The sequence below is a fragment of the Brachycentrus maculatus genome, unplaced genomic scaffold, assembly GCF_059751285.1.
Source record: "Brachycentrus maculatus isolate JH-2025_06_01 unplaced genomic scaffold, ASM5975128v1 h1tg000233l, whole genome shotgun sequence".
Classification (NCBI taxonomy): Eukaryota; Metazoa; Arthropoda; class Insecta; order Trichoptera; family Brachycentridae; genus Brachycentrus; species Brachycentrus maculatus.
In genome coordinates, this window is record NW_028280984.1 from 38,962 (window position 1) to 102,500 (window position 63,539).

The 63,539-nt window shown below is 28.6% G+C and overlaps 2 protein-coding genes across 2 annotated transcripts; both read right to left on the reverse strand.

Moving 5' to 3' along the window:
* Positions 1-10,868: 10,868 nt before the first annotated feature.
* On the reverse strand, positions 10,869-27,634 carry LOC148306669 (nose resistant to fluoxetine protein 6-like). The gene is made up of 12 exons (XM_088264554.1): positions 27,171-27,634; positions 25,735-25,972; positions 24,799-24,990; positions 23,022-23,098; positions 18,494-18,690; positions 17,773-17,887; positions 16,746-16,960; positions 15,412-15,602; positions 14,315-14,444; positions 13,577-13,766; positions 11,422-11,564; positions 10,869-10,901 (listed from the first exon to the last, which is right to left on the reverse strand). Exons 1-12 carry the CDS (start codon positions 27,418-27,420, stop codon positions 10,869-10,871), a joined length of 1,971 nt encoding a protein of 656 aa, XP_088120680.1. The 5' UTR covers positions 27,421-27,634.
* A 2,596-nt stretch (positions 27,635-30,230) lies between these two features.
* On the reverse strand, positions 30,231-34,975 carry LOC148306670 (O-acyltransferase like protein-like). The gene is made up of 6 exons (XM_088264555.1): positions 34,775-34,975; positions 33,865-34,055; positions 32,408-32,537; positions 32,091-32,280; positions 31,082-31,227; positions 30,231-30,239 (listed from the first exon to the last, which is right to left on the reverse strand). The coding sequence occupies exons 1-6, from the start codon at positions 34,922-34,924 to the stop codon at positions 30,231-30,233; spliced, it is 816 nt and encodes a 271-aa protein (XP_088120681.1). The 5' UTR covers positions 34,925-34,975.
* Between the last annotated feature and the right edge of the window lie 28,564 nt (positions 34,976-63,539).

The window sequence follows — 63,539 nt, forward strand, 5'->3', positions numbered from 1 at the left end:
CCGCATATTTTCTAACACCGCATGCGTCACAACAGATTTTAAGACATTAGTCGTATGTACCAAGAAAGAATTAAGTTAAAAATAATAAAAGTTGTCTAAATTTCATTATTAACATTTTTCCCATGGAAGCTCTGAAATATATTTCAGTGACTCTTATTCATCTAAATAATAATTGCATATTTCATTTGCTTATCATATTTCTTTTTAAACCCGCCTATAGAATACCGCGACAAACCTGTAATGAATAAAGTTCTAGGAATATTTTTAATGCACGGTGTACCTGAAATAAAGTTTTAATTAAAATTTTACTGAAAACACCCAGCGTGGCACTTTTTATACAGACTACAAAATTCTCTTTCCCTGCAAAATAAATTATTTAGGGAAATTCTACTCAGTGTTTGAAAGAGGTATTAAAGAATACCATTTTCAGTCTTGACCTTAAAAACAATGACAAAAAACTTGAAATAATATCATGTTAAACAGTAAAAAATAAATACTTTAATAAAAAAAGCAAGCAATTTCAAAGATGAAGTTATTTTGATTCTAAAATTTTACCCAGGTTTACATTCACTGGCCATTTATTTCATATAAAGAATATTACATAAATCAATCCTAAATAAATAAGTTGAAACACTAAACAGAAATTATTGCAAGAATATTTTGTAATTTTTTATAAGATGTATTTTTGTTTTTATTTCTTACATAAAGGAATTCAATTATTTATTCAGCTGTTGAAATAATTGCAGGATATTTATGAGGAGGTGCATGAATATTGAAGAAACTTAGAATGTTTACAAATACAGAGTGTTGTGGCATTTTATCATCTCTGCCTACTGCAGAAAGTGGTGTGATGGTTAGTTAGTTAGTAAATGAGTCATATTATGTACCATCCTATAAATAAAGCTTTTTTCATTAAATTCCCCTAAAGCGATTTTAAACCACATTTAAAAAGTTTTAAAGTGTTTAAACATACAAAGAAACAACATATTTGTTTAAGACCACTTTTGAGTTTATTAATGTAAACAATACTGTTTTTGAGAACTTTAGATCTTCTCATGTCATGATTTAAAAAAGGATCAGTTTTTGAGAACTTCAGATCTTCCAATGTCATGATTTAAAAAAGGATCAGTTTTTGAGAACTTCAGATGTTCTCAGGAAAATACAAACTATTTTTATCTTTTAGTTTTTATCAAATAAATATTATTTCTAGAAGCTTTTGAGATTCATCATTAATATATTTTATGTTTTATTCTTATTAATGTTATATATTGCTTAGATGTAAACACTACTAGTTCCGAGAATCAACTGATGAGAATACGTAAATGTACTTACATATTACATACATACATATGAGAATATCTGTAGTTATTGAAACTAGTTGTATTTTAATTGAATTATCATATAAATCTACAAAGTTAATGCTTAGTCAATAAATAATTTAGCTTTAAAGTAGATTACCACACTTAACGCCGAATTAATGTTTTTATCAGATTAATTTAATTTAATTAAAGTTCAAAGATGTTTGCAAAGAATATCCCTGATTTATTTAAATTTTCAATAACTAAGTTAATAACTTAATTCATTAGCAGTTAATCAATTTCTGAATTCAGAACCAGGACTATTCTAAGCATTCTTGTACCCTTTCCTTCTTAATTGACACCATCGAGATTTCTAATGGAAATTTGCTTAAGTAAACAAAGGTCGTAAATTAAACGGAAGCTAACCCAAACCTTGTCAGTTGGGCATATTAAATCCAGGTATTTGAAAATCCTACTTAGCACACGGCACCAAGACAAAAAGTTCGCTACATCACCATTATCAACCGGTTACTGTACGTGTTTTGTTTACTCTGGGCACTGTAAATTTGTGTGATATTTCATGATTGTAGTATACGAAGATAAGACAGTATCTAATTTCATAAATAATAACCATAATGCTAGTACAAAGGATAATTAGGCCTTTATCTTTCTAATCGATAGGTTCGCCTATTGTACACAAAACTCATTAAACGTACCCTAGGAACATTTACTATCTTGGGATATTTAAACAAAAACATTATCTGCACAAAACAATGTTTTTCAACTAAACGTTTCTTATACGAATGATTTTATTGTTTTTTTTGTTTATTAAATTAGTTGTATACATTTATTTAAATCACAATTTTAAACATTTTTTTAATTGCCGAGACCCACCAAGCCACCTTGTGTGTCTTGTCGGTGGAGTTCTTTTGTATTCTCAATATTATTAATATATAAAGCATTTACTTTGTGGTTAGTCATTTTTACTTACTTATTTATTTTATAAAAATGTTAATAATATGAATTTATAACCACTCACAGAGTTTTTTTTATGTCTACCGGTTTCAAGACGTACCCGTTTCTTCGTCAGAACAATCACTACCACAACATACAAACAATACTACCCTTTACTACCATATCACTCTTTACACACTTAAAACTATACAAAATGTCGATTGTCGGTCTTCGGGTCGACCTAAAATCGCATGTGTTAAACATTATTTTTACGCACTGAAAAATGCCCGAATACGCGGATCTCATTTTTTTGCAAGTAATAATTTGAACAAGGCCTTTTAAGACTAAGAACAAGATCTACGTTGTGTTTAAAATGTAAAAATAATTCCTAAGGGGAGAAACGCAGATTTGCAAACAAGTATTTAGACACACTCAAAATGTTGTAAAAAGAAATACGTTCATCTGTCAGATAAATCTTGAATTAACAATACCTGTTTAACAAATATCCACCGATGATTTTATTTTTAATATATATGTTTTAATGTGAGATCAAAATAAATATGTTTTTCTAAGACAAATTTAAGCTTTGCATCTACGTCTTAAGATTACGATTTTTCCAGGCTGTGTATTTTGTTAAACTTTATGACAAAATTGGGAAAATGTGTGTTGTTTTATCATCATAAATATGTGTATATTAAGTACGTGATCTCTGAAGTAGGTTTGTAGCATGGCTTATTGGAAAAAGTACGCGTTTGTTCCGCCCTAGGGATACGTTAAACTTTGTTTTAGGGCAAAACTTCCCTCGGGGATTTGCTGAAGTTTGAGATTTAGAGATGATTGCACTAAATATTACACGCTAGGCGAATACAAACCACAAACGTATTCAACTCTTATATGCGACTATTTTAAACGATTTTTGCATAAATTTGCCAAAAATAATAATTGAATTTTAAATATGATAATAAAACACTGATTTTTAGGGTCTACTGAGTTGTAATTATTATTTTTTTCAAACATATAAATGAAATATTTTGTATATTAAAAGCTTTGATAACTTTGTGGTGCGGTAATAAAACACTTTTCTTATCATCCATTGTTTACTTTGTGTAATACCACTTTTATAAACACTAATTCGTCATTAATCGTTTTGGATAATCATTTCATCGTCAGGTCATTAAAATATAATTATTACGATTTTACATTTGCATAAAAATACGAATTTGAATTTTTTGTAGTCACGTTTAATTGTGGTATTACACAAAGTATACAATGGTTGATAAGGAGAGTGTTTTTTTTTTTAAATAAAAATAACAATTCGTGATAATTATTTCGTCTTGTATTTGGGCATTAACACACACACACACAACTTTTGTGAATAGTAAATGAACTGAGGGTCCTTATAAAGCTCTACAATTCAATCACAAATGTCACTTGGCTATACCCCTAACTATTAGATTCTCCCATAATTATTATTGTGTATGTTATACCTCATAAAACTTATTATTACTTAAGTACCTAGAATTTTAAAGCTTCATATGGCCCCTCAGTCCATTTTATCTTCATAGTAGTTCGATTATGCCCTAACAAGGCGAAACAATTGTCAGAAATTTTATTTTTATGTGTGTTTTTTTTAAATTTGGTAAACCCTTAAAATCATTGTTTGATTTCAATATTTGAGAATGAAAATTATCAACTTCTAAAAATTAAACGCCAACATACGGGTATTAATCGTAACAAATTAATCGTTTAGTTGCTTTACCGCAAGGGAAGGTGACAGAATAGATCCCCAAACTACTCTGTCTTTGGAGATCACTTCGCCTCTACCACATCCATATATCTTCTCTTACTTACATGTCGTTTGTTCTGACTCCTGACCTATTCACATTCCAAATCCCTACCCTTGGTCATGCCATGTTTTCTCAAATCTTCCTAAGCTTCTACCTCCAATCACATTTGCATCGTAGATATATTTTACCATTCCTTTATCATTCATCCACTTCATATACCCAAGCATTGAAATCAAAATACTCCATTCATTACCTTATTGAAAATATCCCTTCAAAGGTCTTGTGTCCGTTTCATTTCTTTGCAATCTTAATATCTATCATGCCGGTGAAATGTTTTGCCGGACATAAAACGCATATTCGAGAAGAAAAACACTTTAAAAGAGAAATATTTGTGTTTTTATTTCTTACACGAATAATTTATTTCATACTATTTATAAATTAATTTTATTACTCTATCGAGAGTTTTAACAAAAGACTATATTTTAAAAAATAATATTTGGCAAAGTGCTATCAATATTGTTCACATTAAGAAATAAATAAATAAAATATGCGTGTTCAAAATTTAATATGCAAAATCTTCCATAAAAAAAATTAAATGAATTTTGCAGATGAAAGATATTTGTAAATAACATATTTAAAACTCACAAATTAATATGCCTTCGAGTCATAATAATCGTCGGGTATGTATGAGGAGATGCATGAATGTAGAAGAGGCAAAGAATGTTTGCAAAGATAGAGTGGTGTGGCGTTCGATTCTCTCTGCCTACCGGAAGCGGCGGGATGGTTAGTTAGTTAGTTAGTTAGTTAGGTATAAAAAACAATATGAACGAAGGTAGGTACAATAACAAGAATCTGCAGCGCAATCAGCGAAAAAAGGAAATACAAAGATGGTATGTATATAATATTTATGGTAATCATCATAGTATTTTACATTAATACAATCAAGAAACTGAAGTTGAAGTAAAATTTTGTTATATCCATATTTGAACTTATAGAGTTATTTAATAAAATGTAATTTAACCCTGCTTCAAACAATTTTACGGGGAAAATGCAATAGTTTCAATAAAAGAAATTTAAATTCATGCTTTTTAAATTCAAATTTTTAAAATATAAAATCGAGGGTAAGTCAAGATATTTTTTTACTGGATTCTGTTAACTTTCAGGATAGTGAGATAACGTTTCCAACTTTCAGAATTAAAAAAAAAATACATGCGATAGTTTCAGCTTTTGGTTGGCTGGGAATTATATTACTCACACGCTGTTACTTTTCACACCATTACGATTTTTTTTTCGTAGGCTTCTACACTAAGTTAATTTAATTGTGTACTACCTTAAAATATATAAATAAACTTTAAAACGTTTTCATTTACGTGATTTACGTAAATTCATTCTTGTTTTTTTTAACCATAATATCCGAATAACAAATTCATTGACTTTAAATTTTATTTTTATTGCTCTACGAACATTCGTATACGAATGTATATATATATAAATAGAATAAATATGTTACTTATTTATCGACAAAAAAACTTTTTTAAATCAATCTCATTAAACTTGAAAAAACATCACTGCAAACAATATTTTTTTCACACGAACTTAAAACAGCTGTTACACTTTTTTTTTCTTTTTTACCCAAAAGCTACAACAAAATAATTATTGCGAGGTTAAGTCAAGTTTTAACGCATCGAAAATTTTGTTAATAATGTACAGTTTAAGAAAAAACATACAATTATTTTATTATTAATTATTATTACAACCCTTATCCGCACCTAATGGTGCATAGGGCTCTGCAGCAAATTAACGCAGTGTTATCTTGATCATCACTTACATGAAGGCAAGGTGATCACTCTTGCGCTTCAGGAACCAGTCCAGGGTAATATTATATAAATATTACAGTGTTAAATCACTTATATTTATTTTCACCCCCCCCCCTGGGAATCGAACCCGGGACCTCCAGCACGGTAGCTAAACACGCTGACCATTACACCGCGGAGGCGGACAAATTCGAGGTGGATTATTAATAGCAATATTAAAATAATAATGAGGGGTATTGTTACATTTTATACATATAGAAAATATTGGGAATATTGGAAAAATAAAGAAACTATGTACGGAATACCTTCTCATCAGTAACAACTTTAAATAACAATCAAGAGTTTTGTTAAGTTTAGAATATACTACTAGTAAAAACATGTTTAATATTGTACTATTTCAGACAATGTGTATAAGATTCATTGTTATCAATTACTACAAGAAAATAATAATTTAGGCTTTTATAAAGTTTTTGATATACTAAAAATATTGTTAAAACTTTTCAAATAAAGAAAATACGAACAAAATACCTTGCAATTAATTATTTCTTTTGAATAATAATAAAGGGTTGAAAAAAGTTTAACATATACTGAAAATATTTTATTTATTGTACGATTTCAGAAAATATGTACATACAAAATATACTGTTATTTTGAACTGCTAAAAACAATCAAAAACAAAATTTGTTTTTATATTTTCGTAGATATGCTTTTTCAGAACCTGAATTATAAATAATATCACATCATATTCTCATAAAACTTTGAATCTCGTTTCCCCCAAAACCTTTTCAAATATTCATCACGCCTCGGGCAGGGGTGGTGACACGAAAGTTAAAATAAAATTTATTTCAGTCCCTCGTTAGCTACTTTTTTCCGCTAAATACAATTTAATCGCCGAAGATTGCGGGGGAGGTGTAATTAATTATAGGCCTCGGGCACAGAGTGATCAATGTGCCAACAATCCCAGGGGAACAAAGGAACACAAGTATGTTCGGAATCTTCCCTCTTCCGAACAGAGACGCGTTATAACGCCACACGTTCTTACGGGGACATTAAACAAATACATAGCTACACACGCCTTATGAAATATGAGAGCGCCTATTCGAGTACCGGTATGTGGAAAGGCTATGATGGGAATACCAATACAGGAAGGAATTCACGCTCAGAAACGCCGAGCCAATTGTACATTTTATCAACCCTTTATTGTACGGGCGGATATTGGAAATTTTAGTTTAACTTAAATTAAACCGTAGCGATGTAAAAAAAGAGTGACTGTTAAAAATGTTTTCCATTTATTTCCCAAAATTTTACGGACATGAGTTTTGGGAATTTCGAAATCGATGAAGCGGGGCTTTGAATCCATTGGAGGAAGTTAGATCGTTTTACAGTTGCGTGATTTTCTGTCACCGTTGATTTTTTTACATGGATATATTTTATATTAAGTATCTTCTTTAGCTTTTATTCACATTCAGATGGTACAAAAGGCACAACATTGACGAGGTAATAACTTGATAAATAATTTTATGAAGTAGGTATCAATTAATTATACCCGCACAATATCCATTATTTAATATTATACGTGGTGCATGAGATTAATGCTATTTGAAAAAATATGTGATGAACGAATGGTAGATAGGAATGAAAAATAGGATTAATGGCTAGAGCACTTTGGATTGTTTATCTTTACTCGTACCAGCTAGTGTAACTTATACAATGATGAAACTAAAATCGCATTTTATCTTCATTTGAATATTTTTTGTATTAAATTGAACTTTTTCGATTAATTTTACCGTAATTTTTTAATAGCATAATTGCGAGTATATTTTTGTATTTAAATAAATGCAGAGTATTTTTACAAATTTATGGGAAAACAGTGGTAGAAAAATATAAACTCAAAATTGACGTTCATATTTTTATATTCAAATTTTGTATATTAAAATAAGTTTGTTTTTTTAATAATCACCGGAATCCTGATGAGACCCTTGTTCACAAACTTGCGTTTCAGATTGTATTTATAATAATAACCGGAATCCTGATGAGATCTATGTTTCACAAACTTACGTTTCAGATTGTATTTATAATAATTACCGGAATCCTGATGAGGCCCTTGTTTCACAAACTTGCGTTTCAGATTGTTTTTATAATAATAACCGGAATCCTGATGAGATCTTTGTTTCACAAACTTACGTTTCAGATGGTAATTTTCGAGTGACACTTGACATTCGACAATAGTTTCAAAATGCTGTTCCACATTTATTATTATTATAGTTATTTTAGTTCAAATGCTCAAACTTTCATCTTCTTCCAAATACGAGGATGTATGCTAAAGTTTCAAGTTAGGATACCTGTAATTCATATTGATATATCATCCGTGGGGTAAACAATTTGATGTTAAATATGTAGTGATCTTCAATGATAAATAAATAATATAATAAATGACAAACATTTCATTATTAAAAGAGACTTTGTAAGACTAAAATAAAATTATTATCATGATAGATCTGCCTCCTTTATTATATCAATCATATGATTACATAATGCATGAAATTTCATAAAAAAACATTTTTATATACATAAGGTAAAAATAATGTTTTGTTCCTCGAACATTCATAAAAATATTTTATTCAAATAAAAAAATCCAAATCGATGATTATACGTAATTTTTTTGCAGAAGCGTTAATTTATAATCTCAACATAGTAACATCCTCATGACGTCCAATGGAATGCGTTTTTTTTTACAAAGTCTTAATTGTTATTATTTGGCTCATTCAATATGCTGTTGTCTAGGAACTACTAAAATTTCTTTAGATGATGACTTCTTTTCACCTGAAAAATTAAATAAATTAAATTAGTAAATTTTCATTTGAAAAATATAAATATAAACTGTATATAATCACATTTTGCTGGAGTGCGTTTCCAAACCTTTTTTTCAAATCAAGTAATGGTAGAAATGCTGAGAAATAAGTCGAATTCCTCAAAAGCTTGATCGCCATCAAAAAGTTTTAATAGATATATAGCGTGCGCAATAAGGACATTTATATGTATCAACATATCTTAGAGCTCATATTAAAACAAATCTTTTGCTCAAAATATTACAACTCCATAAATATATGTACGTGTGTTTATTTATTTATTGATTTGGCGTTTAATTTGTAGAACTCCATCTTAATTTATGAATTAATTTTTTAAACAAAACACAGATTTTTTCAGTCCACTAAGTAATATTGTTTTAAAAATACAAAAATTAATAATGTGACAATTGTTTCGCCCAGTTATGGCATTTTTAAACGCATGTGAAGATTAAATGGACATAAGGACCATCAGTCCATTTAATCTTCACATTCGTTTGAAAATGCCAAAACTAGGCAAAACAACTGTCACATTATTGATTTTTATGTGTTTTAAATAAAATACTACTTAGTAGACTCAAATAAACTGTGTTTGATTTAAAAATTATGTATATGTATATATATATATATATATATATATATATATATATATATATATATATATATATATATATATATATATATATATATATATATATATATATATATATATATATAAATATATATAAATATATATATATATATATATATATATATATATATATATATATATATATATATATATATATATATATATATATATATATATATATATATATATATATATATATATATATATATATATATATATATATATATATATATATATATATATATATATATATATATATATATATATATATAAATATATATATATTTATATATATATATATATATATAATTTTATATATATGGTAATTTAAATATTTGTGTAAATAATAAAAACGTAAATATTTCACTTTTTTTTAAATAAATAAAAAAATACCTCGTCCAAAAACAATCTTTTCCAGGGCAGTGAATGGAGATTCGAAGAATATAACCGAAAAATATGATGCTATTACCGTTATAAGTAAATCTCCCATATACTGGTGAATCTGAAAATAAACACATGATGAGTATCACAATAAGTCATTAAACACAGAAACCTTTTTTTTAACCGAAAATAATAATGATACGAATTTAATTGCTCCCAAAGCATTTGTAAAGTAACGAGTTATTTTTTATTCAATTAGAACATTGCATTTTATTTTTATTAGGTTATTAAAAAGTTTATGCAAATAATTTTATTCTTAACAATATATATATATATATATATATATATATATATATATATATATATATATATATATATATATATATATATATATATATATATATATATATATATATATATATATATATATATATATATATATATATATATATGCTTCGCAAACTTCAATATAGGAAACACTTTTTTTTAACTTTTTTTCTCGTGAATTTTTTTTCATATATCGCTCACTCCTTACAAGAACGTCAAAAATCAAAAAACTTTTTACTTTTACTGTGCAACAGATCTTTTTAGTTAAAACCTGAGGGTTTTTCACCATTCGAAAAATATTTAGTATATTTAAAAAAATAGTTAAACAATTCCACGTCTTCAAAATGCAAAAACAACACTTTCTGCCCTGTAGCGGGCAAATATTTAGTTAAAAATATGCCTCTTTTGCTGGGATATAATACATTTTCTGGGCTTTTCAAAAACATGCACAACTGAAAATTTACGATTTTTTATTTATGTTTTTGAAAGAAGTGAGCAATATGTAATACATTGGAGTTGCTGATAATATGTGTTGTTTATTATTGCTTCAGCGAAATATTTTCATTTTATCTAAATACCTCTGTGTAAGAACTAAGGAAGATGGTTGGCTGTGACATATTCATAGAAGCTTTTCATCATATGCCTTAGTGATCAGAAAACCTTAAAGGAGAAAATTAACTGTCACTTGCTTCTAGTTATAGTTTTACTACAGCACTTATGATAACATTTATTTAATGTATTAAAAAAACTGTTGTCAAAGGAGTGGGATAATCTAGCATCGAAAATCCCTTTTGGGAATATTAAAAAGTTCAATGGCCAAAGCGATAGTGTTACATATCATAATGCATACTGGGTATAACGAGCTTTAAGTTGATCATATAGTAAATATTAGGATGATTAAACAATTTTTGATGATTCCCCTTTAGTAATTATACGAGCGTTTAATTATTTGGTAAATAGGAAACATGCAAACTTGTCAAATTAATTCATATTAAATAATATATTTTACTTACATAGTTTATTTTCATTTATCGATTGGAGCATTTGGAATCAAAAATCATGTATTTACTTTAAAGTGAAATCATAATACTGACCCTTATCCCAATGGTGCAAAGGGCACTACATGCGATTGATGCATTGTTATTTTGACCCTTTTTATATGTTAGTGAGATAATCAGTCTAGCACTTTAGTTACCAGTCGAGGGTTATATATGTACATTAAATAAATATTAAAGGGTATAATTATTTTTATTCCTTTCGGTTCCTCTGCGAGTCGAATCCGGAACCTGCAGTATGGTAGTTAAATGTATTAACTACTACACTATGGAGGTTGATAGATGTATTAATGTTAAAATAACACTTAAATATTTTAATAATTCTTACTAAAGATGTATGTGAAAACATTGCAAGGATCTGACTAGATCCAGCGATGGAGATTTGTACCAAGATGTGAAGCAAATACATAGAATATGAAAGTCTTGCTAGAAACTCCCACATTGGAAGACTAAGGAACCAGTTTACAGGACCTGCAATGATTAAAAATACATAGAATAAGTAAATCTTGCTAGGGACTCCCACAATGAAAGACTAAAGAACCAGTTTACAGGATCTGCAATGATTACAAATAGATAGAATAAATAAATCTTTCTAGGAACTTCTACAGTGGAATACTGAGGAATCAGTTTACAGGACCTGAAGAAAAATATATGATCGTTTTTGTGCGAAAGAAGATGTCTGAGCGTTCTAAGGCTAAAAGTACCTGGCTTAGTTAAATATATTACATAATTATATAACTTTAGGCACTTATGTAATATATGTTACTTTTCCCAATATGGAAAAATCATTTATAATTTTTTTTTTAATGTTAATATTAAAGTTTAAAAAAAACTTATATTTTTGATCCCCCAAAAAAATTGCACTGGGGCCTCCAGCATTATAGCCAAATGCCAACCTTACTGCACTACAAAGGTGGAACTACATTTAGCAACAAAATAAACAGCACTGTGGGTTAAATTTATATTAAAACGGTAAACACATCACTATGGAATAAATTTTACACAATATTTTGAGTGTGTCCAAATACAAATCTGGATTATATCCAATTGTAGGAGTTATTTTTCAAAAAAATAATATGAAAAAAATTACACGTATATATAAACATATTACATTTTTTTTAAATACCTTTGATTTACAAATACCTACAACACAATAGCCATTTTGCTTACAAAGACAAGATAAAAAATAGTTCCTCAAAAGCAATCATTATTTATTTAAGTAACTTTTGACCATTCCGTCCGAAGCATTTTCTTTTGTAAACATTCAATCGTGTCTTCTAACTTTCCAGACAAATGATTAAATGCATTTTCAATTTAACGAGAATTCCAATCGCCCTTCTGCTGAATGGTACGAGAACAGTGGACCACTCAATCTTGAATACCAATTTTCGTACAATGATTGCGGTCTACAATCTACTATCTACTCAAATGGAAATGTTTGTGCAGTTCGTATTCCAGACTTAAAGACGGCCAGCGAAATGCACATTGTACTTTTGTACATGAAACGTTAACTTAACGTTATGTATTTATACATTTTATTAAGTGATGAAAAATTGTAAAAATAAAAATGTTCACGTGTATGACCATTCTTAAAAAAAAAATCATTTTTGTTTAACATCTCAGCGTAGATGAAGAAAAATATGGATATAAAATAAAAATGTAATAATCCTCATTCCACCACTCGCACATACTGTGTTACGAGTTTAATCAATATCTAGAAGTTGCGAAAGTTTGTGTAGTGTGGTTGTCAATCATGGATAGAATTGGTGAATGTTACACGTGTGTAAAGTGATCACTTAACCAAGCGTATGACGGTTATGAGCCTAAAACAGGTTGTAAACCCTTTAAATACCTAGATTTTCTATTTTTTATCATCTATATTGATTTGCCGAAATGTAGTTAACCTCTTTTTGTACAGCAGAAGGCATCGATACAAATTTAAATAATGATTTTAAAAATAAAGAATAAAATAACAACTGTGTAGTTTTTCCACGTGAATTTTATTGAGCTTTTTTTCTATAATGTTTTTCGCAGATACTTTGTGGCACATTTTATAAACTTTATAAAATTTAACAACTTTGTTTTAACCACTTTTTTTATCATTAATGTTTTAGAATTTAAAAAAAACCCTGATGATCACAAGGCTCTTGTCGAAACCGATAGGTTAAAGTGTACTAATAATTAAAAAGTGGTTAAAACAAAGCTGTAATTAATTATGAGTATTTTCATATTTTTAATGTTTAAGAATTTAATAAACCCTAATGATGACAAGGTTCTTGTCAAAACCGGTAGGTTAAAGTGTACTAATAATAAAAAAGTGGTTTGATTTTATAAAGTTAAATTAACTAGCTGAATTGTATTTGACGGCTGATCAAATAAAATACATGTGGAAAAAACAACAAAGTTCCACCAAGAATGTCAGTACAAAACTTAAATCTCATAATAAAAAACGTAAGTGTTTTCAAAATAACATCATGAAATACCTCCATATCCAAATGCACATGCGCAGACAACCCATAAGACAGCCACGGCCCAAGCTGGCCTACTAAAGGCCAAGTAAGTGGTATCTTCTAGATGGGAAAATTTATGACCAAAATCTTGAAGCGGCTGCATCCCAAACAGGACAGCACCCATCACGGCTAAGCTACACGCCCAGCCCAGAATGACAACTATCTTGAAAGGTAAAATAAATCAGAACATTAAATGGGTTAACAAAAAAGTAAGAGCAGCCTTTTTAAACTCATAAACATACGTTTTATAAATAATATTTCGCTAGTTAAATGCCAAAGGGCCAAAAAGCACAAGAAAATAAACTTTTTCTAAGTGGAATGGACATTTCTAACGCTAGAATCATGGGTGTATTTTTCGAATATGAAAATGTTGACGATTTAGATACCATTTTTGGAATAAAGAGTTAATTTTTTGCGTTGTGAAACATAAATAAATAATGTATATGTGTGTGTTTTACTAAATATATATATATATATATATATATATATATATATATATATATATATATATATATATATATATATATATATATATATATATATATATATATATATATATATATATATATATATATATATATTTATATATATATATATATATATATATATATATATATATATATATATATATATATATATATATATATATATATATATATATATATATATATGTGTGTGTGTGTGTGTGTTTTACTAAAATTTTGAGGTTACCTTGTTTAATTTAACATCCTTTGACGCACTAAGCCTTAGAAAGTATCCTGCCAATATTCCAATCAACCAAGGAGTGGCTCTCGCATGTGTGTAATAGTAAAAATAAGCTCTACCTGCTGCATTCGGATCACTGGGAAATTTAAAATTATTTTGTAAAACTTGGTTAAACACTCCGTTTTCGGTCTACCAAATATTTATATGTAACAATTCGTATCGATTCTCATTGATTTCAATGATGTCATTTGGGTTTTAACCAATCAAATTGTAAAGCATAAATATGCTTGTATATGAGTTTGTATGGTAAAGGTCATATTACATTTGGCAAACACAAAATATATTAGATTTAGAGCTTCTCTGAAGTTCTAAACTTATTACTTACAATAACTCTATGAAGATTCATCAAAAAGTATCAACAAAAAAAATTATCTATCAATTTGACATTTACTGTGTGGTAAAACGAAACGGTTTAAATATAAAATTGAATCACTTGTACATATGAGAACACTTTTGAGTTTTGAACGCTTGTTTTAATTACAAACGTTCTGAAACTAGTCGTGTTTACACCAACTTAATTTTAATCAACTCAACTCGTTTATTTTATTTATTGTTTCGGCATTAACTTTGTGGTAAGACATGTTACAATGATTAAAGAAAACACTTCGTTTTTTACCACTTGAGTTTTATTATAGACTACATGTTTCAGAAGTTAAACTTCCATCATTCAGGTCTGTATAATAACAGTTATTATACAGACCTAAATGATTGAAGTTTAACTTCTGAAACATGTAGTCTATAATAAAACTCAAGTGGTAAAAAACGAAGTGTTTTCTTTAATCATTTCAACTCGTTTAATTAACTCAATAGTGGTCTTAAACAAGTATTTGATTTTTAGATACAAATAAAAAAAATTGTAATTGTTTCTTTTTCATTATTTTTACTCTTATTTGTTTATTATTTTAATTTCATTGTGTATTTTAAAAAAAATATTGTAAAACATATATGGCTGACTAAGTATTGTACCCACCACTTATGTAGTTAAGCTCGAATAAAGAGTTATTATTATTATTATATGTAATATAGTTAGAAAATTTTCTTACAATAATGGAAATGCTGCTGCCCACCAATCATTTACGTAACATAGCACAAATACAACCACTAATGAAGCCAGCGTCCATCCTGCACCTAGAATGAGCCCAATATTGGCCCGCCACAAGATGGGGAATATAATCAGGGGACAAAGTATGTATAACTGCATGTCCACAGAAAGGTACCAAGTTTGAGCGAAGCACTAAAAACAAACATGTAGATAAATATTTATTTACTATCAGCTTAATTATATTAAACATGAACAATTATCAATGTTTTTTTTACATTTCATCAAAGATGAAGAAGAATATGGAAGTCTGGGCATTTACGGGGCTGACGACGGGAAAAAATAATAATAGGAAAATAATTCCTGTAATTGGAGATAATCCAGATTTTGTGAACAAGTATTTGTCCGCTTCCGTAGTGTAATGGTCAGCACGCTCTAGTACCGTTCTGTAGGTCCCGGGTTCGATTCCCAAGGGGGGTAAAATAAATATAAGTGATTTTTTCACTGTTGTATTTATTCAATATTACCCTGGACTGGTACCTGAAGCGGAGGGTTGATCACCTTTCCTTCATGCGTAAACGATCAAGATAACACTGCGTTTATATGATGCAGTGCTCTATGAACCATTGGGGTGCGTATAAGGGTTTCATTATTATTATTTATTACTTGGACACACTGAAAACGTTGTAAATTATTTATAAATTAAGCATTTGCTTTGTGAAATACGCGATGTTTTAAATATATAAAAAACAAACACTTGAATAAGACCAACATGGCAACATTCAGTAAACACGAATGTTTTCGAGAACTATAGATGTTCTCATCCACAGGTTTTCAGTTTGTATCAGTTTGTATTTCAACTTGTTGATAAGAACATCCATCTATAGCTCTCGAATGTAGTCGTGTTTACATTTCTTTTAAAACACAATGTGGTTTTAAACGAGTGTTATATTTTCGTATATAAAAATAATATAAGAAGATTATTAAAAAAATATTAGCTATTTATTTGATCATTTGAAAAGTGTAAGGTCTCTTCTCTAAATTGTATTTTTAGTTGTGCAAACGCTTAGTAAAATGACAGCAGCTGTCAAGAAGCACGCTCTCCGTTATGAACAAGGTTTAGTATTGCGTGTGCTGCTGTTATCTTCAAGACATGGCGCTGGCATTGTGTTCAACATATGTTTTTACCTTTCAAAGGTATGAACACCAGGGCTGCTCATTAAATACTACAATTGCAGTTTTCTTTGTGTACTTATTTTAAATGCTATAAAGTAACCTTTATCGAGAATAAAGTTGTAATGCATGATTAAAATATTGCTCTATATACTCTCTACTTACCATTGCTTCTGGATTGACATAGTTTTGAACAAAGAGAAGTGTGGACCACCAATGTTCCTTGCACGGGTCAACCAAATACGAATTGAAGAGTGCGTTATACGGTCCACTACCGATCCTAGGCATAATTGCGACTTGAAATAACATCAACAATGCCAGAACCGGAGTAAGACGAAGATAGCGATGGATATACATCATTGGAATATGGCGTAAACTCTCTAAAACACACCAAATAAAACTGCTGAAAACGCAGTAAAGTTCACACAAAATTATATCAATAAACTACTTCAAACTGTCTTCGTTCTTGAGGCAAATTTAATATCTGAGATGAGATTAAATATCTGTTTTATTTTCTGTATTAAAAATTAAATTTAACACATTTAGCGTATAAATAAATTATTAATAATTTTATATTCTTCTTCATCGTTCCTGTAATCATTAGACTAGTGGATGGTTAGACAAATTTCTACTTGTTTTTTTAATAATAGAAATTTGTCTAAGGCCAGTATAATAACTATTATTTTCTTAAATAATTAATCTGACAAATTAAAATAAGTTGGTGAATTTTTATAATCATAAAGATAACGTTTAATATTTAGTAAGAGTGTAAAAAAGGATTTTGAAATTTTATTACGTTAATAGATTTTGGCGACTGCTTCGGTGTAATATTTTATTTCAGTTGAAAATATATATATATTTTTAATTTCTATAACAAAATATATCGAATCATGCTTCAAACTCTGGTTTCATTTAATTCGTTATGATTATTAAAATGTATTACGTAAATTCATTTAACCAAAATTGTTATGTTTAGAAAAAAATATTATCATTCTTAACCTTTTTTTGTTGTGTATTAAAGATAAAATTTTGTCCTGCCTCCTATCAGTCTGATGAAGTCAGCGTCGACGCAACCCAGTCACTAGTCAATTGAAATAAAATTGGGAAAGAGTATGTGCATGTTCCCTTAAAATATATGAAATGCAAGTCCACCAAGAAATGGCAGTAAAACATCGGATAAAAGTCAACTTACTTCTTTCCGTTTCGCGAAAGAAAACATAAGATAGAAGTATTCCACCCAGTAAAAAGAATGTGTCAACTGAAACAGTTGACGCCGCTATGACCATCCCTTTGAATGTCTGAGTCCACTGAAAATAATTGGAAATAAGTTTTATATTATACAAAGGAACTAGAATAAATTGTTTGTGGAAAAATAATCATATTAAAAAAAAACAATAAATAAATAATTTGTATAATGGTTATACTGTACAATTTCAGTAGAATAGCGTCCTCAAGACGGCCCATGTAATGGTATCCAAAAACTTGGTAGAAGGAAATTACATACACTTCAACTCAAATAAAATATATTATATTTTAACTAGGACGTTTGAAACGTATTTGTTTTGAATTTTTATTTGAAATTGTATTTATTCAATGTTTTAGACAGTTTACATTTTAAATAATACGAATATAAATAAAAAATTCATGTAATTTTATTTTACTTCTCAGTATCATTTTTGGTATCTAAATGGTACTTTATTAGCTGCAAAAAACGAGAGCCAAGGAACAAGCTCTAAAAATACGAAAATCTCCTGTTTCTGTAAATTATATGTTACAAAATATTTTTCAAACTTAAGCTTAAGTTTAAGAGAAAATACTTTAGATTTGCTAATAAAAACTTGTGGTTTTTTTAAATGTGTGCAAATAAATTAAACAACTGTGTTTTTTTAAGTTAGTTCATAATTAATACTTACATTCAAGGCATCCGCCAAATTATTCACTGGGTACGAAAAAGTTACAGTATACCTATGTCCTAAAATAATCCAGAATAATGACAATACTCTTATTCCATTCAGACAAGCTAGGGACCCCGGTCTCTTACTTAGAGTTGTCAATCTTACAGTATTGGTATATACAGAGAAAGATATTAAGATGGGTGATTTGCTTTTCCCTGAAAAAAAAACATTAAAATCAAAACTTTAGTAGTCAAATTCATTGCTAGTAGTATAAAACAATGAATATATCATAGTCGTACAGGAGAAAGTGACTAACTAACAAAACATAAAATGTTCAGTGGGGCCATTTCAGTCACTTTTGCTTGGCAAGAAAATAAACATCAATGCAGTTTGTCATTCTTAACAAGTCAATATATTATATTTCCAAGTTAAAAATCCTTTGGGATTTTTTCAGGGCAATATTAAGTAAGTAATATATCAAATAGCCAATGATCACGTTTTTGTAAAAAACGCACTTGGTCACTTTCTCCTGTAGGACTACGATATGGGACAGTAAAATTTCATGTAGGAAAGGTTTTAAAGACACTTTTCATCGACGATTTGGCTTATAATATGATTATTTAAACATAAAAATAATGGGTAGAATTGGTGAATGTTACACGTGTGTAAATTGATCACTTAAACCAGCCTATGACGGTCGTCAGCCCCGTAAATGCCCAGACTTCCATATTCTTCTTCATCTTTGATGAGATGTCAAAAAATAATGTAAAAATAAAACATTTTTGAGTTTATTTACAAGTTTCTATCTCAAGTTTTGGCTAGGATAAATTTTCTCATCAATTAACGAAAATACAAACTTTTTGCATTTTCAAAAATAGTATTTTTATGTATTTTTTACAAAAAATCACTTTTTTCCAAATAAATAATCATTAATGTAAATATATATATATATATATACATATATATATATATATATAAATATATATATATATATATATATATATATATATATATATATATATATATATATATATATATATATATATATATATATATATATATATATATATATATATATATATATATATATATATATATATATATATATATATATATATATATATATATATATATATATATATATATATATATATATATATATATATATATATATATATATATATATATATATATATATATATATATATATATATATATATATATATATATATATATATATATATATATATATATATATATATATATATATATATATATATATATTTATATATATATATATATATATATATATATATATATATATATATATATATATATATATATATATATATATATATATATAAATTTTATAACACATAATATACTTATCTAACATGATAAACATGCATAAACTTAATATTTATTCGTAGAAATTATGAGTAATATAATTGTTTTCTTTATTATGGTATATCAGTGTCGATTACAGATAAAATACCTGTATGTTTTTATTTATCCATTTTTATGAGATTTTTTAAGAAAAACGAATAATTTAAATTGATCTGATAACAAAGGTAATTTATTATCGCTGACATACATTTCCGAGAACTCTGAATTTTTTTTTTCATTCGGTCAGATGTGTCATATCCAAACTCATCATTTTTTTATCAAAGAAACAACGATCAATCAAATCAGACTGAAGGTTTTGTCAAAGAATATTATACCGCTACACCACGGTGGAGGATGAATTGGGAATTATTAGAATAAAGATAATTAAATTATTTTATAAATATTCGTATATTAAAAGCATTGGTAACTTTGCGGAATGGTAATTAAACACTCTCCTTATCATCCATTGTTCACGTTGTGTAATACCACTTTTATAAACACTTATTCGGTTTCGGAAAATAATTTCATCATCAGGCTATTAAAATAAAATTACTACGATTTTTATTTATGCACAAATATAAAATCGTAATAATTTTATTTTAATGACCTGATAGTGGAATGATTTTTCAAAACCGATAATCACGAATAAGTTTTTATAATAGTTGTATTACAAAGTGAACAATGAATGAAAATGAGAGTGTTTTATTTAATATATGTTTATTTTTAACATACCTCGTAGTAACTTAGGTTTGATTTTTTTATCTCTATGACACAGCAATAATAAATCTTGATAATAATCTTTAGAAAATAAACCTTGTATTGTGTTAAAATCATTAACGAAAACACGTGTTTTTACCACTTGAGTTTATTTTGTGTCGACTACTTTCGGAAGCTAAGCTTCCATCTTTAGGTCTAAATGTAAACTAAAATATAATAAATAATTAACTGTTTTAAAAATAAGGAGACGGGTAAATTAGGGGGACGGGGGGTTTGTCAAGGGGCCAGAGTTTGAAAATAAAGGAAAAATGGAAAGCAAAGGTGAAGAATTTAGAAGTTATATATTACTTATTAAATTATAATTAGAATTAAAGTTTTTCAGGATTCCTAAATTTGACTGAATAATTCATAATTTGGCATTAGTGTGGTACTAGGTGTAGTAATTTTAGTTTATGAGAGTAGAATGAGTGATTTGAATCTATTATGTGATTTGCGAATTCCGAAAATTAATTACTAACAAGACTGCTACAATTTTTTAATTCTAATCTTTAAATTTCTCGCGGTTTGGCCTATATATTTTCCATCACAATCTCCACACAAAATATCATAAACACCATATTTATGTAAAATTTCTATTTTTGATTTTGAGTTATCGAGGATTTTATTTAAATTATTATTTGTATAATATGCAGGTTGGATATGGGAATATAAGATTTTTTCAGTATTTTGTTCATACAAAATACAGGATTAAATGCAGAATTTCCTGTCAGGCATTCAACTAGTGTGTTAATTTTTGTAATGCACAGTAGCGGAGGGATTCGTGTATTATTTGATTGGATTGAAAAGTTGAAGAGTTGAAGAGCGTGTTGTTTAGTCAATCCTTTTAGCGATTGCATATTCGAACAATGGAGAGATATTCGGAATGAATAGAGAAGTAAGCGCACGATGAGGCAGTGAGGTGAAAAATGCTGTATATTCTAGGGGATATTCAACAAGAAACAATGTTGATGGGCGGATGCCGTGCCATGTGCTATTAAAAAGATTTCCAAAAGATTCCACCTCTGAGCGAAATTTATACGAACATCGAAATAAATACAGCATAACATTTCGTAAGTAAAAATATAAAAATAAAAATACATACTTATATATTTATAAATATCATGTTTCATGCATTAATTATCTCGGCGAAAAAATAATAATACTTATTTACAAAATTTTTAGTGTGTCCAAATACTTTTTCACAAAATCTGAATTATCTCCAATTACAAGAGCTATTTTTACATTATTTTTAGACATCTCATCAAAAATAAAAATAAAATATGAAAGTCTGGGCATTCACATACTAATAAAAGGGTTTCTGCTCAATAAAAAGCTTCTTTTCATCTCACCAAAAGATGTCTCTAATGAAGTTCTGGTGATTCAAGAATAATGTTTCGAAATTGGTTCATATATAATATATGGACCTTTCAAGAATTTTAATAGTGTGGTTGTCGATAATGGGTAGAATAGGCGAATGTTACTCGTGTGTAAAGTGATCACTTAAACCACCCTATGACGGTAGTCAGCCCCGTAAATGCCCAGACCTCCATATTCTTCTTCATCTTTGATGAGATGTCAAAAAATAATACAATATTTATTTAAATTATTAAATAAAATAATTGTTTTTTTACTATTTGAGTTTATTTTATGACGACTAGTTTCGGAAGCTAAGCTTCCATCTTCAGGTCTAAATGTAAACTTAACACAAGTGGTAAAAAAAGTGTTTTCTTTAATAATTTCATGATGTCTTACCACAAAGTAAATGCAGAAACAATAAATAAAATATTATTCATTGATTCGGCATTAACTTTGTGGAATGACATGATTATTTTATTAAAATTAAACACTTGAATATACCACTTTATCGAGTTTTATTTTTATTTACGACTAGTTTCGAAAACGACAGATGTTTTCATCTTCTGGTACAAATTAAAACAAACTTAATTTGTACCAGAAGGTGAAAACATCTGTCGTTTTCAAAACTAGTCGTAAATAAAAATAAACTCCATTAGTGGTATATTCAAGTGTTTAATTTTAAAAAATAAATAAAATAATATTTTTTTACAAAATACTTACTTAATATTACATTTTTATATCATAGCTATTTTTTTTAATTACTACCTTTCCTTTCCTCGTCCTTCAACGTCCCAAAAATGTATCTCTAAAACTTTGACATAGCTTCACCTACGGTAAATACCGTATGTGAAGCTATGTATATCTAAAAGTCTAAATCTTAAGGTGAAGTCTGAATTCAAATGAAAATTATATGAAATGCATAAAAAAACGTTTCACAATAGATTTTAAAAGCATAACTTAAATTAAAAATTACAAAACAACTATAAATCAATTGATAAAATTTTGAGTTTCATTTTATTCAGAGAATAATAATATATAAATTATTTACCTTCCTGGCGATATGACATCCACAGATCATAGGAAGTGCTCAGAACAATAAGTAGCCCAAAAAGGGAAAAAAATACCCTAAAAAAAAAGACATTTTTTTCACAAAATTTTGAGTGTGTCCAAATACTCGTTCACAAATCTGGATTATCTCTAATTGAAGGAGTTATTTTCATTTAATTTATTGATGTCTCTTTTTTTGATATCTCATACAAGAAGACAAATATAAGAAGACAAAGTTCCAAGAATTTGGAAAGTGTGGTTGTCAATTATGGATAGAATTGGTGATTGTTACACGCGTGTAAAGTGATCAATTAAACCAACCTATAACAGTTCCGGAAATGCCTAGACTTCCATATTCGTCTTCCTGTATGAGATATCAAAAGAAGAGATGTCAAAAAAAGACTTCTATATTCTTTTTCATCTACGCGTGTTGAGATGTCAAAAAAAAACTTATTTTTTTTAGTAAAATTACTAAAATTAGTTCAATATTAAAATATTTAGAATGTCAATTAAATTTCTCATCTTGTTTATAAAAAAACTCATGATTTTAGATGATCACACGCAAAATCCTTCTTAAATGGATATGTTTTAGCGCAATCAGAGCTGAAGTAGGCCAAGGATCATAAAGAATAACTTTATGGAGTTTTTGTTACCTTACATTTTATTACAAGACACGAGAAGGAAAGTGTAATAGAAGTATTTTATATCAAGCTTCTTATATGGGTATCACGGAATAGAAACAGTAAAATGGAATTATATTTATTTTGGTGATCTCTAACTTTACTTAGTGATAAAAAATGTACTCATTACTTTCAGCTAAGTGTAGTATTAGATTAGTCTAACGCGTTATCAGAGAGTAGTTTTCGTAATCCTAATTGACGTGACAATGTCAATGTGATTTGTTTTATAAACTAAACGCTACATAAGTACATCAATTACATATAAGTACAATTAAGTACCAATTAAATGCTTTGTCAGCACTTTGTCATTATATTTTTTGTATGAATAATACTACAGACTTTAAAATCAATATATTTTTTAGGTGCCTTTACTTAAAACTAGCATCTATCGTTTTTAAACGAAATAAGATGGAAGTCTGAGGTCCAGTTTTCTTTTACAACTGGATACGAAAAAAAATCAATAATTGACACAGGATTATGCATGTGTACCTTATGCGTGATATATTATTATATTTATAGGTATCAACATTTGAGAAGAAGCATCTATGATTTTTAAACTAAAAACGATGGACATCTGAACATCCCTTTGAAATTAACGTACGAAAGGAATAAAACAATAGTGTAAATATGCATCTTTAAACAATTAATACAATTTGGATTTATTTATTGTAATTGCAGACAGTTGGTAGAATTCTATTTTGAATTATTGGGTTATTTTTTCCAAAATTAAACACGGTTATTGGATTAAATTCTACTTTTATTTACATACATATGATAATATGTGACGCGTTTCATCTCATTGAGACATTATCAGTGCTAGATAATGTCTAAATAAGACGAAACGCGTCACATATTATTATATGTATGTTAATAAAAGTAAAATTTAATCCAATAACCGTGTTTATTTTGGATAAATTACCCAACAAATTGGATGTTCAATAATGGTGAAGTAAAGAAAAAAAATGCGAAATATTATGCCCTGGAATGCTGAGCTTTCAGAAAGAAGTTGAATCATTTTAGATATATCTTCTTACATGTAAACATGAGAGATGCTTCGTCTCAAGTTCACACACCTATAATATATGAATTGATACCTACACTCCAAATATTTCCACACCTTCCCAAGGTTTCGTCTCATCAGTACTGCACATTATCGGGTCTACACTGATCGTGCCATTAAGTAAATTCATCACTGGTTGTAATGCAATTTCAACATCTCTCGGTTGACATGATGATGGAATACACATGCCAAGATAAAATGGTTGTCCAGTTGGAGAAATGACATTACTCCTACAAAAAAAATACATAAACAGAAAATTTAGTAGAAAGTAAAATGTAGCGGAACAAACAGATCCAAGGATCCATAAGAAGGAAGAGAAAGAGTACAAGGTATACTGAGCGACAGCATCGCTGTGGCTCAGTCTTATTAAATATCAAGCAAATAAAATAGAGAACACACATTTTTATGTTTAATTTCATAATGTTTGAAAAGTAATTAAAATACCAAAAATCTACGAAACTATGCAATCGGAATCATTGAAAATGCCAAGTGTAGCATCTGTCAAGTACGCTATCTGATATGGCTAATTTTTAGTAATACTTGTGTTGCCTGTTTGTTCAACAGATGTTGCTGCCATTGCGGTCACAGGTATACAAAAAAACACTTATCGCTGGTTAGTAAAAACATGCGTGTTCAATTTGAATTCAAAGTAATGTTTAAATTTCAAAGCAATCCGTGAAGATTTTGAACAAACATACATTTAAAAAAATATTAAATAGATTGATTAACCATCAAAATCAATGAGGCACGTAGAATTAAAATTCGTTCCTTTTAACCATTATTCATGTTTTCATTAATTTATATATATATATATATATATATATATATATATATATATATATATATATATATATATATATATATATATATATATATATATATATATATATATATATAAAATTATTATTTTGAGAGGTGAATAAAAGAGTGTGTTCATCTTTAAACTGCCAGTAAAATAAATTTTTAAAAAATACCTTTCAAATCCAGGAAAGAAATTATTATTCATAATGTTCAAATTAGCTCGAACACTATTTGATTTCTTTCTTTGTTCTAGAGGCACATCAAAAATTGTAGCCGTGCAATATTGTCCTTTAATAGTCCTAGGGGTATCATTCCTTTTGTGACTGATTTCAAGGCATTCACTGAATTGGCCGAAACTGAATACATTCCCCTTCAAAAGTCCATTTGGAATTTGTCCACGGGAATCGAACACTGTTGAACATTACCATATATGTAATTAATCAAACAAAAATATTTAATTTTAGATTGAATACAGTTGAAATAACCATAACGTTTCTTCTTCATATATTTCAAACCCATAGGGCACTGCACCATATGAACGCAGTGTTATCTTGATCCTTAACACATAAAGGAAAGGTAATCAGCCCTCCGCTTCAGATACCAGCCCGGGGTAATATTGAATAAATATTGGAGTGAATAAATCACTTATATTTATTTGACCCCCTTCCCTGAGAATCGAACCCGGGACCTCCAGTACGGTAGCCGAGCGTGCTGACCATCGTACGGAGGCGGACGTTAACGTTTACCATTACCCAATATTGAACATCCATATTGGCTGAATTCTTGCAGGTTTTATATTTATGCATATGTCCGCCTCCGTGACGCAATGGTTGGAGTGTTTAGCTACTGTTCTGAAGGTCCCGGGTTCGATTCTCAGGAGGGTGAAAAGAAATATTGGTGGTTGTACACTGTAATATTTATTAATATAACCCTGGACTGGTCCTTGAGGCTCACCTTGCGTGATCACCAAGAGTGATCACCATGCCTTCATGTGTTTACGATCACGAAAATACTACGTTTATATGACCATATATACCACATATCGCTCACTCCTTTCAAGAACGTCATAAATCAAAAAACTTGATTTTTCAGGAGAATGTTTTTAAAGTTTAATAATATAATACAATTTATTAAAAATAAATATCAAGCCACTTATTAAACTTTTTACCTGAAGATTTTTACTCCTATTAAAAAATAACTAGTTTATTTTTTTCAAAAATAATTAAACAATACCTTTCCTTCAAAATGCAAAAACAACACTTTTTGCCCTGTAGCGGGCAAATATAAAGTTAAAAATATGTCTCTTTTGCTGGGATATAGTACATTTTTTGGGCATTCCGAAAACATGCACAACTGAAAATTGGCAATTTATTATTTATGACGTTCTTTAAAGGAGTGAGCGATATGTATGGTGCATTGCCATTGAAAGCGGTTATTACCGCTTTTGTATATCATTTAAAACTAGTTTATTTTGATTTTAAGTTAAGGAAATATCTTTTCTTGCTTACAAGTAAGCATCTTTAATTCTCGTATATCTTGAAACGGGTGTTTAACCTACGGGGTAAAATCCAGTGTTTTTGCAATTAAATGAAAAATTGTATACACTTACTTTGAAATGCCCATTGCTCAGAAAACAGTTCTTCCGACCACTTGAGAACATCATCCACACACTCTTTTGTTATATTTTCATCTTTTCTATGCATAAAACTACTGGACATTTGGCTTAATAGACCCCTATCGACGATCTTCAAAAAATCCTGAAGTTCATCCAAAGTTTGTCCATGACAGATTGAAAACGCATTTAAACTTACAATAAACAGAATTAAAGTTTTGAAAGTCATATTTTTCGGAAGGAACATTTTTCTACGCTAGCAACAAAATAATACTGACGTTCAAAATATACACGTAGTTTATATGTACATACAACAAGATGTATCTTTAATCATTAATCAGTATGATAACGAAATTAGCGTCCGAAAAAATATTAGAATACTCACTTTTACATCATAATTCATTTATTTCATTAGTAATCAATTACTGTCTTTGTAGTGATTTAATAAGATAATGATACAAGCTTAGTACTGTGTTCTTCACTGTAGTCTTCGAAAGATAAATATGTAATCAAAACATCTTATCGTCGACAGCTGGAAAACATACGTGTTAAATATGTAATTCCTATCTAGCAGTGGATAAGGTGACGGACCTACCACATTAAGAGTTGATGACGTGATCTGTTCAATGACCGTATTTTTTTAAGCTGTTTGCGTTCAAGCTCTGGATGAGAAATTATGATATTCAGAGCATTCTTAAATTGAATTTAAACAACATTTTCTAATCATGATTTTTTAATCGATATCTCAGACAAAATTGAAGAAAAATATGAAATTCTGGGCATTTACACGGCTCTGTAAACGTCCAGACTTCCATGCTCAGATTTTTCTTCATTAATGTTTTAGATATTAATAAAAATATATTGATTTAAGTCACTCCTAAGTGGAGCAAATCCAAAAATAGCTAACCAAAATTTGTTAACTTAAATTTTTTTCTCACTTGAAAAAAAAATATACGCATGTAAAAAAAAACTATTTTACTTGCTGTTAAATTTTTCTTAAGAATTTAAAGAAATAATTCGCAATTTAAGATTTTCAAAGATATTTAATTACTTATAAAATTATCCAACCAATTTTTTGAAGAGCAAATGTAACTCAAATATATTGTAAGATAAAAACAAAAATGCACATTACCATTTAAAATAAAAAGAACAATTCTCACCCCTGATCTTATTTTTTTTCAAATATTCATTTTGTATTGAGTTACCTTAACTTTATCACCTCATGCACATCTAATTGATATCAATGTAACCCGATTCATTTTCTTTAAAAGGTTTTTAATAACAGTGATCATTAAAATTTAGAAAACTCTATAACTACTCCAGTTTTTCAATGCGTTTACTCGTTCAAAAAACCTCAATTTGAGAGTGGACCATTGCTATTCGTTAAAACTGCTATTAATTAAAATAAAATATTTATCGAAAAATTATTTCAATGAAATACTTTCCATTCCTCGCCATAACACATCATCCTTCAGTAATTCCTTCTCTGTCCAAGCGACCAGATTATGGAATGAATTACCTCTCCTTGTAAATGCACCTTCTAAAATAACTTTTATGAACATCTGAGACATCAGTATTTATCATTAGAATCCTAACTGTTTATCAAACCTCCTCCCTTAGTTTTTTTCCTCTACACCCTCCTTTAAACTCCCTTTTTCCTTTGCCCTCCTTATGATCATCTTTTATAATTTTGAATTTAATGTTCAATTACTATCTACTCTCTGATTGCAAACAGCTATATATGGTATCAAACGTTTTGATCAATATCACGAGTCCATTTTTGGTTGGTTGGAAGACATTGCTTTTTAGTAATAAGCCCGCCAATGTACTTATTTATTTTCTCTACATGAAGTTTAAATAAAATTAAATTAAAATAAATATTGATCAGTGAATTGTGGTTACTCAAAATAGGTTAACAAGGTTGCGTTTTTTTAACTGTTTTTCATTTTGTTGAAAATAAACGATAAAACACCGTTCACGAATTTGGTAACGATTTAAAAATGAACGACATTGTATTAAACCGCAATTAAGTTACTTAGATAATATACGTTAAGGATTTTTTTCCTCTCGATCTATATTATTTTTGTTTTCTTCTTCAGCATTCAATAAAAAACTTCTGTCAAAACCTTTCTCTTTAATTCTTCCTTTATCTGTAAACAGTAAAAATCCATTTTTATTTCTTATTTGGAAAAATTTGAAAACTTATGTTATTTGAACTAAAATTGATAGACAAACCCGATGAATTAAAGAGACCTTTTTCCAGCGTGATAAACGGAGACTCACAACATAAAAACAAGACGGACGATACAATTATAGAAATGAAAAAGTCTTTGAAAACATCAAACATCTGCAAAAAGAAAAAGGAAGGAGTTAACCTTTTGTTTTCTTTTTTATTCTTCAAGAATACTTAAAGTGGCCAAAAAGTTTAAATGTAAAAACTTTTTTTCAAATATCTTTATATTTTCATTTAATCTTTTTTTATGACCACATTAAATAAATTTGCAAAGTACTTTTCATAAAAATTACAAAATATTAACTTTAATATAAATAACTATCCGTTCACAATACTATGATTGCGTTTACATCATGGTTCACAAATCTAAGTTTGTAAAAAAGTTTAAGTGTTAAAGCTTTCTTCGAATATCTTTTACATTTTCATTAAAAAAAATCTTACCACATCAAATGAATTACTGAATACTTTAAACATAAATTAAAAAAATCTTTATTTTAGTTCAAATTATTTTCATTTTCCCAAATAACCAAATTATTGTTCACAAATCTAGGTTTTTTACTTAACTGATATTTAAACAATATTAACATCTCAATAAAAATGAAAAACGATACGAAAGTCTGGGAATTTACAGGGCTTTCCAGACTTCCATATCTCCATATCTATTTAAAATGTAAATACAAATAACTCTTACGTGGACGAACTTTGATTTGTGAACAAAGATTTGGACACACTCAGAATATTTTGATTATAATAACTGGTCAAATTTGAAATTGGCGTCTCCTAGTATGGAAAGAAATTTGAGGAAAATCATGCATTACATTCCATTAAGGTATCTGCTTATTGAAAAAGTACTTAATTTAGCCATAAATGGTGTCAAAAACACTCATGTCAAAAAAAGGGTGTCAATCAAAGTATAAATACAACTTCCAGAATTTTCGTAGTGTGGTCGTCAATCATGGGTGGAATGTAGATGTATCTATATAATATCCCAAATTCTTGTTCACAATTCAGGGTTTCTTCACTAAGGTGTTATTCAAACATTCTCACATCTCAACAAAGATGAAAAAGAATATTGGAGTCTGGGTATTTACAGGGCTTATGATCCGTTCCAGGTCACCAGGTCAGTTAAACGATTACTTTGCACACATGTGACGTTCACCATTCTACGTGGTTGACAACCACACTACTTCTTAACTGTTAAGTGGGGAGAGAGAGAGACCCAGATTTGTGAACAAGGATTTAAACACATCCGAAATATTGTGAAAAACGGAATATTCGTTTGTTTAATTTTTATATAAATATATATATAAAAAAAACCCTTATCCGCACCCCAATGGTGCATAGGGCACTGTTTTATATAAACGCAGTGTTATCTTGATCGTCTACACATGAAGGAAAGGTGATCAGCCCCCCGCTTCAGGACCAGTCCAGGGTAATATTGAATCACTTATATTTATTTGACCCCCTTGGGAATCGAACCCGGGACCTCCAGAACGGTAGCCGAGCATGCTGACCATTACACTACGGAGGCGAACAATTTTTTTTTTTTTTGTTTTTAATCTTCTATAATTTTTGATTAATCACTTTTGAATGCTTTAAATTTCACCAATTTCTTTGAAATAATGCAATACACGTGACCTTTTACAACTAGTTTTAAATAATCACAAAAACTTACATTTCCAGAATATTTAAAAATCGCAGTTGATGGGGAATTGATAATGATAGACATGTACTGAATAGGAACATGAACCAAGAACATAGAATAATTGAGGCGAGTCAATAACTCCCAAACTCGCAAGTTCAAAAACCAGCTCACCGGGCCTAAAATTTTTTGAAAATTAAGTAAAATACAATCTCGGGTTTAAAGTTTATTTTACTATAAAAACAGAAACAAACTTTCTTCAAATCAGTAGTTACATTACTAAAATTATTTTTGGGACTAAAAAAAATAAATGAAATTACAAGTGACCTAGCAATTGCTACTATACTCAATTTATCCTTGTATCGTTTCTTTTATTTATTCCTTATTCCCTTTCCCTTCCAATAGAGATATTGTTTACCCTGAGCTCCTTTACTAACGTCGTCTGCATCCCATCAAATATATTCCACTCATTTATCTATCAATCTGGAGTACGGGACTGGTCACTCTCTCCTTTTATAATCGTGATCGACTACATTGTTTTGCCTCACAGTATTTTAAGTGATCACATTTTTACTACATACAGTCTACTTTTTACTTTATATTAAGTTTATAGAAAAAACAATGTGCAATATATTGATATTGTTGATGACAGTCTACCGCAAATCTTACTACTATATTATACCTTTAACGAGATAGCGACTCCTTTTGTCCAAAATTTTACAATCATGAATTACATTAAACCAAAGTAACTTTAGACATGAAGAGTAAACACACTCACAAGTAAGACTAGGCTTTGAAACGTGAAAAGTTGGAGCCTTTATAAGAACAAAGCTCGATTTTTGAGTCATTTGAACGATAGATAATTCCAGAATTCCCAATCACTTTATATTCGAATTCTCTAACATCACGTCTTTAATTCTGGTAGGCACTATATCGGATCTATGGCCGTGAGAAAACACAATAACAAATGTTGCCAATATAACAGGGAAATATTTACAGCATTGTTTTCTGAACAACTTTTATAAGTATGAGAAATATCTACCTCCATATCCATAAACGCACGCAAAGATGATCCATAGAACAGCCAAAGTCCAAGCAAGCTTACTAAATGTAAGATACACTGTGTCTTCAAGGTAAGAAAACTTATGCGAAAAGTTTTGCAAGTTTTTCATCGCTAATAGAACTGCTCCTATTAATCCAAAACTCGAAATCCATCCCACAAAAACTAAAAACTTTTAATTAAAAATAATTAGTTAGGTATATTAAATTTTCAAAAATCACATTAAATATATACAATATTCTTACCCAAATCATGGTTTGAGGCTTTTTATTTATTGTTATATAATTAGAATGAATTACCTTATTTATTTTGATATTTTCCATTTTGTAAAACCTGAAGAAATATCCAGCAAGAACACCCATTAGCCAAGGAGTTGTCCTTGAGTGAGTTGCGTAATAATAATACATATGGCTTTCCCTATTTGGGTCACTGAAAAAATAAAAAATAAAAAATGAAAAAAATAACCCTTATCTCAGCCTTGCGTAACTTATTTATCCATACCATTTAAACATCTATTTTACAAAGTTTTGGCTCATAGTCTTTAAGTGATTATTTCTTTTCTATTTCGTTTCACATATAAATAAACCTGTCATAATTTTATAGATAATGTTTATCTCTTCATGACGTTTGTTCCTTATTTCACCATTCGAATATCATACATCGTTTTACAGCAAATAAGTCTGAATAATCACGTTTTTATTGCATTTCGTCTACTCTCAGCCTTCCTCATATCTTCCATACTTCCTAGTGCACTGCTAGTTTGGATTTTTTAATATGGTGTAACAAAGAGAAATTGCAAATATCATTTTTATCACAATAACGTCATTGTCATTGTGATAAAACGAGTATTTTACAAAATTGATTAGGAACTTGGTTTACTGATTTCATTTGCTTTCTGCGTTAAAAAGTGATTCATATAAGTAATATGTTTACATGTATTGTTGAAAATGATTGGATTATTCACTAGACGTCGCCACTAAGTACTGTGTATTTACTACTACTACTACTACTGATCTTTATCCACACTTAATGGTGCAAAGAGCATGGCATTCAATTAAACAATGTTGTTATTAAAATATAAATTTGTTTTAAAATCATTATAAATTTATATTGATTTTAAATCAAAGTTAAATTTTAATTATTAAATAGAAAATTACAAAGTTAGTTCCTCAAATATAAACTTTAAAAAAATGTTAGATCGCTTACTATGCAAATTTTGTTTGCATGTTAGTGTAGTCATTATCCTGACGAAGAGACGTACCCGTCTCGAAATCGAAAGCGTTTCGAAATCGGTGAACAAAAATCACAATAAGAACTTAAATACTAATATAACTGACGTTTTCATAGCACTTCACAATGACACAAAGGTTATTTTACTCAAAAATTTATTTGTGTAATATTTCTCTCTTTAACCCTTTTCCGCACCCAATGTTGCATAGGGCACTGCATCGTGTTGAAGCAGTATTATCTTGATCGTTACTTGTATGAAGGCAAGTTGATGACTCCTGTGCTTCAGGGATCGGTCTAGGGTATTAAATAAATATTAGGGTGTAAATTAACTAATATTTATAATATGTGTAATTTTTATTAATATTGAATTCAATTTCGAAAATTTTGAAATTACCTCGTTTTAATACGTAAGTACATCCAACTAGTATGTACAAAGTGTAACATAAAATAATAGTTTTCCTATAAATGAATGAGATCTGCTAAAAATAAATCTAATTAATTGGGGGTAAACATATAAACAACTTACAAAGGGGAAAGTTCAGCAGCCCACCAAGAGTTAGCGTAACAGATAAACCATGTAACGAGTAGGGAAACTAATACCCACCCTGCAGCCAATATCAAACCAATATTTGCACACCACAATATTGGAAATAGGATGATAGGAGACATTATATATAGCTGCATGTCAACAGACAGATACCACGTCTGTGAGAAGCACTGAAAATAATATGTTGAATGAGTCCAAATCGCTGTTCACAAATTCTAGGTTATTCTCTCTACTTAGGAGTTATTTACATCAAGATTTTATTAATATATTTCAGAAATATTAACATTGTTTATATTTTTCATATTTTACTAAAAATAAGCTATGTTTACTGTTCACCAAACGCTATATTTACATCACTCAGAAACGAGTGGAAGCTTAATAAAAAAATTAAATAAGTATATAAAAAATAAAAATGTGAAAAAAATTGTTAACGATTGAAACAGGGTTAATATTTTTTAATAGTTTGAAATCTTAACAAAGATGAAAAATAATATGAATGTCAGGGTATTTACAGGGTTTACGACCAAGCTGGTTTAAGAAATTTTGTTATATGTACAACACATCATACTATTCCAATTTTCGGAAGTTATATTAATACTTCAATTGAACCTCATATTACATGCTTTGAATTTGAGTAGGATGGATATCAATCATAGGTTGTGTGTTAAATGTCACGCGCATACAAAGCAATCTCTAAAACTAGCGTACGACAATTCGTTAGCCCTGTAAGATCCCAGATTTCTATATTCTTCTTCATCTAAGAAAATGTATATTACGAATTAAAAAAAATTGTAATTGATACAATATTACACAATGAATTTTTTCTATATAATTTAAAATTTAATGATGTGTAAAAAACTCCAAAAATTACAAACTATTCTATACTTACCATTGTCTTTGGATTGACATAATTTTGAATAAACAGAAGTGCACTCCACCAATATTCCTTACAGGGATTTATCATAAAAGTGGTCCACACTGTCGCAAACTGGCCATTACCAAATTTAGGTATAATGGATACGTGCAAGAAAATAAGCATTGCAAACAATGGTGTCAGGCGTACAAAGCGGTGCAAGTAAAATAGGGGAATTTTCCGCAATGTTTCTGGAAAAAAAAATCGGGTAAAAATTATACTTTTTAATTTATGTTTTCATTTAGTTAATACCACTATTTCTTAAAATCTTTTGTCATACGTTTTTCGATGCATTCTGTAGCATATTTAGACGCCGTATATGAAGCTTATTCCTAATTTTTTAGTTGGATCTTTGGGACGTTGAAGGTTGGGAATAGGAGCTGTTTCTTAATTATATTTAATTATTTATTAATTCTTTTTTTCTTTTAATTTTGTCCGCCTCCGTGGTGTAATGGTCAGCGTGTTTAGCTACCCCGTGCTGAAGGTCCCGGGTTTGATTCCCGGGGGGGGAGGTGAAAATAAATATTAGTGATTTAACACTGTAATATTTATTTAATATTACCCTGGACTGGTTCCTGAAGCGCAAGAGTGATCACCTTGCCTTCATGTAAGTAATGATCAAGATAACACTGCTTCAATTTGATGCAGTGCCCTATGCACCATTAGATGCGGATAAGGGTTATAAATTTAATTTTATATTGTTGCGAACATAGACAATGAGGGGAAGGCTTTGGCATTATACTCTTTATCTCTCATGTACCGACATCTTTATACAGAAAAATTCCTTACGTGTTTCGGGCTTCTTGAAGAATATATATGAAAGCAGTATTCCGCTTAACAAAAAGAATGTGTCAACGCATAACGTCGAGGATAGTATTAAAATACCTTCATATGTTTGCACCCACTGAAATTTGATAAGAATTTAAATTTTCACAACAAAAAACACAATCGCTTACAAAATATTATAGAATTACAAATTTTTATTATATCAATGCGCATCTTCTTCTTCTGTGCGTATCATGCCAGGTTCTCACGATATCACTTGAGAGTAATTGTCCTTGTTTTGAGCAGCTCCAAACAGCGCCTCGGTGGTTTCGATCCCCACTCAGCCTTGTATGTTCCCTGCCCACACCTCGTCGACCTTCTATTTTGCCTTCAATCAATAGTCCGCAACGTTATTTTATGTATTTTTTTTTGTTGATTTTAAAAGGAAATATTTGTGTTTTTATTATTTACAAAAATACTTCCATTTCATACTATTTATGTGAGCCTAAGCGGCACATTAATAGAAATAGGTATCAAATTGTGGTAGAGTGGGTTTGAATCGAGAAACTCTGACTTAAGAGTCCGCGACACTAAACACGGGACCACAATCCGATAAAATCTAGGTAACATTTAATGCAATTGATTTTCTTGTTTGATACATTTTTGTATTAAAAAAAGAAGTTTTTCTTTGAAATAAATCTATGTTTTTAAAAAAAATGAGTTATTGAAAGGTAAGGAGTTAAAAAAATGTATTTAAAATATTTATCCGCCAAATGCCCATATATCGTAGGCGTACAGGAGAAAGGACTAACTTACAAAAAGTAAAATATTCAGGAGTGTCAATGCGCGTAAATTATTTTATATGCAATCCAGTGCAAATCAATACTTACTTTTGTGGACTCGATTATATTCTGTCCAGGGAGGTTGAAATTGATAACGTATCTATGTCCGAGGATAATACAAAACATTGACAACACCCTTATCCCATTCAAGCATTTCAATGGACTGCGATTTTTATTATTTTCAAGGGTAGTTAGAATCTTGAAGTTATAACGTAAGGAAAAAGCTATCAGCGTTACGTTCTGCGATGCTTTGATACCTAAGACAAAAACATAGTAATATTTAATGACATATTATTTATGAGATGAAAGTTTATTGCATATAAATCATTGAATAAATAAAAAATGATAACAACACTTTGAGTTCGTCAAATTACTTGCACACACATTAGGGTTTTCTTCACCTAGGAGTTATTTTTCATTTTTTTAACATCTCAACATAAAAAAATAAGAAAATGAACGTATGTTCTAGTTAAGTGATCATTGTACACACGTGAAATATTCACCATTCGACCCATAATTGAAAACCTTGATAAATTTGAGAAGTGCTATGATGTCAAAAAAATGTAACAATCAATAAAATTTAAAAATTAATTATAAAGTATTGAGAAATTGTTTTAATAATTACCTTGCTGTCTGTACATCCACCTAATGTCATAAAATGTGCTCGTTAGTATTATGAGACCATATATTGAAAAAAATACTCTGAAACATAAAAAAACTTTTAAGCATTCATTTATTAATTAAACTGTCTCAAAATTAAATACTCAGTGAAAAACTGTACTATATTTTGGATAAACCAAGAGTGATTTACTTATATATTACCAGTCGCTGAAGTTACATTTGTCGATAAATATCCTCACGAAATGAAGGATAATTTCAATATACATATCTTCAGTTTGAATAAAACCCTTATCCGCACCCAATAGTGTATAGGGCATTGAATCGTATTGGCGCAGTGTTATCTTGATCTTATTTACGTAAAGGCAAGGTGATCACTCCAGAGCTTCAGGGACCAGTCCAGGGTAATATTAATAAATATTGAGTGTAAAACAACCAATATTTATTTTCACTCCCCCTGGGAATCGAACTCGGGACCATCAAGGAATCATTTTGAGTGTATTTTATCCTCAGTGGATATTTAATAAAAAAACAAACATAAATTCAAGAGAACATAAATATAATTTTAGGGTTATTTGTTAATATTTTGCTTACAATCCGAAAATTTCCACTAGCTCCCATTTTTCAAAAGTGTCACCGAGGGAAAACTCCAATCGAGGGGTTGTTGAAACGTTCGAACGGTCAAAAACAACCTCCATTGGGGTGGCTAAGCGTTCAGCTAGAATAAACAACTTTATATTTTTGAACATGAAAACAATAAATACTAATTTGACAAGCATTTTGTAATATTTTATTTATTAACGGCTGAGAAATTATTTATAGACATTAAAGAGCAAAAACATATTGAGCATGTCCAGTACAGGGAAAATATGGTCGGGAACCGCACAATATATATGTTCCCCGGTAATATATATTTATTCTTAAATGTATAACATGATATTATAAACAAACAAAAAAATTACCAAAATTATAAGATTAATTTAAGTAGAAATTTATAGAAATTGAATTTTATTGTTAAAAAAATGTTATAATATTAATTGAAAAAAATAAATAATAAATGAAAATTAAAATAACATACATTTTTCCGTAAAATTCTTCACCTTTGCTTTTTGCTTTGACTCAAACTCCGCCCCATTGACTAACCCTCTCCTCCTGACTTACCCTCTCCCTATTTATAGAACAGTTTTTTTTTATTTTATATTTTAATTACTATTTAGACCTGTTACATTATATATATGTGAGTGTGTGTGTGTGTGTGTGTGTGTGTGTGTGTGTGTGTGTGTGTGTGTGTGTGTGTGTGTGTGTGTGTGTGTGTGTGTGTGTGTGTGTATAAAGGAGGGGAATATTAATTTCAAAATTAGTCACACCAATAAAATAACAAAATAAAACAAATTAAGAGGAGAGGTTCAAGGAAGCCACTGAAAATTCTTTTTTTTGTACAACTGCGAAATCCCGTAAATGAAAGTTAATGTCTCTCACCTAAATACCCTCGATATGTCCCGGGAATCAGAGCTGCGATCATGACCGAACCACAACCCCTGATAAAGCTACAATAAAGCCGAGACCCATATAAAAACGGTTTTATCGTATGTTATCCATCGTCCCAGATAAAAGCAAAGGAGATGACTATTTTATCGATGAGGAAAAGAAAAACCTAAGGCAAAGTTTGAAAATAACGTGAAAGCTGACAGTTGAATGATTTTTTTAAGATGTAACAAATAAAGATAGGCATTGAAATAACAAGTATTTATTTATATATATATATATATATATATATATATATATATATATATATATATATATATATATATATATATATATATATATATATATATATATATATATATATATATATATATATATATATATATATATATATATATATATATATATATATATATATATATATATATATATATATATATATATATTTATATATATATATATAAATATATATATATAAATATATATATATATATATATATATATATATATATATATATATATATATATATATATATATATATATATATATATATATATATAAATATATATATATATATATATATATATATATATATATATATATATATATATATATATATATATATATATATATATATATATATATATATATATATATATTATATATATATATATATATATATATATATATATATATATATATATATATATATATATATATATATATATATATATATTTATATATATATATATATATATATATATATATATATATATATATATATATATATATATATATATATATATATATTTATATATATATATATATATATATATATATATATATTTTATATATTAATCTTTTATTTACATTGTTTTTGTCATTGCACATTTGTTTTAGATATAAACTAGTGCCTCTAAAAAATAAAACCGAATAATTATAAGCTAAACATAAAATGACTACTATTGGTCTCAACTTGACATTAAACATATTTGTTTTTTTTTTTTTATTTATTTGAAAGAATGTGGAAGTTTCCAGTTCCCAGTGCTTAGAAAAAAATTTAAATTTGAATAATTTTGTACATTTGTGTAACATTCTACCCATTATTGGATATCCATATTGCATTCATTTTTTAAACCAGTATATACATATATATGTATATGCAATGGTTTCGGTTACATTCTACATGCGGGTTCCATTTTTGATAGATTTATAAATATGATAGCTGCCCTACTAATCCACCTATGCGGCCCAATAAACCGGAATCGCCTGTACATATTTGCTTTTATAACAAACGTATTCAACTCTGTAAATGCGTTTGAACTGTCACACTCGACATTAAAATCCATTTGAAATAATGTTTATTACTTTATTAATACTGATCCTTTCATATTATGATATTTCATGAATTGTATAGATTTATGAGAGCTCATTTAAAATAGAGAATGCAATAAAAACATGCATCAGAACGGCCAGTTACAAAAGTGTAATTAGTCGACGCCCGTTTAAAAATGGTAATTTCATTATTCGGTACAATCAGTTTTTGTTTTTTTTTTAATTGAAATAATATTGCATATATTTTTCTTATGATTCCCAAAATAAATTATTTGGTATGACGTATCGAGAAAGAATATTAATTATCTTGTCCCAACGTAAATTTAATATTTGTTATTTACATATCGCTCACTCCTTTCAACAACGTCATATATTAAAAAAAAACTTAATAAGAATATAATCAAATGCTTATAAAAAAAATATCAAGCAACTTATTGAACTTTTTAGTGTGCAATAGATCTTTTTAGGTAAAATCTGAGGATTTTTTCTCCATTTGAAAAATATTTAGTATATTTCAAATAATAATTCAACAATACCTTTTCTGCAAAATGCAAAAACAACACTTTCTGCTCTGAAGCGGGTAAATATTAAGTAAAAATATGCCACTTTTATTAGGATATAGTACATTTTCTGGGCATTCCAAAAACATGCACAAGTAAAAATATACGATTTTTGATGTATGACGTTGTTGAAAGGAGTGAGCGATATATTCAATGGGATGTCATTGAATTTTGAGCACATGGAAAAACTACAAATTCCAATTTGTAAATTACGTATTTTAAACTACTTTTTGTATACATAATATGATGAGACAATTATGACGTGAGACTATGAATTATTAAATTTTAATGTACATTGTATTATTGAATCTTACCTTACATGGTAATTAACGTAACACGTATCTAAAACTAAATATGTAATTATCAACCCACAATTTCGAAGCGGTAAACTAATTATGACAAGTATGGAATAATATAGCGCTGTTAAGTATTGTCACACATAATTTATATTTTTTTACAAGGAATATGAACTACGGATTCATAATGATCTACAAAGGTAGGAACCTATATTTTTAAATAACGTTTCCTACAATAAATCATTATTATCTATTTTTAATATATATGTTTAACTTAGTTAATACCACTATTTCTTACAATCTATTGTGACATCGCTCACTCCTTTCAAGAACGTCATAAATAAAAAAAACTCGATTTTTCAGTAGAACGTTTTTAAAGTTTAAAAATATAATTCAATGTATTAAAAATAAATATCAAGCCACTTATTGAACTTTTTACTGTGCAACATATCTTTTTAGGTAAAACCTAAAGTTTTTTTCTCCATTTGAAAAATATTAAGTATATTTAAAAAAATAATTAAACAATACCTTTTCTTCAAAATGCAAAAACAACACTTTTGCCCTGTAGCGGGTAAATATTAAGTTAAAAATACGCCTCTTTTGCTGGGATGTAGTATATTTTCTGGGCATTCCGAAAACATGCACAACTGAAAAATGACGATTTTTGATTTATGACGTTCTTGAAAGGAGTGAGTGACATGCGTTCCGCGTCATTTAAAAATACCGTTTGTGGTATTTACTACGCAAAACTTAAAATTAAAAATTGATAGATTTTACTACAAAGTGATTGCCGAATCAATTAATAATTTAAAAATTCCCCAAACTAATCCAGAAATACTCGGAAATCATCCAGCAATATATTTTTTTTTTCAAAAAATATTTTTACCCCCAAACAATAATTTTAATTCACCGGCGAACATACATTTATAGAATTCTAGGTATTACCTGCACGTTATACGTGCGTAGGTACTTTTATTTAGATGGGATTAGCATTTATTTTAATGGTTTATTATGTACAAGGTTTACAGATCATTCAGTGGATTTTTTTTTTTTTTTTTTTTTTTCTTTATTTAAAATTCTTTTGCATTACATAAATTCAAAAACAAAAAAATATTTATAAAAAATACTAATGAATACAAAAAAGATCCCACAAAGGCATGGCCTGTGTGTGGGTATACAAAATAAATAGTCATAGTACAGGGTATAAGGGTATAGGTTTCTAAGTATAATTAGTTAATACAAAATACAAAAAACTTAATTTAAATACAAAAAAAAAATACTTGACTCTCAGTGAGCAATTTTTTTTTTTTTTTTTTTTTTAAATTAAAACTTAAACATAAAAAAGATGACAAAGTAAAAAAGTAAAAAGGTAGCGATCATGTGCTAAATATTTCTTCTAACTAAAAAATACGTAGGTACTAGGTACACGTTACTCTTTTTTTGTTGTATTTATTAAAGAACTTATTAAAGATAAAGATACACATACTACGAGTTGACCATGCTTATGAGTGTGGGGACCTTCCTTTCCCTCAATAAGCATGTGAATCTAGAACTCAATAATCTAAAAGTAGGAACCAATATTTTTTTCATTACCTTAATCATTTTTATTTATTCTAAAATATATATTTATCATCAAACAACGTAAATAATCTGTCTATCACTTCGTTCTTCTAAAAAAGAACACTTTCTATTACTCGCCATAACACATTTTTCTTCAATAATTCCTTCTCTGTCCAAGCGGCCAGACTATGTAATGAATTACATACCTCTACTCGTAAAAAATGCACCTTCTCTAAGAACTTTTAGAAAACGTCTGAGACATTACTATTATTAGAATCTTAACTGTCCATTTAACCTCCTCCCTTAATTTTTCTCTCTTCCTCCTTCCCTAAACTCTTTTTTTCCTTTGCCCTCCTTATTATCATCTTTTGTAATTTACGTTTTTATTAATGTTCATCTACCCTCTGATTGCAAACAGCTAAATCGGTAGTGTAAAGGCAAAGGGGTATATCTGTCAATTTTTTTATCTTCTATGTTTGTTCCACAAAATGTCTAAAATAGTGTATTCCATAATCAGAAAAAATTATATAGCTGTAGTTGCAAAACTTATTAAGTTTTTATAGATATGAACATATAAAAATACATAAAAGAAGTGAAATATTTTATTTCACAAGTTTGTTTTTGCTCTCCTGTAAAATTCTGTCTGATACAGATATACCCCTTTGCCTTTACACTACCGATATCTAGTATCAAACGTTTTGATCAATTTCATTAGTGTGTTTTTGGTTGGTTGGAATATTTTGCTTTTTAGCGATAACCAATGCCAATGTACTTTTTTTTAATTTTTTGTACATAAGGTTTAAATAAAAATCGACCCATATATAAAGAATCCTAGGTATCAACACGTTGCTTTTATTATTTTTTTGTATTTATTAAAGGGAAAGCCGTGTTTACAGATTTTCTTTTTATAATGGTATAATATTACATTGTTAAAATCCTTTGCTATCCTGTTTCAGTTAAGTTGATGACCAGCTATAAACAATACATCAACCCGTCGGAACTGTCAAAATATGAAGCCTCAAACCCGTCAAAAAATTCAGGACGGAAAAGTTTTTCCCTCTTTTCTATTGTATATTGAGATACGTTTTACGAAATGTTTTTTTTACAAAAATATATATAACACTTATTGATTCATATCCAATAAAACAAAGTTTTTTTCCTTTTCGTTTATTTTCTTCGTAATTACATTTTTTAAAACGTAAAAACTACGGTAAAACGAACAAACAAAATTATCTGAAATATAGATGAAGAATAATATGGAAGTCTGGGCATTTACTGACGTCTGGGCATGGACCGTCATAGGCTGGTTTAATATATCACTTTACACACTTGTAACATTCACCAATTCTACCCATTATTGACAACAACACTACTCAAATTCTTGGAAGTTGTATATATATGAACCAATTTTAAAATATTGTTCTTAAATCACTAGAACTTTTCTAGAGGCATGTATTGGTGAGATGAAGAAGCTTTTTTATTGAGCAGAGACTTTTTTCTCTTCTATTTTTACTTTATTCTTGTCAAATCCTTAGGATCATATGGATATGTTTTGAATATTGAAAGCATTAACTTTGTGGATCATATTGATATATTATTTCGAGAAATAAAAATACTTTGTGTTCTGATCCACTCACATTTTTACTAACCAACTAGTTATTACTAATAAATTAAACCCTGAAGAGGGCAATAGGTTGTTGCCGAAACTAGTTGGTTTATAAAAATGTGAGTGGATCTAAACACAAAGTATTTTAATTTATCGAAATAATATATTATATGGATATTGTTTTTTATTCAATAATTTCCAAAAACATATACCGTAAGTTAACTTTAAAATATTTGATATTGTATTATGAAGGCATAGAGGCCGTACGTACCCTTTGTTTCAATTATGAAGACGCGATTATCTATTAAGAGGCTGTTTCATTTTCCAGTCACATTTCCGTGAGGGAACAATGCGTGGCTCCGGCTAGAGTTCACACAAAGGGATGAGGCGCTGCGGGGTCGGCTCCCGCACGTTAACCAGCCGTTAACCTCTTTCAGCCGGCTGTCCATATTAAATCACTTATTTCTTTTATTAATTCATCCGACAGTAACAGTGCGGTAGATTTAACCCATTGTTTGACCGTTCCCCTTAACCAAATGGTACACAGCATTCATCTAATGTATCCTATTACGTTTAACAGAAAAGTTTTTAAATCCAACTACGTCACTCACATAATCTTTGTATTTTCGTAATTATTTTTTTAGAAATATTACAAAAGATGCCATTCAGACGTTGTAGAAACCGAAATGGCGCAATTTTACTCAATTCTACAATGACACTCGTGCCATTTCGCAGCATTTCAGCACAAAATCAATTCTGTCGATGTTTCTCCCGATGTAAATAGCCTTTCCGCACATATCGACATATTTAACTTGTGTAAAAATAAAATATAATTACTTCATTGTAGCACTAAATGCGCTACATATTAAATAACAAGTAGCATACGAAAGGATTCCAACAACATTGCGAATATACATCTTTAAAAAAATAATGCATTATTGAGATACATGAATGTGGAAGAGACGAATATTGTTTTTAAAGACAGATTGGTGTGGCTTTATATTATCTCTGTCTACTCCTGGGAAGCGGCGTGATAGTTAGTTAGGTAGTTAATATGGATTTAGAAATAGGAAAAAAACGTATAAACTTATCACTTAAGCCAGCCGAATGATAGATCGTAAGCTCTGGGAGGCTCAGACCTTATTTCATATAAATACGATAAATGCGTCATCTCAAGTTAGACACCTTTTAAATTGATTTGTAGGGTGAATAATCCGGTGTTTGATAGAATACGTAATGGATGGATTTTTTTAAACATCTTTATTTGTTTATACATGTGAAATAATAGATACTTTGGTTCAAAGAGGTTGTTGAGTTGAAATCAGACAAAGGTTTAGGCAATAGCTAAGTACCGATGCGTATATTTTCTCAAATTGCATGTCTCGGCACGTATTGAAAATCGTGCTCCGCATTACATCCCACAAAATTATATATTCCCTATTTGTCTAGGCGTCCTGAACTCTCGAATTACGTCTGAACGTAACATCCACTTTAATAATAACTTTGTTCTCAATATGATAAACAACGTGGTGTTAGATAGAAGACTCTGGAAGAAATATGTATTTTTAAATCGTGCTCCGCTAAACTTACTATGTATCTAGATTAGTGTGTAATATCTTTGTTCTTGATATGATAAACAACATTGAGATAGAAAAAAGACGTTGGAAGATATATGATTAATTGAATCGTGTACCGCATTACTTCCTACAAAATTATACATTTCTTATTTGTCTAGGCGTTACAAACTCTCAAATTAAGTTTGAACGTAATTTTCATATTGATAATAACTTTTTTCTTAATATGATAAACAACATTGAGATGGAGAGAAGACTCTGGAGGAAATATGTGTCATTAAATCGTGTTTCGCTAAACTTACTATGTATCTAGATTAGTAATAAATTAGTTATTTATTAGTAAAAAAAAAACTTTTGTGTGGAAAGAAGACGTTATAAGATATATATTTCGTTAAAGCCACACCCTGTTCTTTAAGTAAAATCAAACTGATCTATAAAACTGAATGTTTATTTTCACTTTTTTCATCTCTATCAGATGGAACAATTAGCACCACATCAAATAAATAGCCTATCTATGTATTAACTAATCTATGATTAAGTAGGTTAGTGAAACTTTTTTTTAAGCATATTACATATGAAATCACATTTTTCAGTGAAACAGATCAGAAGGGTTAGACATTTATTATTATTAAAGATATTTAAACTTGAGATAAAACATTCATCGTGTTCACTTAACCCGGTCAAAAACCAGATCATAAACCCTGCTGTGATCAAAATTCTATCGTCTTTCGCTTAAAAAGATATTAACATTTAAATAATAATAAAAATATGGTAATAAAAACGATTGGTGGTTCATCTCAAGTTAAGACACCGTTGACGTAAATATTTAAAGTAGGAAAAAAGAAAACCTTGCATAGAAAAAAAACAACTTATCCGAGAGCTGTTTCAGATAATTCTGGATTGTAAAAATGCCCAAGAAAAGTGGGAAAAAAGGAAAAAATGCTTTTGGCTCAGTCTTTGCTTTTACCAATGAAATCTTTATAACAATCCATATGCGATCACCCTTCTCTTGTTTCGTTTTATTTATCGAACAAATTTATATTTAGAAATTGGCATAAAAGTTTAAGTGTGGGAGGAAGTTGACATTAAACGCGGTGTATTGACAATATCGGAGTGCAAAATAATTAAATTTATGACACAAATTATGATTTACTATTAAACTTTGAGATGAGAGGGGACGATTTCCCCTTTCTTAAATATGTAAGTGTATGAAAACACTTTCCTGATTATTTTCGTAGCCAACTTTTAAACAAATATATGTTGTTTTCCCTTTAACTTTTTCTTTGTTTTTTGGGATCAAATACCAAATTTTATCAAGAGTAAGGATGGTTTCATTTTATTCGGTTTTTATTTATTAAGAATAGAACAAGAAGAACGTATAAAAAAGTTTCACAAATTCGTTACGAAATAGATATTTGATTCATCTTCGTAATAGCTCTCAAAATATACAATACGTTTTTTTTTAATATCAAAATAAACTTTGTCGTTGTCATGTGGACATTAATGAATATATATTTTTTTTACTTTCAATAGCCATAATCATCAGTCATTCATACTTATACTTACATTATATTTTTGATCAGTAGACTGAGAGATAAAAATATAAAACATATTTTTTAATTTATTATTAGATTAAAACCAATATTTTTAGCTTTTCCACTTTTTTATTTGACCAGCGACCGGGTTTCGTCGTTACCGACATCATCAGACTGGTGAGAGGCTATACAAATTGTTATGTTATATATAAAAGAAGGCAGGAGTTGATAACCATGATTTGATATAATTTTATGAGAAATTAATTTAATTTGAGTGAATTTAAGTATTGTATGATATTTAAAATATTTTTTATAAAGGTTTTTTTGTATTGAAAGCACGATTTTATATAAAGTTATAATAGATTTGCATTTTTTTTTTTTGCATTTTTTGTTACAAATCTATTATAACTTTATACAAAAAATGCAAATCTATTATAACTTTATATAAAATCGTGCTTTCAATACAAAAAAACCTCTATAAAAAATATTTTAAATATCATACAATACTTAAATTCACTCAAATTAAATTAATTTCTCATAAAATTATATCAAATCATGGTTATCAACTCCTGCCTTCTTTTATATATAACATAACAATTTGTATAGCCTCTCACCAGTCTGATGATGTCGGTAACGACGAAACCCGGTCGCTGGTCAAATAAAAAAGTGGAAAAGCTAAAAATATTGGTTTTAATCTAATAATAAATTAAAAATGCAATTCCATCACGAAGTGTCAGTGGATAATATAAAAAAAAACATATTTTTTAAATAACTATTTTTATTTTCTATACCTGCACAAGCCGCTTCAACATTAAAACCATTTTAACTTTTACCGTATAATATCGATTTCATATCTATCAGTTTTAATATTTTTTAGAGATTTTGCATTGCATTTTATTCAAGCAATGGCATTTCTTGGTGAAACTGTATTATACGCAACAAAACAAGAACTTTATATATTTTTCACTTTTATTTATTTGACTAGAGACAGGGTCTCGTCGTTACTCACATCGTCAGAGTTGTGGAAAGCCAGACAAAATATTGTCATATGATAAACACATATGTGTAAATATGTATATATTGTATATATATATATATATATATATATAAATATATATATATATATATATATATATATATATATATATATATATATATATATATATATATATATATATATATATATATATATATATATATATATATATATATATATATTATATATATATATATATATATATATATATATATATATATATATATATGTATATATATATATACATATATATATATATATATATATATATATATATATATATATATATATATATATATATATATTTATATATATATATATATATATATATATATATATATATATACATATACACAAAACGAATTTAATGTAATGCATTTTAGTAGGGTTTTTACATTTAAAATAACATTTTATTACAAACAAAAAAAATATTACAAATTAATTGTTATGAAACAACGGAGATGGATTTTTGAATATGAATTTAAATAATGAACGAATGTATCTGTAATTGCTGGTTAACAGATCTTCTACTGCGCTTTACTCATCTATATCCAGTGTTAGCTGAAATGTAAAATTCCTGCAGCGACTTCTTTTTAAACATGAAGGTACCTACCTCAAAACATATGAATGCCATTATTGAAAAAATGCAACAATAATTTTTCCTAAATAATCTTTAAAAATACATAATTTCTCCTTTTGAGAATATTGTTATACAATAAAAATTAATATAAAAAAATAACAAATTAATTCAATAATCGTAATACATTGATTGCATATTCAGCACTTAACAAGCATTGTGGTATAGTTGGGTAGACGCTCAATTGCGAAACTGGCTTTGTGAGTTCGATTTCCGCCAATTGTAAAACGAATTTTGGTGTTTGTGATTTCACATTTATTGACTCTATGCTCACTACATACAGACAAGCCCTTGAAAATAGAGACGTTTATGTTTTTTTTGTTGTAAATTTTGTTTCAGTGCCATCAATAATGAAAATAATTAATAAAATTAATTGAAAACTAACAGTTCAAATTTAATTATATCATAAAGTTATCTCACCAAGTTTATACGATCTTAATTAACTAAATCCTATGGCTGTTACAAACTTAATTTTATCAAGTTTTTTTTTTTAAACTTTTATCAACATCATCTGAATTTACTAAGGAGTTTCACAAAGTACTTTAAGATTTAGAACATTTATCTTGATTTTCTTTAAAAACATTTGTTCCGAAAAAAATATGGTAATACTTATAAAAAAAATAATGCCACGTTCTTGTTAGTTTATTTACATGTCTTTCAAAGTGTCATTGATTTTTTTCGGAATTGGATAGAAAAATGCATTCAAAATATAAATTATTTTTATTTGAACCACTATCTTTGTGATTTTCCATTTAAAAATTAAAATATAACTTTAAAATCTCTAAAAAAATAGAGTAATTTTTGTTTTAAATTACGTTTTAATTATTAAAAAAAAACAGTTTTTTACATTGAAAATTTTTAACAGATTTTGAGTTATCCATTCAAAGCTTCTTTGATAGCTACATTATGAAGAAGATTGTAGAAGAAAAGCAATTATATTATCTTGGAGCAAAATGAGACAGTCCGAAAAAAGTTTAAAGAGTAGAAAATTTAGTTAGTACAATCTCCCATCTATTCCTAATCTTAAAATAGATCTTTTCTTTTCCAAGTTGTTTTAAGTAAGTTAAGTTAAAAACAAAGTTGCACTTATCTCATGATATGAATAATTCTTTACTTTTCCCGATAAGCTGTGTTCTAATCTCTCGAAAATCATTACGTAAAATTACTTTGACTAAGAATTCTTCCACAGCGATGTTGAAAAATACTCGGACGGATAAAAAATCTTGACAATAACCAGATTGAAAAACTACTTTCATTTATTGATTCGGCAAACACTTTGTAGTAAAATCTATCCATTTTTAATTAAAGTTTAACTTCGTAAATACCACTAGTGGTATTTACTAAGTGAAACTTTAATTAAAAATGAAAAACTACTTTTATACAGAAATAATAAATGACCAGATTACACATATTCATCCGAATTTACTTTGCTCATGAAAAACAAACAACTATACTATACTATTCTATGCTTGTTAAGTGAATATACATACGATCGATGTATTATGAATATTGAATTTATTTGCATAAGAAACACTGATATCCGGATAAGACGGAAGATGTCATGAGGTTGGGACAACAACGAATGCGATACTGAAATGAATTTATGAACTGAATGTCAGAAGATAGACTTCCACGTATCGCCCTTCAAAGAAATCTTGAAGGACGTAGACCCCTAGGCAAACCTCCAAAAAGGTCGAGAGATAGCCGTCAGTCAACATCCTAAGAGCGACAGGCGGAGGCACAGACAGATCCTGAGGATCTTTAAAAAGAAGAAGAAGAAGAAGAATTTATTTGCTGTTTTTTTATATCAAGATTCGAAAAAGAAAACACGAATAATTAGTAATAACTTTTTTATAGAATATTAAAGTACCTACTTAAAAAATTATTGTTGCATTGTTTTCAATTGTTGCATTCAGATGTTTTTTAAGCTATCAAAAAGTGCTCGTAAATGCACTGTTTCTGCAACGTGTGTTTGTCAAGTTCAGTGCAAGTCTCAAAATTAAACCATTAAAAATATATTTTGCCATCGTGTATTTCATTTATATATTTACATTTATATTTTTAGTTGTTACAGTGGTTATCAATAAGAAATGTGAGTGAAAGTTCTTTCTTGGATGAAGTGCACCATCTCAGACCAGTGCAGATGGAAATAAGGTTAGTGACGTAACATGTTTCTAAATTTATTTTTGTCATAAATGGTACGATTTGTATATGAGGGTTGCGTATCTGTACTCATACAAACTTTTGCAAATATGACGTTTCTAATGTGTACAAACTCCGTTCGAAGATTACGTATAATTATAAAGGTATATGCAAGCATGATGCAAGTAATATTAATAAAATGATTTTATGTACTGGTCATCTACATACATACACGTAACTTAAGATGTGAATACACGTTTGTTCAGAATCTAGAATCTCCTAGTTTTAATGACCGATTACTACTTTTTTTTTTTAAAAAAAACACGAAGATGCACTTAAATACGCTCGTATTTTCATAAATCTGTAATTTAAATTATGTTAATGTTAGTTAATTTAAAAAAATAAAACTTTTTAAGGTCATCAAGAAAATTTTTAATCTCTCACAGGTAAAAACATGTTTTTTTAAACAGTTTTTTTTTTCTCCGCAATAACAGCGCCACCCGTTTAACTTAACACCAACACACTTAATATACAGCATGTTTATGGCAGAAAGCGTGCTTTTAGACAGATTTACTTAGTTTTTTTTTTAATTGCGTTGTTGTTCGTTATATTTTAAATATTTTCATTGTTTCACAAGCACAGTAAAATTAAACATTAGAAATATGTGCTTCCTGTTTAATTTATGTTTTTATTTAAGCAGATGAGCCACAGTAAAGCGTGGCAAGGAACAGCTAGTTAAAAATAAAATCTTATATAACATTATGAATATCATTATTGCAGTACGTTGATTCTTACTTAATCTGATACTGAATCGAATCAGTATTCTCATATAATGTTTGTAACATTTTTACATTAGTAATTATTCTAAGCATAAGTTTATGGACTCGTAAATAAAACGAAAACATACCTTCAATTTGTATCTTAAATCATATTCAAAGCAGGCTTCAATCTTCTATGTTAAGACTATTTTGTTGTTTTAAAAAAATTAAACCCGTCGCTTCCGTGTGTCAATTAAGGAAAATATTCGGTAGTGTAAATTTTCACTATAAATTTTAAAGCATTTAACGAGCGCGAAAATACAACTTCCTAAGAGAACATGTTATATTAATATTTCTGTTTAAAATATTACAACTTTAAAGCGTAACAGACATGAATTCCAAAGTGACTGGAAAGTGAATTGTCAACTGGTATATTAATCTTCTTCAAAAGTTTAAAAGAAAAGAATAGCCTTTTGTTTGAGAGGAAACTTTCTTCTGGGAGAAGTTTATGGTACAAGAAGCGTCAGAATATCAACAAGGAAGGAAGCGCTCAAAAAGCGTTGTCAAACATTTTATCGTGTGATGTTCAAAAGGAACATTATTAAGCGACGCCATCCCTTAGGCCCTCGTACAAATGTATATTTGTTTAGTGTACTGTAATCTTTACCCTTGATATATTCGCAATTTTGAAATAAGATTATGAAAATTCACTAAAATACGTAATCTAAATAAAAAACTCAAACTTAGAATAAATGAACACCGATGACTTCTAGCTAACGATAACTAACGAAAGCAATCCACAAAATACGAATTGTGTCCCGTGTAGTGTGACATAATATGGTCTCGTCTTGTTGGAACCCCATGTCTTACAAATGCAGATCGTCAACATCCAGTCAGAAAAATTCCATCAGGATGGCTCTATAGCGGTAACCGTTCACGATAATACCGCCATCGTCATCTTCTTCGAAAAAATAAGATCCAATCACCTTTTCTGGCATAACTACACACCACAGGGTGTCTTTAAGATGGTGTAATGATATTCCATGAATTATCCTTCCCACAGAACCGAGAATTTTCTTTTTGCCGTGGCCGCTGAGACATTAGCCTCGTCGCCCATGATCAATTTTGATGGAAAATCATCCACTTCGTCGTTGAATTCTAAACTCTTATGGTTGTATTCTAAAAGGGGCACTTCTTTCCTCTGGTACCAACTGTTAGATCACCTGAATTTTAGATGGGAACGTTTTCTAGTCAAACGTTAAAACAAATGTGAAATTTACAACATTTTGAGTGTGTCCAAATACTTGTTCACAAAATCTGGATTATCTCCAATTACAGGAGTTATTTTCATATTATTTTTTGACATCTCATCAAAGATGAAGAAGAATATAGAAGTCTGGGCATTTACAGGGCTGACAACTGAGCTTAAACCTGCCTACGACGGTCGTCATCCCCCTAAATGCCCAGAATTGCATATTCTTCTTCATCTTTGATGAGATGTCAAAAAATAATATAAAAATGTAAAATTTTTGAGCTCGTTTTCATGGATATTTCGGGGTCCTGCACATAACACATCTTGATCATATTTTCACTCACTACTTCGATGTTTTCAGCCAAACGGCTGTTTCGAAGCCTTCCAGAACTTTAAATGTCCCGGTTTGTGCCATTCTCTTCAAATCGAGTCACAGACGTCGAATTGTTTGCGCTATGGGTGCTGCAAAATTAGGATATTTTCGCGGAAATTCTCGTTGCATTAACACAACTGACGAATTATTTCGCACAAATATTAACACAATTATTGCCCGATTTCGAGGCAATTGAAACATTGTTATTTACTTTAAATTTTGCACGTGTTAACTTTAAGAAGATTTTTAAAAATAAAGCCACTTGAGATCTACCCAAGCTCCTTTAGCTAGCCGTCATGGATATATTTATATTTAGAATTTTGTTAAGTAGATAGTTTTTTAGTATTGATCAGTCTTGATAAAGAAGCGGTTAGCTTTGAAACCGGTAGACATTAAAATTATGTTATTAGAAAATATTTATGGTGATTTTAAAACAGAGTTTCAGTTTAATAATAAAATATTTTCTTACTTAAACACTTGCATTCTAATATCGCATTATATAACGTAACAAAGAACTACAAAAATCTTAAATCGCCTTGTAGTTTTGGGTACATAAAAATACATTTATTTCGGAAAATATTGGTGCCAATAACGCTGGTTGGCGACCCACGATTTTGCGTCCAGTTCGTTGTCCTCGATCCAGAACTTTTCTCTCGCACCTGCCATCCTGTCGTCTAGATATATTAATAATAATTTATCAACTCTATTTTGTAAAAACATATTTTCCAGAGTAGGTATAATACAATATGTAAAATAAATTCTGCTCTCTTAGGGGCCACTTTACAGGATGGCGTCTAGTGCATTGCATTTCTTATGTACATTCAGTTTGACGTGCACTTAGTATGAAATAACGTTGCATCGACGTCTAGACATAATAAACGTATATCTCCATATCGGCCATAATGCAGTAGTCGTTCATTTTACTAACATGAATGGTATAACCATCGTATGAAACTTTTACATTGTGTTTTACTGAAATTCGATATACCAGAATCTATCTAGAGAATACTCGTACAGTCAATTCTAAACTCTCTTTTCTGTTAATGCTCATTTTACAAATTATTTTTTGACATCTCATCAAAGATGAAGAAGAATATGGAAGTCTGGGCATTTACGGGGCTGACGACCGTCATAGGCTGGTTTAAGTGATCACTTTACACACGTGTAACATTCACCAATTCTACCCATTATTGACAACCACGCTACTCAAATTCTTGCAAGTTCTATATATATGAACCAATTTAGAAACCTTGTTCTTGAATCACTAGAACTTCACTAGAGACATCTATTGTCAGCCCCGTAAATGCCCAGACTTCCATATTCTTCTTCATCTTTGATGAGATGTCAAAAAATAATATGAAAATAACTCCTGTAATTGGAGATAATCCAGATTTTGTGAACAAGTATTTGGACACACTCAAAATGTTCTCATTTTACAATATACGTTTTATAAATTTAGTTTAAAAAGCTTTCTCTTTTAAATAAAATGTTTTAAAATCACTCTGAATATTTTATTAAAACTTAATTATAATGTCTACCGGTTTCGAAGCTAACCGCTACTTTATGAAGACTGATTAATACTAAAACACTATCTACTAAACATAATTAAAATATTTTGATAGTTATGCAAAGGAGCTTGGATAGATCTCAATGGATAGATCTCAAGTGGCTTTATTTTTTTGTTGATCACAGTCAAAAGGGATGATAAGTGATTGGAAACATATTTAATAACTGACTTTTAGAAAAATCATTTACTCGTGTATTTATAAATTGTAAATTATTATTAATTGCCTTTTTAATTTCTAATATCTCTAAGTAATATAATTTAAGTCCTCTATTGCGTGTGTTATTTAGGCCTTTATTTTTATCAAATGAGTGATTATTTTCTATTATGTAATTTGCAAATTCAGAATAGTTATTATTATTTAGACATCTTGTATGCTCTTTACATCGAATATTACAATTTCCAGATGTTTTTCCCATAAATAAGCTTTCTCTTTATAAACACTTTTAATAAGATTGTTACATTTCTATAAATTACTTGATATTTTATAATTTAAAAGAGATGGTATCAAATTAAAAGCTAAAATATAAATTTTATATTGTGTCGAAAATAAACGCATCTTGTGAAAGGGATCCGTAATAGAATGCCGATGAATAAAAGTTGAGTGAGAACTGCGATGACTTACATTTTCTGCAAATGCCTTGGTACTGTTCCGTGCCTATCTGCTGTGCTGGTCGATATTGTAGAGGCGTCTGTATACCGACCAACGTCGGGTTAGGCTCGGATCTAGCTGACTAATTGAAATAACTAACTACTAACCCATTTCACTCCCTACACAGGGGCACTTCTCTAGACTTGGTAGTAGTTTTATACACTTATATTTGTTTAGATTGGCAGTGATAGGGGCATTGAAAGCTATTAAATATAAATTCCCAGTAAAATCGGTATACAATTTTGCTCCTCGTTTTATTATTATTTTCACAACTAAGTTCTTAAAATAAAATGGTTTTGCAAGAGAGGTCTGTCAGGAAGCTTTGATGCTTCTGTATCAGACCCGAGAATGCGGTTGGGAGAGCTCAATATCCGCCTCTACTGTATTGGTTACCATACAGGAAGTTCTGGATTCGATATCCAGGGGGATCGAAATACACAAAAGTGTTTTCTCACCATTTTATTTACTCGATGTACCCTGAACTGGACCAGAAGACAAAGACTTATCACCTTGCTGTTATGTTATTAACGCAAGACTGATCAACTTCTTTAATGTGATTCTCAGGAGGGTAAAATATTTTATTTAACCGTCCTTAGAATCGAACCCGGGGCCTCCAACAGGGTAGCCAAACTCTCTAACCACTTCACTACGGAGATGGAGAAATATCCACTAAACATTAGTCCATTTTAGTAACTAAAGCATCAATTTATCATTTTTTTATAAAATAATACTGATAATAAGTCATTTTTCATCGGAATATTCTTCCTAAATGTGAACAATGACAAATTAACAAACATTTTCATCTGCTACAAGATAATTACTCGGAGTACTTTATACTACAAAAACAAAAAAGAATTGTTGAAACGTTTCAATCAATGTCTTATTATTTCCTCAGCTTTTAGAAAGTTTTTCAATCGAAATTTTTAATTGATGAATTGACCGATGAAAATAGAAAAAAAAACTGCCAGCTGCGTGCTAATTCTTATCCCCTAATGAAATAACACCATCAAAGTAAATATCCGTCTTGGAGATTACATTTTGACTGCATTCAATCTACTTCCATCTTTTAATGCGACAAACGTGCCGCAAAATAATGTTTGATAGATATTCAAATGATGAAATTTGAAAATAAGGGCAATGCAAAGCTAATACAAGCATGTATACAAATTATTATCTATAAAAATTATAAAGGCGTGTTGAGATGGTTTGGACATGCGGAACGAATGAATGGTATAAATTTATGAGCCAAAAGTAGTCAAAAATAGAGGCAAAGGATGATCTGCTTTCGTGACTAAAATATTGAAACCATTGATCAAATTATCAACTTTGTTTACATAAACACTTCAGTTTTGAGTAAATAAATTTAATTTACTATTCGAAATAATTGTATCATTTATGTGGTGTAAACAAAATTAATATTAAATATTGGCGTCATTATCTATGTTATCGATAAATAATATTTAATAAATAAGATTCATCACGAGATCGATAAATTTATTTTCTATCGTGGATCTCTGATTATGTTTAATTTAAAAAAAAATAGTAAATTGGTTCATAAAATAATGAAAAATATGTGTAAATAGATTTTTAAAATAAGCACTAAAGCAATTATTTCTTAAGGATTTTTTTATGTTTCTATCCAAAAGGAATGGGGTTTATTATTGAAATACACGTTTTACTGTAGTTAATTTAATTTAATAAAAACTTTGCTCGGCATAAAAAGGTGAATGAATTTATTGTAGGCAAAGGAAAGTTTTTCGGTTTCATATTGAAGAAAATTTGTAGGCTTAAGTATCAAAGCGGCCTACTTTGTAAAACTTTTCAAGAAGGTTGAGAGCTCCGTAAAAATGATATTTTTTTTCTTGCGCATTCTCTGAATTGTCGGAGAGTTGAAATTTGTATTTTTTTTTCACGTGTTCTCTGTGAGTAAATAACCAATGTAATATTTTTCACTCTAGTTTCAAACAAGACGCAACTATGTTATATTGCTTTAAGACTTATTCCATATGAAGTAAAATCTTCTTTTAGTTTTTTTTTACTTTGATGTAATATAATGATATGATGATGTGTATTAAATTTTACTAGTTCATATGCGTAGGAGTGAACTTACTTGATTTTATAGAAAATCTTAATCTCGCAAAGAAATATATTTAAAAAAAAATATATATATACATATATATATATATATATATATATATATATATATATATATATATATATATATATATATATATATATATATATATATATATATATATATATATATATATATATATATATATATATATATATATATATATATATATATATATATATATATATATATATATATATATATATATATATATATATATATATATATATATATATATATATATATATATATATATATATATATATATATATATATATATATATATATATATATATATATATATATATATATATATATATATATATATATATATATATATATATATATATATATATATATATGTATATATATATATATATATATATATATATATATATATATATATATATATATATATATATATATATAATTATATACATATATATATTTGTATATATATATATATATATATATATATATATGTATATATATATATATATATATATATATATATATATATATATATATATATATATATATATATATATATATATATATATTTATTTAAAAACAACATGTCTTGTTTTCTAAAGACAAATTTCGTATGTGTGTTTCTAGTTTTTTTTAATACATGTATTAACAATTTTTGTTATTAATTTATTTTTGTGCTAAATTCAATTATATTCTACTGTTATATTATTTTAAGAAATAAAAAGACTTTGTATTTTGATCCACTCACATTTTTATTAACAACCAACTAGTTTCGGCAACAACCTGTTGCCCTATTCAGGGTTTAATTTATTACTTTTGAAAATTCAATATTCAAAACATATCTTCTATTGGTTCATGCCTTTTAAAATTTAAATTTTCCTTGGTAAATACCCCTAATCCTTAAAATCTATTATGACACGTGCTTTGATGCATTTTGCATCATTACAAAATACCGTGGGTGAAGTTTGGTAAAAAAACTTAAGAGCTTTTCGCTTGGGAGGTTGAAATATGAAAACGGGTTAGAAGCTGTTCCGTATTTTCTATCAGTGGGAACAAATACAAAAGAGAGGAGGCTTTAGTCATTGCTATATTGTTGTCCGCCTCCGTAATCTAATGGTCAGCACGCTCGGCTGCCGTACTGGAGGTCCCGGGTTCGATTCCCAGGGGGATCAAATAAATATATAAGTGACTTTTTCACTCTAATATTTATTCAATATAACCCTGGACTGGTACCAGAAGCGGAGGGCTGATCACATTGCCTTCATGCAATTAACAATCAAGTTAACACTCCGCCACTACGATACAGTGCCCTATACACCATTGGATGCGGATAAGGGTTATAAAAATATAATATACATTGTTAATTCTGGGTAAATTGTTATTTTAATTTTCAGTGAATGTCTTGTTACATGTATCTTGAATTTCATGACGTTTTTAAATAATTTTAGAATTTCTGTATTTCGTGTTAAGGCAGAAATTTTATTATATTTATGCATTAATTTTTAATAAAACACAGATTTTTTGAGTCTACCGAGTTGTATTTTATCAACAAAACCACATAAATAATTATACTGTGACAATTGTTTCGCCTTGTTAGGGCATTATCAAACGAATGTGAAGATCACATTCGTTTGATAATGCCCTAACAAGGCGAAACAATTGTCACAATATAACTTTTTATGTGTTTTTGTTAATAAAATACAACTTAGTAGACTCAAAAAATCTGTGTTTGATTTAAAATTAATACATAAATCAAAATGGAGTTCTACAAATTAAACGCCAAATCAATAAATAAAATATAAAAGAAATTTTATTATTTATTGATTTCAATTTCCTAAAATAAATTACCAATCAATGAGATTAAAATTTTTGAGTTTTATTCATTTTATTTACTTCAGTTTCATTCACTTTGCAGTTTTTTTTTACTTTTGCAAGATTTTCATGTTGTTAAATATTATTTCATTATGACGTATATATTGACTCATTTCTAGGTTTTAAAGAAATCTAGCACTTAAATCTCTATTTTGTGAAAAGTGATAATATTTCCTACCTTAGAACAGGTATTTACTATATCTAGTAAGGATACACATTGTCTATTTTGTTTGCTTATTTTTGTTGAATTACAATAAACACCCTTTTTACTGTTACAAAAATGACACATTGTTTATTATTTTTTGACATCTCATCAAAGATGAAGAAGAATATGGATGTCTGAGCATTTACGGGGCTGACGACCGTCATAGGCTGGTTTAAGTGATCTATTTACACACGCGTAACATTCACCAATTCTACCCATTATTGACAGCCACACTACTCAAATTCTCGGAAGTTCTATATATATGAACCAATTTAGAAACCTTGTTCTTGAATCACTAGAACTTCACTAGAGACAAGACTTCGGTCGTCAGCCCCGTAAATGCCCAGACTTCTATATTCTTCTTCATCTTTGATGAGATGTAAAAAAATAATATGAAAATAACTCCTGTAATTAGAGGTAATCCATATTTTGTGAACAAGTATTTGGACACACTCAAAATGTTGTATATACACATTGTTTAATTCATAAATTAACCGTCAATTTCCGTCAACGAATTGAACTAAAAAACTGAATTCTTTTATGTACTGAGGTAAGTAGATATTATTTGAGAATTGACTGACTTTTACAGTATTTTCAAGTCTGGAGATATACAGGTACGATTAATTTAATTTGGGGAACTGAAGGCAAAAGGTGAAAAGATTCGCGCTATGCTGCATTGTTATCCATTCAACTTTTTAATTAAAGTCATTTCTCAATTCAGAATGTTTATCTCGTCTGGTCACTATTAATGAGGGACAAAAAAACATCCTCTAGGCCTGATGAGCTCCGGAATTACTCGTAAAGAATTCAAAAGAACACGAAGAAATGTAAAGGAGATATTCATGGGACACATATAAGGCCAGAGATCGAAAACTAGTGGATGGTAAAAAAGGATGATAAAAAGTATGTTATTTAGACGCGTTATTATTTTTCATGTAAAGCTTTAAAGCATTGCTGTTATTACAAGATTATACTTTTATTAATTGTTTAGGCATTAACTTTGTGGTAAGATATGTTACAATGATTAAAGAAAACACTTGTTTTTTACCACTTGAGTTTTATAATAGACTACATGTTTCAGAAGTTAAACTTCCATCATTCAGGTCTGTATAATAACTTAAATATAAAATATAACTTACTTTTCCCTCTCCTTATTTATAGAACAATTTTATATTTTATATTTTAGTTATTATCCAGACCTGAATGTTGGAAGTTTAACTTCTGAAACATGTAGTCTATAATAAAACTCAAGTGGTAAAAAACATGTGTTTTCTTTAATCATTGTAACAAGATTATACTATTAATTATTCTATCCGACAGTCAGTCATAATTTGTAATAGATATTTGGATGATAATGAATCCTGCATAACATCATGTTCCACCAGTGTTGGTAAAAAAACGCAATTTAAATGCCTGTTCAACATTTAAAAAAAACAGCTACGAGAATCAGTGAAATTTTTCATCCTCAATAAAATTATCACCAAATTGAACTTAATTTTTAAATAAAGGTTTTTCTTGAAACTGATTGGAAACATTAGAAAAAATTATTTACAATGGTACTGAATCTGTAAAAATAAAAATGTAAACGTTACTTTTTTCAAAATCATAAACATTTGAACGTTATTCACCGATTGTTTTGAAATTTTTACTCAGTGTTTCATTCAAATTCGCCTCTCCCACATTCATACATCTTATACATACCCTCCCATTTTTCAAACTGCTGGCTTTCATTTCGCCTCATTTCGAAATTTTCCTGTATTTTCACGGTTCATTTTTTAACTTTATTCTCCTCACTCAATCGTTTCACATGTCCAAACCATCTCAACACACAATCTTTAATTTCATCGATTATGATAATACTTATCTTATCAAATTGATATATATATTGATGATTTCATAAATTGATTCGACAGTCATTTTGTGTTCATATCTCTTTGTTTTTAATTTGAGTTTTTCTTGAGATATACCACTTTAAATAATAGTATATACATAGTGATATTTATCAAGTAAAATTTTGATTACTTGAATGTTTTTCGCAGATACTTAGTTGCACATTTTATAAACTTAATAAAATTAAACAACTTTGTTGTAACCACTTTTTTTTTATATTTTAAGTACAATTTAACCTACCGGTTTCGAAAAGAACCTTGTCATCATCAGGGTTTTTAAATTCTTAAAATAAATAATCACAATTAATTACATTCTCTTACCAAAAACTTCCTGACGATGACAAGGTTCTTGTCGAAACCGGTAGGTTAAAATGCACTAATAATAAAAATGTGGTTACAACAAAGTTGTTTAATTTTATAATGTTTATAAAATTTGGATGATTAAGAATTACGTTTTATTTTGAAAACTAAATAAAAATTTACTCTACGCATAACGTACTTCCTTTTGCCGGTTTTAATTCCAAATATATGAGATCCGAGTACTTCCATTTCATCTTTTCCTGACAGCCTCAAAATTTTCCCCCAATTGCCTCTCAAAAAGTATTCCGCATTTCGTGTTTCGCAGCCAAGAAATAAGATTTTGGAATTAGTCAATAATATTTTCATTCTCGGTTTTTAATTATGTTGTTATTCGAGCTAATCAACTCGTTGAAGGAAATTAATGTTTTGCTCCCTTTTGTATTGGAGTAAGCAGGAAGAACCCACAGAATATCTAATGAATTCACCGAGAAACCGCGTTCATATTTTTCAATAAAATACCTGATACGTTTATATTAGGCAACTGAATAATTAAACGCTTTCTTTTCTACGTAAAAATCTGCGAGATACATACAACATGAAAAAAATTAATTTTTACAAAATCTAAAGGAGAGTAAAATGAAAATTCGTAATGATTATTCGAAGTTATTATTACTGAATGGTGAAGTAAATCAGTTTCAGAAAAACAATAGCCTATGAACGAAAGCTAAACGAGTCCTGGTTCCAGCCCTAATGAAGCATGTTGTTGGCCAAAGAAGGATGATAATCGATGGAATCCAGAAGAAATGCAATCTCTTAAACAATTGATTGGCAAAACGATATATGACAGATTTTTAAATTGTGAAATAAGGAGGGAATGCAATGCTGAGATAAGCTTTATCGATAAAATTAACAAAAGTGTGTTGAGATGCTTTGGGCATGTGAATTTATTTATCTAGAAATATAACTGGTGACCGATATTTTCACTTGTGTCTTTCATTTCTATTACGCCCGACTGAGTCATAGCAACTTGTGATCAGGTATTGCTAGCCATAGTTAATATCTTTTGTTTCAGATTCTCACGAGTACTTACTAGGGACTAAAATCGGTCTTCTAAAAAGAAGACTAATCAAAGGAATCGACTTAAAAAATTGAAATGCAAAATAATTAAAAAATTGAATTGAATCATCAATTTTTTATAGAATTAATAATTTTGTTTAATGCTGTAGAAAAACAACATTATTAAAAATTTCTATATTATTTGAAAAGTTAACGATAATAATATTTTTGCGAGAACAAAAGTTCTCAATAAAAATTTTAAAAAATCCAATCCACCATCCATCCAATCTCGGTTCATCTCTTGGCTTGGAATTAAATTTCCTTTCCGGTTATTCGGAAGCCTTGTTCCGGTCTAGGTAAGGTTTCATTGGGGATGTAAAGCTAACTAACAGGGGGGGGGGATGAATCTCAGTTACCTCGTAAGGCCTTACTGTATAACACGATTAGCTCCCTCAAATGTATGCTAATCGCTTTCAGTATAGGGTAAACAGACATGCTTTGTATTTTCATTACAAATTCAGAGATTGATAACCTTAATCTTAGCGATTATAAAAGATAGGACGTACTATACTAATTGCACAAGCATTATGAAAACCAATTTTATCTGCATTTATGCACGCACCTACAGTGAAACATTCTCACATTTATTTTGCCTTGTTACATCAATTTTTGGTAATATTTAAATCACAAATATAACTTTTTA

What these genes read in the sequence shown, in the direction of transcription:
- LOC148306669 (XM_088264554.1), bottom strand. Translation starts at nt 27,420, where the DNA reads ATGTTCCTTCCGAAAAATATGACTTTCAAAACTTTAATTCTGTTTATT. An exon ending in TTCTTTCCTGGATTTGAAAG is followed by an intron (nt 24,991 to 25,734) that starts GTATTTTTTAAA and finishes TTTTTTTTGTAG; the next exon opens with GAGTAATGTCATTTCTCCAA. An exon ending in AGGATGTTAAATTAAACAAG is followed by an intron (nt 13,767 to 14,314) that starts GTAACCTCAAAA and finishes TTACCTTTCAAG; the next exon opens with ATAGTTGTCATTCTGGGCTG.
- LOC148306670 (XM_088264555.1), bottom strand. Translation starts at nt 34,924, where the DNA reads ATGCTTATTTTCTTGCACGTATCCATTATACCTAAATTTGGTAATGGC. An exon ending in GCTGCTGAACTTTCCCCTTT is followed by an intron (nt 32,538 to 33,864) that starts GTAAGTTGTTTA and finishes TTATTTTTTCAG; the next exon opens with TGACCCAAATAGGGAAAGCC. An exon ending in GTGCGTTTATGGATATGGAG is followed by an intron (nt 31,228 to 32,090) that starts GTAGATATTTCT and finishes AAAAAATTTTAG; the next exon opens with GCCCGGTGAGCTGGTTTTTG.